Source organism: Ovis canadensis, chromosome 14, assembly GCF_042477335.2.
Source record: "Ovis canadensis isolate MfBH-ARS-UI-01 breed Bighorn chromosome 14, ARS-UI_OviCan_v2, whole genome shotgun sequence".
In the NCBI taxonomy this organism is placed as follows: domain Eukaryota; kingdom Metazoa; phylum Chordata; class Mammalia; order Artiodactyla; family Bovidae; genus Ovis; species Ovis canadensis.
This window is the reverse complement of record NC_091258.1, coordinates 73,656,425-73,728,513: the sequence shown is the minus strand read 5'-3', so window position 1 is coordinate 73,728,513 and position 72,089 is coordinate 73,656,425. Positions and strand designations below refer to the sequence as shown.

The window sequence follows — 72,089 nt, the reverse complement described above, 5'->3', positions numbered from 1 at the left end:
ACACTGACCCATGAGAGCCACAGCAGCTTGGCAGCACCAGGTCCCCGGACCTTCTCATTTATTCTTAGCCACAGCTTCCAAATCAGTGCCATTTCAAGGGACTTTGACACAGCAGCCAAGTTCCCTGGAGCTGGAGCTGCCACAGCAGGGGTGGCTGGCTCTGGGGCTGGAAGTGGGACTGTGTTTGGGAGCTTCATCACTGTTATGCCAGGAACCCTTCTGTGAAACAGTAGCTCTTCTACGCCATGGGCTTGGCCCTCTCAAAGGCCATGGGGCTTTTTTGCCTGATGGTGGTCTAGCTCACCTTCTTCATGATATGAAGGAGCTGTTTCCACCTCCCATAGTTCTTTCTCCTGTGTCTGCCTTGTATGTTCCCTTTCCTATAACTCCCCAGGCAGCCTGGCCAAAGTGGTGGGCTCAGGGTTTGACAGAAGGAAAACAAATAAATATTGTATTAATATGAAAAAAAAAAAAAGTCCAAGGTGAACAATGTGAAATGGCATGAAAGGTCATTATAGACGTGGATACAGAAACACAACTGTTAGTAATTTACTACTTAAAACACTAGGAGGATTGTTTAGAAAATTTCAAGGCCATAGATTATAATGATAACATAATTTCAACTGAAAAAAAAAGGTGATATGTAGTTTTTAAATCATGATGTCTTCTATCTAAATCACAGACTTGCACATGCATGCATACTTATCTATAAAAAATTAACTGAAATGAGAGGATTCGTCTTTTGATAGATTTTTTGGACAATTTTATATCATCCTTTTATTCACATGTATTTCAGCATCCTTCAGATGATAAAAAGGTATCCTTTGTACTCAGCTGAGGTTATCAACAGGATTCTATACTAGGCTACCAAAATAAAACCAGTAAAAACATAAAATAAAAAAGAATACTTGAACTCAATTCATAATAACATTACCATATACAAAGATACAATTTTACCCATTTAAATTTACTTAGCAAGGCATTAACAGAAACCAAAGACTTTCTTTGCTTTTTTTCCCATTAATAAAACTGATTTCAAATTAGAAGAGTCATTAGATTTTGACAAAAAAGAATTGTCACAACAGCGAAGTAAAAAAACTTCTTAGAGAATTAAAAATCATGGCAAAAAATAATATGGAAAAAATACAGTCATTAAGCAAGACTATCTGAAGAAACACCATGATAGGAAGGAAACATTCAATACATTCCCTCTGAAATTACAGCGGCACGAAAGGAGCTGTCCAGGGTGCCTGTCTTTCACCACCATACAATGCACAGGAGCAGGGGCCACTAGAAGTAACAGGAGGAAAAACCCAGGGCAAGAGACACAGAGTTTGTCAGAGAGTTGAAACAGGTAGTACTCACAAACCTAAGGACATGGAAAGGTGAAAAGTGAAAGGATGGAAAAAGACAGTCCATCCTAAAGAGAGCAGGGGAGACTGTTATATCAGACAAAGTAAACTGAAGAAAAAAAAGTGCAATGAGATAAATATTGTATAATGATAAAACGGTCAATTTACCCAAAAGCTGTAACAAGTAAAAATATATATACATCTAACATTAGATATCTCAGAAAAATGAAGCAAATACTGAACAGGCATGTACAGATCACATGGCCCAAAAAAAGCAGAAGACACATGTATCTCAAGGACACAGAAACCATTCTCTATGAGAGACCGCATGTTAGGCCAAAATTAACCATTTTAAGAGACTGATACCATAAAGGTATCTTCCCTAACAATAATGAAATAAACATAAGAAAAAAAGAAACTTCCTCACATGTGGACATTAAACAACTCACTGTTACACCACAAATGGGTCTAAGAAAAAAATCACATAGAAATTTTAAAATACATGGATCAAAATGAAAAGACAACGTTATAAAATTTATAACACACAGAGACCACTGTACTAAAAGGAAAGTCTGAAAGGTTAAATGCTTACCATAAAAAAGAGAAAAGATCTTAAATCTGAAATCTATTTTTAGACCTTTAGGAAGCAGAAAAGGGAAAACAAACTAAACTCAGGTTTAGTAGAAGGAAACATGTAAGTAAGAAAGATTAAACCAGAGATACAATAGAAAGTAGGAAATATAAAAATCAACAAACCAAGAGTTGATGTTTTGAAAAAACTGTATAGGAAAACCCCCACCTAGACTAAGGACAAGAGAAAAAAGATCCAAATGACTAAAAACAGATATGAAACAGGAGTGATTACAACGGATGTCAAAGAAAGTTTCTAAAGATAAGGAAGTACTATGACCAATAATACCTATAAGTGACAGTATATAGGAGATACTGGCAAATTCTTAGAAACATACAAACTATTTTACTTATTAAGAAATAAAAAAATTGAGAAGTGTTGAAAGTGAAAGTGTGAGCCACTGAGTCGTGTCTGACTCTTTGTGACCTCATGGACTGTAGCCCACAAGGCTCCTCTGTCCATGGAATTTCTCCAGACATGAATACTGGACTAGAGAGCCACTCCTTTCTCCAGGGAAGCTTCCAACTCAGGGATAGAACCTGGGTCTCCTGCAATGCAGGCAGATTCCTTGAGCCATCAGGGAAACCAATTATAACTAGAGAGATTTAAAAAGTAGTCAGAAACCTCTAAGAAAAATACAGGACCAAATTCTACCAAACATTTACAAAAGAATTACCACTAATCTTGCTAATTCTATGAAGCAAGCATGATTCTAATAGTTTGCTGATTTCCCAAAGACACAAGAAAGGAAAACTAGAAACCAATACCCCTGATGAATACTGATGCACAATTAAAATACTTGCAAACCCACTTCAACACATATTAAAAAGATCTGGAGAAACAGACACAGAGAACAGATGGAGGGGGAGGGGAGGAAGGAGAAGGTGAGATGTATGGAGAGAGTAACATGGAAACTTACATTACCATATATAAAGTAGAGAGCCAATGCGAATTTGCTGACTGACTCAGGGAACTCAAACTGGGGCTCTCTAACAATCTACAGGGGTGGGATAGGGAAGAAGACGGGAGGGAGGGGACATATGTATACCTATGGCTGATTCAGGTTGATATTCGGCAGAAAACAACAACTTCTGTAAAGCAATTATCCTTCAATTAAAATAATTTAAATAAATAAATAAAAAGATCTGACACCATAACCAAGTGGATTTTATTCATGTAGGGCAAGAAGTCAACATACAAAAATCAATTAATATGACACACTACATTAACAGATTAAAGGGGAAAAAAAAACAGGATCATCTTGATGCAGAAAGAAACATTCAACAGACATTTGACATTTCAAGATGGAACACTCAACAAACTACAAAAAATAAATTATACCAACATCAACATAACAAATGCCATTATGAAAAGAGCACAGCAATGGGGAAAGAATGAAAGCTTTTCCTCAAGGACGCACACTCTGCACTACACTTCAACAAAGCACTGAAACCCTTAGAGCAATTAGATGAGAAAAGGAAATCAAAGGTCCCCAAATTGAAAAAGAAGTAAATGTATCTTCTTTCCCACATGACAAAGTTTCATCAGTAAAAATCATAGAGATTACAAAAGAAACATGTAATATCATAAAAGATTCTTTAATAACCACACAAAGGGTCAATCAACCAATTAACTCATTATCAAAACTGCCATGACAATCTTAGTAGAAGCAGAATAAAACATCGTGAAAGTCACATAACTATTCAAAGAGCAAACAACAAAACTCTTGAAGAAGGAAGATGGACATCTTTCTATTTCAATACCTATTACAAGGTAATCAAGGTGACGTGGTACTGGTATAAAAACAGACAAATAAGCCAACTGAACAGAACACAGGTTGGCTTATTTGTCTGAACAGAACACAGTACTCAGAAATAATTCTTTGTGTATATATATGTAAGGTATATTCACAAGGATGTCAAGATACACAAAAGGAAAAGGACAGGCTCAATTGATCTCATTCCCAGATTTAACCAGCTATTGTGCATACTAACACCTGACTTTCACATGCAGTTTCCTTACCCTGATTGACAGAGCAGACAGCTCATCCAGATAGGCCCTAAGCAATCCCTGCTGCCAACAGCACTGAGACCCCATCTCCAACCTGTGGGTGAGAAGCCCTGCCCTGGACGGTGACCAGGGGAGCCTCCTCACAAGTGCCAAGTCACCGGGCCATGGGGAGATGGGATCTAGGTGGTGACGACAGGACCTGAGGGAAGGCCCTGGGTGAGTGTGCATGTACAGGAGTCACACCGGACACTCCAGAGTCAGACACAATTAGCGAGTCCAGAGAAGGGCATTTCAGGAAGGACAGACTAAATATGACCTTACCTGAGAAAGAGCCATGCCTCACTCCTTTTCTTTCCTCGTCCTTAACTTCAGGGCTTCCTCAGGCAACACGAGTCTTCAGAGGTCTATCATGAAAGTTGAAAACATGCTGTTTAATGCTTAGAGTCAACACATCCCCTTCTGCCTGGAGCCAGCATGGGGAATCCCGCCCATGGCAAATGTCAGGAGGAAAAGGCCTGATGTGCAAAGGCGAGATCAGGCCTCAAGGGGACCCCCTTCTAGAGCATCTATCCCAAAACCAGAATCTGTCTGTTTTACTATATCATGCCTTTCACCAACTCTTCTGACATTAACAGAGGGCTATCCCCGACCACCTTTCTCTGGAAAAATCAACTTAGGGCTCTAGCTAATATGTCTCCTGGACATGAGAGGAATATTTCAAATCAAACCCCCTCTGTTAGCATTCTAGCTTACTGGGCAGGTTTATCCAGACTCTTACAGCTACGCATATGATTGTTCACAGCCTCCCAGCTGTGAGAGGCATGGGAAGCCTAAAACATAGAGCCTTTTAAAGAGTTAAAAGTTCTTAGAGTAGTCCTGGTGTAGGATTTCGTTATTGGGCCAATGCTTGTTGCTAAATTCCCATATCTCTTATCCACTGTGCACCTGGGACTGCATTAGTTAACATAGTTGGAATGTAAGAAAAACAAGTGTAGCCTTGAAATTAACCACATCAGACTTCTGAGCTAATTGGTTCTTTCTTGTAACTCACTGCACTTTTGCTCCGTGAGAAATGTAACTCTGTTTAACATTTTTCTGAGGCTGACATAGATTAGAAATATAAAAAAAAAACATTTCAAGGGAAAATAAGTTTTCTGGTTGAACAGCCTTTATCAAAAGAGGGTCATAAAATGTTCACAGGCCTCCAAGGCCAGAAGATAACGTACACAACATCATTTGTGGGAAAGGTATAAAAGTCCCTTTTGAAAATAAAAGTAACGGGCCTTGCTAGAAAAAGCTTGGTCACCCTGTGTCTTTTTTAACTCTCACTTACTCTTTTTTCTGGCTGATCCCTTGGAGCATAGAGGCTCCCCACGTTGACTTAATGCCCGGATTTCTAAGATCTGAACAGGAAGATGTTCTGTGTCTTCACTCCCTCAGGAGACCGGGAGGGCACCTGTGGCTTCCGTGAACAGGGCAATTCCTTGTCTGGGATTTTATTGGCTTACTATGTAAACCAAGGAATATCAGCCTCTTTCTCTCCTCTATTTTCTTATCTACAACATTTTTTCCTTATCATTCTCTAAATCAATCGCCAACTCCACCCCGCTTCAAATTACCCTGGATGCACCAGGGCTGGACCCCAGCACCCTTCCTGAGACCCAACCACACACACAGGGAAGCCCTCATAAAGAGGAACAGACAGTCCCCTGTGGCCACTGTCTCAGGAGGGACTCAGGACAGTCAACTTCCGCAGACAGACCAATATGGGACTTTCCCACACTTTCCCTCAGATCACACTCCCCTCCTGGTGAGGCCTCATGTACACAGCTGCAGGAGGCACCTCCACTGACCAGGCAATTGCCTTCAGGTCACACAGCAGGCCCTGATCCATCCCGACTCAGATCAGAGCACCCCCTCCTCAGCCCAGATCTCAGCCCTCAGGACTCGGAGGACTCAAGAGTCCTGATCCTCAGTGAGGGATCCAGACTAAAATCAACTGGGCCATCTTAAACATTCTTGAGCTGTGGACCAACACAAACTACCTGAAGGGGAATCTCTGGTCAGAGGATACAAAACATGTGTGTTGGGAGCCACGTTAGGCATTACTGAGAAAATGGAGGCACGGCCGCAACCCCCTCTCCTTGTCCCGCAGGCATGGACCCGGGACGAAGGAGTTAGGTCTTGTGATTCTGACTTGTTTCTGCTTTCCTTGGTTAAGTTGACTGAAAGAATGTTAAGGTGCTTATTGTCCTTGAGAGGAGGAGGAGAAGGCACAAAGCCTTCTGCAGTTGTGCCCAGAGAATAATCCATAAAGTTAACCATTGACATTTGTTCAAGGATCTTTACAAAGAGTGTTCCAGGATGAGCATGTAGGCTGCAGCTTGAGGCCATGGGAAGGATGGTCATCTGAGACCTATTCGTGAGGGAAATGTTTATGGCAAAGGAAATTTGTGGAACTTAGGGTTTAGGAATAATTAAGAAATGGAGTGGTCATCATGGTCAACAAAAGAGTCCAAAATGCAGTACTTGGATGCAATCTCAAAAACGTTAGTATGATATCTGTTAGTTTCCAAGGCCAACCATTCCATATCACAGTAATCCAAGTCTAAGCCCCAACCAGAAATGCTGAAGAAGCTGAAGCTGAACAGTTCTATGAAGACCTACAAGACCTTTGAGAACTAACACTCAAAAAAGATGTCCTTTTCATTATAGGGGACTGGAATGCAAAAGTAGGAAGTCAGAAACACCTGGAGTAACAGGCAACTTTGGCCTTGGAATGCAGAATGAAGCAGGGCAAAGAATTGTAGAGTTTTGCAAAGACAATGCACTGGTAATAGCAAATACCCTCTTCCTACAACACAAAAGACTCTACACATGGACATCACCAGATGGTCAACACCGAAATCAGACTGATTATATTCTTTGCAGCCAAAGATGGAGAAGCTCTATACAGTCAACAAAAACAAGACCAGGAGCTGACTGTGGCTCAGATCATGAACTCCTTATTACCAAATTCAGACTCAAATTGAAGAAAGTAGGGAAAACCGCTAGACCATTCAGGTATGACCTAAATTAAATCCCTTATGCTTTTATAGTAGAAGTGAGAAATAGATTTAAGGGCCTAGATCAGATAGATAGGATGAACTATGCCTGATGACTATGGAATGAGGTTCGTGACATTGTACAGGAGATGGGGATCAAGACTATCTCCATGAAAAAGAAATGCAAAAAAGCAAAATGGTTGTCTGGGGAATCCTTACAAATATCTGTGAAAAGAAGAGCAGTGAAAAGCAAAGGAGAAAAGAAAAGATAGAAGCATCTGAATGCAGAGTTCCAAAGAATAGCAAGAACAGATAAGAAAGACTTCTTTAGCGAACAAGGCAAAGAAAAGCAAGAACAGATAAGAAAGACTTCTTTAGCGATCAAGGCAAAGAAATAGAGGAAAACAACAGAATGGGAAAGACTATGGATCTTTTAAAGAAATATAGAGATACCAAGGGAACATTTCTTGGAAAGATGGGCTTGATAAAGGACAGAAATGGTCTGGACCTAACAGAAGCAGAAGATATGAAGAAGAGGTGGTAAGAATACACAGAAGAACTGTACAAAAAAGAGCTTCACAACCCAGATAATCAAGATGCTGTGATCACTCACCAACAGCCAGACATCCTGGAATGTGAAGTCAAGTGGGCCTTAGAAAGCATCACTATGAAGAAAGCTAGTGGAGGTGATGGAATTCCAGTTGAGCTGTTTCAAATCCTGAAAGATGATGCTGTGAAAGTGCTGCACTCAATATGCCAGCAAATCTGGAAAACTCAGCAGTGGCCACAGGACTGGAAAAGGTCAGTTTTCATTCCAATCCCAAAGAAAGGCAATGCCAAAGAATGCTCAAACTACCACACAATTGCACTCATCTCACATGCTAGTAAAGTAATGCTCAAAATTCTCCAAGCCAGGCTTCAGCAATACGTGAACCGTGAACTCCCTGATGTTCAAGCTGGTTTTAGAAAAGGCAGAGGAACCAGAGATCAAAGTGCCAACATCTTCTGTATTATGGTAAAAGCAAGAGAGTTCCAGAAAAACATCTATTCTGCTTTATTTACTATGCCAAAGCCTTTGACTGTGTGGATTACAATAAACTGTAGAAAATTCTGAGAGAGATGGGAATACCAGACCACCTGACCTGCCTCTTGAGAAACCTATATGCAGGCCAGGAAGCAACAGTTAGAACTGGACATGGAACAACAGACTGGTTCCAAATAGGAAACGGAGTATGTCAAGGATGTATATTGTCACCCTGCTTATTTAACTTCTGTGCAGAGTACATCATGAGAAATGCTGGACAGGAAGAAACACAAGCTGGAATCAAGAATGCCGGGAGAAATATCAATAACCTCAGATATGCAGATGACACCTGCCCAATGGCGGAAAGTGAAGAGGAACTAAAAAGCCTCTTGATGAAAGTAAAAGAGGAGAGTGAAAAAGTTGGCTTAAAGTTCAACATTCAGAAAACGAAGATCATGGCATCCGGTCCCATCACTTCATGGTAAATAGATGGGGAAACAGTGTCAGACTTTATTTTTGGGGGGCTCCAAAATCACTGCAGATGGTGACTGCAGCCATGAAATTAAAAGACACTTACTCTTGGGAAGGACAGTTATGACCAACCTAGATAGCATATTGAAAAGCAGAGACATTACTTTGCCGACTAAGGCCCATCTAGTCTAGGCTATGGTTTTTCCAGTAGTGTTGAATGGATGTGGGAGCTGGACTGTGAAGGAAGCTGAGCACCGAAGAACTGAAGCTCTTGAACTGTGGTGTTGGAGAAGACTCTTGAGAGTCCCTTGGACTGCAAGGAGATCCAACTAGTCCATTCTGAAGGAGATCAGCCCTGGGATTTCTTTGGAAGGAATGATGCTATAGCTGAAACTCCAGTACTTTGGCCACCTCATGTGAAGAGTTGACTCAGTGGAAAAGACTCTGATGCTGCGAGGGATTGGGGGCAGGAGGAGAAGGGGACAACAGAGGATGAGATGGCTGGATGGCATCACTGACTCGATGGGTGTGAGTCTGAGTGAACTCCGGGATTTGGTGATGGACAGGGAAACCTGGTGTGCTCCGATTCGTGGGGTCGCAAAGAATTGGACACGACTGAGTGACTGAACTGAACTGAAGAATAGTTAGAAGCTAAAAATTTAAGGAATGTGGTAGTGCTAGCATGTTTTAGTATAGCTTATACAGCTTAGGAATTTCAGAGACAGTAATAGCTAGAAGCCTTTTTAGGTGATAATGAGTTTAGGATGCTAAGGGCAAACAGGATTTAGAATGATAAGAAATAAACTGAGGAATCTGGTTTGCAGCCCAGACAAAAGCACGAGTTACAATGTAATCACACGTTAAAGTAAACAGGATTCTGAGAGAATCGCTGAAGCAGAAACTCTGTTCGAAGGGCAACAGTGTTTTCTGGAGACAATAAATCTGGGTGAGGGGAAACTGAAAATGCCAAACCTCTGACCTAATGCTTTTCTCAAAGTATAAAACAGAACCTGAAGCTTGAAATAAACATGCAGTCCCATACCTTGAGTCAGAGGCTGCATCATTCTCTGCTGACACCGCTCATCTCTTCAGGCTGATTCCCTGGCTGCTGGCGCTGGACTCCAGCACATGTGTATGCAAAATGCGTCATCAATGAAACGTGAAGCCTGGACTGAGCACCATTCAGAAGAGAAAATCATCGCCCCCCAACTCTCTTTTTCTTTCCCAGCCTTACTAAGGTGTAACTAAGAAAACTGGTATAAATGTACTGTGTACAAAGTAATCATGTGATAGACTCATACACTGAATAATTATTATAGTCGAGGAAGTTACACGTCCACCTATGACTACACTGTATTATTTCTCTCTGGGCAAATTTCAAGGATATAGAAACACTACCGGCAGCATGCAGTACCTCAGATCCCCAGAACTTACTTATTTTACAACGGAAAATCTCTACTCTTTCACTACCAGTGCCCCATTTCCCCACCACCAACCTCGTGGTAAAGCCTTATTACTCGATGGCTCTATGAGTTTGACAGTTCTAGTTTCCACATAGGGTCTATCCTCATTTGTCAGGCTTATTTAACTTGGCATAATGTTCTCTAGGTTCATTCATTCTGGCATAAATGCAGGATCCTTGATTTTTATATTTATATACAGAGAAAAAATAGTTCATGAATATACAATATATAATAAATATTTCTATACCACACTTTTGTAACCTATTCTTTTGTTAAGAGACATCTGGGCTGTGTCTATACCTTGACTACTGCAAATCCAGTCACACTCATGAGACTGTGGACATATCCCTCAAACACTGATTGCTTTTCCTTTGGATATCTGTCAGAAATGGGTTTGACAGTCTGAAGGCCTGTTCTATATTTGTTAAGGAACTTCCATTTTATTTTCCAACATAGCAGTACCATTAACATTACCACCAACAGCGCAGTTGATTCCGTGTTTTCTGTACTGTGCTGTATGTGTGCTTATTTGGGGAGGGACAGGAGTGCATAGAACCCAGCCTGGCAGCAAGACAGTTGCAGCTGCATCTTCTGGAGGACAAGCTTCCAGGATAAAGATCACTGTGGCATCGCTGCGCTCCGATTTTTTGAAGCCATCCTCTCCTACATCACAGGACTTTATGACTCTTCTCAGGATGGGCCCAGAGATTCCTACCGAGCAGGACCACCTTATAACAAGAATTCTGTGATCTTAACCTTAGTACTCCTATTTTCCCAGCGGGACTCAAAAGAAACTTGCAAACTTTCATGGTGTCCAACAGAGTGTCCAGAGCCCATAATGAGCCTCTAACCCTTATACAAATACAAAGCATTCCAAGCCCTGAAGCTCATGCATGAGGCAAAATACGAAAGAGGACACCAAGGATCCACAGACACAAGACACCATATTTTCATTTACAGTGAGTGATGCAGGTCAAACATCGAAATCTCCAAAGACTATGAAAAAGAGGGATAATTCCAATGATGCATATGGACCAGTGAGACCTCAGCATCTTCCAAGGAAACACTCCAGATTCTCTTGGTATCTTCCCAAATGCACATGAACCTTTCTGCACTAGCAACCCCAAGTACACAATGATACCAAAGTTGATGCAAAAGATGACCTGAGATTTTCCCTGTTATTCTATGGTGCCTGCCTGCTAAAAGAGCCAACAAAAGCCAGGTCATGGAGTGGATGCTGGGGGCACCTACTAGAACCAGCCCCTCAAGCCCAGGGCTCCCATCCTCCTGCACCCACAGCTGCCTGCGGGCTCAGACCAGGCCACAGTTCTAACAGTGGAAAAGACTTCTCTTGGCTGAATTCCACGTCCTTCATTGCTGCTCACCTGTGGTCACGAGTTGTCAAATCAAACCTGTGCAGGCACATGTCAGCCTCAGCACTGCTATCCCAGGGAACATGAGCTCAGGCAGTACAACCTCAAACCACTCCATGTGGGCTCTCCAACAAACCCGCTTCCAGGTGCTCCAGCCTTGAACGGAGACATTCTCTTCCAACAGATCCACACACCCCTTGTCCCTGAAACTACACTTGGGATGGGCGCATGCTCCATTCACTGGGCTTACCTTGATGCCCCCACGTACTGGCACAACCCTCGTGCAGGCTCCCTCCAGGCAACCCACCAGGCTCCCTCCGCTCCCTCCGCTTTCCCCATTTGTCTACCTCTCCTCCCTGATGACCGGACTAGGCAAGACTAAAGTGCACAGGCGTTTCCTGGCAAAGGTGGTCACAAGAGGAGTGCCCACTAGCTACCACCCAAAGGACACTGCACATGCAGTATGAAAATCAAGAGGCTGGCCCTCCTGCGAAAGTCTGCCACCACCTGGGGACATTATAAGAGTCCACATACAAAGGCATTTGAGATGAGGAAGTCTCAAAGGAAGGGTCTCCAGGTCTCACTCTCTCCTGTTTTCTCCACCCACACCTACTTGGAAGATATTCGAGCTCTTGTGGGGCGCACGGGGCAGCGTCTCCTTCCTGCCCCATTAGGTTTTGGATTTCTGCTCATCCTCAGTGCACTGAAATCACAACGCTGACACTGAGCACATGAACTCCAAATGGCAAAGCTGCTGTCCACGATGGTGACTGGTCCTGGATGGACACAGCTTAGATCTGGGGGCTGCAGAGGATGAAACCCAGCAGACGAAACATGGGGACATTTTAGCTCACTGCTTGAGGACACCAGTTCTGTAGGGCTTTTCAGGACTTCCTATATTTCTTGGATCATCTTTTGAGTAATTAAGCAGTCACATGGGGTAAAGATCAATTACAGCTGAAATGTCCAGAACATGGGAAACATCTTCATCACCTGCCCTGTTCTCTTGGTCTTCCCGGAGGATTGGGAAGCCCAACCCATAGTCCTGTCATCTACAGACATTTCCAGGAACAGGTACTGCAGCCACGCTGGGAAGAAGAATACTATAAGCCCTAAAAAAGGGGAACCAGGAAGGACTCAAAATAACCCATGAAGAAGGCCATTAATTTCTGCTGATGGCAACTGATACAGAGGCAATAAACCTGGGTAACATGAGAGAGACTGTTAGGAGGGGATGGAGAGACCTCTCTGAGCCTAGACTTAAAGGGTGACAAAGGCACGGTGACCTGAAGGTGAGAAAAGGAACTACAATGTCAGACAGAAATGGTTTGGGTATTTGGAAACAGAGAAAAGGTAAATGAGACCAGGACAGGTTGAACCACGAGCAAAGGGTCAACTCCCAGGATGAGGCTGGAGACACTGACAGGGCCCTGAGCCTGACATACGGCTGTGGAGAAATAGCGAGGAGTCAAGCTTTTGACCCAAGAACAAATGAAAGCCAGTGGAGGTCTGAATGTCAGGACGTTAAAAAAAAAAAATCTCCCTTCAGATTTAGCCTTATTCATAGAAGTCATCTAATTCTGAGCCTGTGATCCTGCCTCCATCCTACAGTTTCCCTGTTCGTTTTTCATTCAGTAAGGACTGGGATCTATTTCAAATTCTCATTACTACCAGAAACTACCTTCAAACCAGAACTGCCACACACAGACACACAGTCAATTAGCTAATGATTTAAGGGGTCAGTGTTGTTCATACTCAGAGATTCTGGTCTAGTGTCTCATCTGCATGTTACAAGTGGGCTCCCTCAGGCCCGTTAATGAGAAGGTCTGAACTGAGTGAAGAGAACCGGGTATAACTGAATAATGAAATGGGAGGCTGAAGGGCAAGTGGGCCGTTTGTCCTTAATGCCCATCCCGTTTAAGACCAGGAACATCTGTCATGTATCCGAGCAAAATAAACTTTTCTTCCAAGATTGGGTCAAACTGATACCAAGCAGGTAATTCTTTATTATACGACTGCAGTAAAATATTTTTAAAATACAGAATTGCAAATATATATCCACTGGTACAACAAACACTGTAAGGGGTCAGCTTGGGAATAGGATCTGAGCAATCTTTTTCATTATGAAGAGAGAGGCTCTGTTGGAAGGTTCCAGGTCAATCCAGCCCAACCTTCCTCATTTGCACAGAAAAGTCACAAAGGGACCTGAGGGAAACATCTTCATATCATCCCACAGCTCACTTTTTTTCCACTGATCATAGAAAATGGAGAAAACAGACCATTAGACTAACCAGTTAAACTAGGTGTTTTGTTTTTTTTTTCATTTTTTGAAAGGAAAGAATGAAGCATTTTGTTGGTTTTATCATGTTAAATGTTCCTTTATTTTTCCATTTCTCAAAGAAATGCCTTTAATTTCACAAGATCTAATGTCATACCTCCGTCATTCTCTGGTAAAGAGCTGAGACCAGAAATATCCATTTGTGTGTGCACACATACACACAATTCATGTCTTTGGTAAAACCACAGTTGAAAATATGTCTATTTTACTACAAGATGTGGAGAGGGTAACAGGCAGGAAGGCCAGGGGTCTCCAAAGGGAGGAAATAGGCTGCAAGTGTCAGACATTTTTCTCTCTCTTAAGCAGAAGGAGGAAACAAACTAGCGATATTTTTTCCTTCACTATAAAATCTAAAAGGAGGTTTCTCTTAAAATACTGTGTGGTCATAATGACAACCTGGGGTCAGACTCTCAAGACAATCAGGACTGAAGGTGCCCGGGGGTCCCTACACAAGCTCCTGTCCTAATTACACCTGAGGAACCCCGGGTATTAATAACTGTGGGGGGCCAATCCGTCGATTTCCTTTTAGATACTGGGCAACTTCCTCTGTGCTTACTGAAGCCCGTGGCCCACATCCTTCCCAATCCGCTTCCATAATAGGACTGTCTGGACTAGCCAAAGGGTATTATTTCAGTTATTCTTTAGGTTGTAACTGAGATTCTGGGCTATTTTCACACAAGTTTCTGATTGTGCCAGAGTCTACCTCACTCCTTTTGCGGAGGAATATACTGAACAAGGTCCATGCCTCTGCTTTCATAAATATGGAGCCCTCCCTTTCTCTCTCTTTAGTTGAACAAAATGTAATCCTAGAGTATGGGCTGATGGAATATCCATGGGCCGAGCACAAAATGCTATTCCTGTAGTTGTCAAGCTCAAAGACCCACTTATTTCCACATAAGAAGCACTATCCACTGAAACCTGAGGTTAAAGAAGGATTAAAACACATCATTGAAAATTTTAAGGAGCAGGGACTATTAGTTCCCTATAACAGTCCATGCAACTCTATTTTGGGTATAAAGAAATCAAATGATAAATGGAGACTAGTTCAAGATTTGCAAATAATAAATGAGGCTGTAGTTCCTTTACACCTCATGGTGCCTAATCCTTATACTCTATTGTCTGAAATTGCTGAATGAGCCAAATATCTCTCAGTAATTGATTTGAAAGATGCTTTCTATTCTGTGCCTTTGGCAGAGGAAAGTCAATTTCTATTTGCCTTTGAAGACCCTATGCAGCCAGCTTCTCAGTTAACCTGGACAGTTTTGCCCCAGGGATTTTGTGACAGTCCTCACTTATTTGGACAAAATTTGTCACGGGATCTACAAAACTTTAATAGCTCCGAAGCAGTCGTGTTACCATATGGAGATGATATTTTGCTCTGTGCTGAGACAGAGGAAGCTTGTTCTGGAGCCTCAGATTTCTTAAACTTTCTGGCAGGCTGCAGTTATAAGGCATCAAGAGCAAAGGCTCAGCTTTGTCAACAATCTGTTAGATATCTGGGCCTAATCATATCAGAAGGGACTAGAGCCATAAGCCCTCAGAAAATTAAATCCATACTAAATCATCCCCTACCTATGACTTTAAGACAACTGAGACGATTTCTGGGAATCACAGACTACTGTCATATTTGGATTCCGGGTTATGGGGAACTTGCCCGGCCTTTATATAAACTTATAGCAGAAATTCAGCAGGCCCAAACAGACAAACTGCTTTGGTCTCCAGATACTCAAAAGGCTTTTAAGGTTCTTCAGACTGCCCTCCCGCAAGCTCCCGCTTTGAGCTTGCCCACAGGGTCAGGATTTAATTTGTCACTGAAAGAAAAGGTATGGCCTTGGGAATTTTGACACAAGCCTGAGGGCCTCACCAGCAACCTATTGCTTATCTAAGCAGAAAATTAGATGTAATTTCACGTGGGTGGCCCCACTGCCTAAGAGTAATTGGGGCAGCGGCTTTATTAGCACCTGAAGCTTTAAAAATAATTAATCGACAAAATTTTATTGTCCTGACTTCTCATGATGTGAGTGGAATCTTAAATTCTAAGGTTAATATTTGGATGACAGACAGTAGGCTTCTTAAGTGTCAGTCACTGTTGTTAGAAGGACCAGTAACTAAGCTTAAAGTGTGTGGACATTTAAATCCTGCCACTTTCCTTCCTGAGAAGGAAAATGAAACACCTGATCACGATTGTTCCCAATTCCTAACTTTAAACTATGCAGCTTGGGAGGATCTAATGGATACCCCATTAGACAATCCTGGCATGGAAGTATCTACAGATGGCAGTTCTTTTGTTCGGGATGGAAAGCATAAAGCAGGTTACGCCATGGTGACTGCTGAACAGGTTTCAGAAACAAAATCTCTCCCCCAGGGAACCAGTGCTCAGTTAGTGGAGCTTGTGGCTCTGACCCCGAGCTCTAGAGTTAAGCAAAGGCAGCGAGTAAATATCTACATGGATTCTAAGTATGCTTATTTGACTTTACATGCTCATGCTGCAATATGGAAAGAAAGACAGTTTAAAACAGCAACAGGAGAACGTATTAAGCATTTCAAAGAGATTGAGAGACTTTTAACTGCTAAGCTGCTGCTGCTAAGTCGCTTCAGTAGTGTCTGACTCTGTGCAACCCCATAGATGGCAGCCCACCAGGCTCCACTGTCCCTGTCTTCTCCAGGCAAGAACACTGGAGTGGGTTGCCATTTCCTTCTCCAATGCATGAAAGTGAAAAGCGAAAGTGAAGTCACTCAGTCCTGTCCAAGTCTTAAGAGACCCATGGACTGCAGCCTACCAGGCTCCTCCGATTTTCAAGGCAAAAGTACTGGAGTGGGGTGCCATTTCCTTCTCTGTTTAACTGCTATATATTGTCCTAAAGAAGTAGCTGTTTTGCATTGCAAAGGGGACAGCAGGGATGGGAGTAAAGCAGCTGAAGGTAATCAGCTGGCTGACTGTCAAGCCAGAGAAGCTGACACTTTATTAAACCCCTTCACTGTAGATGCCTTTGATCTGGACAGATCCTGTGGAACAGGAAAAACCACAATATACTGAGGAAGAATTAGAAAGATATGAGAAAAGACGAGCAAAGATTACAGATAAAGGATGGTTACAGTCTGAGGATGGGCGATTAATAATTCCTGAAAGTGCTCAAAGGAAAATTCTTAAGGGTTTACACCAGAGTTTTCATTTGGGTGCAGAGAGTATTTACCAGATGGCTTCTCGTTTGTTTGAAGGTAAAAATGTAATGAAAACTTTAAAGAACATTATCAAAAGGTGTGAGGTTCGTCAGAAACATAACCCAAAGACTGAGAAGCTAGCAATATCTGGATTACAACGAAGTGGAAAGTATCTTGGAGAGGGCTGCGTAATCGATTTTACTCATATGCCAAAAGCTAATTGATATTCTTGCTTACAAGTTTGGCTAGATACTTTTACTGGATGGATTGAGGCTCTTCCCTGTCATATTAAGCAGGCTAAGGAGGTTATAAAGATTTTAATCCATGAAACCATCCCCAGGTTTGGGCTGCCACAGAGCCTTCAGAGTGACAATGGCTCCGCATTTAAAGCTGCTGTAACTCAGGGAGTATCTAGAGCTCTAGAAATAGAGTATCACTTACACTGTTCCTGGAGACCCCAACCCTCAGGAAAGGTTGAAAAATCTAATGACATTATCAAAACACATCTGCGCAAATTAACTCAAGAGACCCAGGACAATTGGATTAAAGTCCTACCCATAGCTTTAATGAGGGCTTGAACTGCCCCCAAAAGGAGGGACTGTCCCCCTTTGAATGTAGTTATGGAAGGCCTTTCTTACGCACAGACATCGTTATAGACCCTGAAGCCTTGGAATTAACTAGTTAATTAACTAATTAACTCAGCTCTCAGCTTTTCAATAGGCAATAACAGAACTCTGGGAGACGACTCCTGACCCAGCCTCTGAGTCAAGCAAGCCTTTATTTGAGCCAGGAACCGAGGTCCTCATAAAAACACTGAGATCTGGGGGCCCATCCCTCGAGCCCCTCTGGGAAGGCCCTTACCAGGTTATTCTTTCTTCTTCCACAGCTGTCAAAGTGCCAGGAATTGATTCGTGGGTACATCACACTTGAATTAAGAGGTGGCACCCTGACCAGAACTAAGTGACTTCATTTTATGTCTTTACTTTCTATGCTCTGACTTTGTACTTTTCAGATGTGCTTGATAATCTATGTGAGCCTACTTCTGCTGACTCCAAAAATCCTGAGTGTGCCGTTTGATTCTCAAGACAATGCCTTCCTGTCCTGGGCTCACTCCTACGCTGCATTCCACAATTAGTCTAACTGCTGGATCTGCGGAGTGCTCCCCTCTTCATCATGAAAGGATTTTGCAGTGGACACCTCCACTTCAAGAAATAGACTTTCTCCAAGTCTCTGAATACCTTCGACAACAATCATATGTGATGCCTCTTCTTCATCTGATGACATCTACCAACCCTAAAATGGACTGGTGCAACTCTTTGTACTTTAACTATGGACATAAGGTGATTTTAATTTTGATTATACATTGTTTCAGTTTAATGACTATTTCACTACACACAAGGCAAATAGGTCTGGATCTAATGGTTTTTTACCTGACGTTTATCAAATATGGGATGAGGTTACATGGCTAACTCCTGAAAAAGGATGTCTAGTATCTACTGCCCCTATATGCTGGGAACAAACAGAGCCATCCCCAAAAGTTAGCCAACAACTTCATTACAATGATTGGCAACAATTGGGATTTTTGCCTCAGAAGTATGCAATGTAATCATTTCCATGTCTTCCAACCCCAATTCAAGTCCTCCCTTTGTCTGGCCAGGCACTAATTGGGACTGGATATCTCAGTCAGCTGGCTTGCTCCAAACGGGACCTATGGACATGTGGCTCTTACCTATGGGCATGGCTTCCCCTTGGTTGGATAGGGAGATGCACCCTGGGTCTAGCCTTTACTCACAGCTTTATAATTTCAGAGCTTCCAGAAAAGCCTGCTAATTTATCCCACCTTAAAACTCGGTGGGCAATGTCTGTATTTCACTGGTATGATTATTTGGCTGCAGTCTTTGTTCCCTCTTTGGGAACTACAGATGTTATGCTACGAGTGGATCTTTGACAAATTTTACTCAACAGGCATTACAGGATTCTCAAAAAGCTATTTCAGCTCTTAATGCTGAACAAGCACAAATCAGAAAGGTGGTTTTACAAAACAGATCAGGTTTAGATATTCTGACAGCTGTGCAAGCAGGAACTTGTGCCATTATTCATACCCAATGCTGGACATATAAACCTGATATGAGCACTAATGTTATTCATTTGACTAAACACATGAACAAGATGATTGAGGCTATGGATATTCCTGAAGCCTCAGTTGCCTCATTTTGGGAGATGTTAACTAGTGCCCCAAGGTGGAAAACTATCTTATTTACAGTATTCTGATTGTTTTGTTTTTGCCGCTTGCTCCCTGCATCTGTAACTGTGTAACTGGATTTGTTTCTAGTTGCATGAAAGCTTTTAAGTTACAAATGGCTGTGTTAGGGGAAGCACACTGATTGAAACCACCTACCCTGGCCAGGCACCATAGTTAACTATTTGCATGAGTTGTTTTATGACAGGAGATCCTGATAAGGAATACAGAACTAATGAGCCACCTCCAACCTGAAGAGTTTGGGAAAGGTCGAAAGGAGACACGGAGTATCTGTCCACTTCCCAGAGTCTCTCTGGCTAGCATCCATCTTGGCTGAGCCATGCGTGCGCCACCAGGAAAGACTCCGAATTAGAATGATTGGCCAAACACCACCCTGAAACTAAACTCATCACCATAAAACCTGAGACTCCGACCCACATGGCTGAGCAGTTCTCCTGGGTTCCCTTACCCTACTGCTCTCCACCCAGGTGCCCTTTCCCAGTAAAATCTCTTGCTTTGTCAGCATATGTGTCTCCTCAGACAATTCATTTCCAAGTGTTAGACAAGAGCTCAGTTTCAGAGCCTGGAAGGGGTCCCCCTTCCTGCAATAGTTGCTCTAACTCCTGCTACGGCTGCAGCTGCTTCCAACTACTATTTGGGGGCCCTGGATCAGACATCTTCAGTATGAGGGTTAGGAGAATAACCAATTTAAGGACAATGCCCCTTGTCAGCTTGGAAGTAGTTATGGAACAAGAACGATGCCCCTTTTTCCTAGGCAACATAATTCTTCTAAAAGAAAAGGGGGGACTGAGAGGGTAATAGGCAGGAAGGCCAGGGGTCTCCAAATGGAGGAAATAGGCTGTAAGTGTCAGACATTTTTCTCTCTCTTAAGCGGCAGGAGCAAACAAACTAGTGATACTTTTTTCCTTCTTTATACAAATTTAAAAGGAGGTTTCTCTTAACATACTTGTTGCCATAATGACACCTGGTTTCACCTGAAGTTAACTATTCTCAAACCTTGAGTTAACCAATCCATTTTTCTTATGGAAATGTTTGTCTTAAGCTATGTGAATGGACTATGCACCTACCCCAGACTCTGTCTTCAAGTCGGTTCCACTTAATGGCTGAGAACCTACTTCACAGACCAGTAGGTTATACTCAGATACTGTTCCCCTAATCTATGTAAACAAAACGATTTGTATGGTAATCTGCCCTTCTACAAGATTCAAGTTAATCATTGTATGGCCTGGGATGAATCATCTGGTGCCAAGATTATCCCCAAATGCATTTTATGGATGAGGGGCCTGGTGCCATTCTGAGTTTTAAAACCTTCCTTTTCTTCAATAACAGACTGCTAGTGACTATAATGGCACCCCACTCCAGTACTCTTGCCTGCAAAGAGTACTTGCCATGCAAGTACTCTCGCATGGATGGTGGAGCCTGGTAGGCTGCAGTCCATGGGGTTGCTAAGAGTCTAAGAGTCGGACACAACTGAGCCACTTCACTTTCACTTTCATGCATTGGAGAAGGAAATGGCAACCCACCCCAGCATTCTTGCCTGGAAAATCCCACGGATGGTGGAGCCTGGTAGGCTGCAGTCCATGGGGTTGCTAAGAGTCTATGAGTCGGACAGGACTGAGCAACTTCACTTTCACTTTCATGTATTGGAGAAGGAAATGGTACCCCACGCCAGTATTCTTGCCTGGAAAATCCCATGGATGGTGGAGCCTGGTAGGCTGCAGTCCATGGGGTCACTAAGAGTCTAAGAGTCAGACACGACTGAGCGACTTCACTTCACTTTTCATTTTCATGCACTGGAGAAGGAAATGGCAACCCATGCTAGTATTCTTGCCTGGAGAATCCCAGGGACAGAGGAGCCTGTTGGATTGCCGTCTATGGGGTCACACAGAGTCGGACACGACTGACACGACTTAGCAGCAGAAGCAGCCCCTCCATTCTTAACCCTCTTCCACCTCCCTCCTCACCAGATCTCTCTGGGTTGTTTCAGAGCACTGGCTTTGGGTGCCCTGCTTCATGCATTGAACTTGCACTGATCATTCTAGTTTACATATGGTAATTTACATGTTTCAGTGCTATTCTCTCAAATCATCCCACCCTCAACTTCTCCCACTGAGTCCAAAAGTCTGTTCTTTACATCTCTGTCTCCCTTTGTTGCCCTGCATGTAGGATCACCGGTACCATCTTTCTAAATTCCATATACATGCATTAATATACAGTATTTGTTTTTCTGACTTATTTCACTCTGTATAATAGACTCTAGGTTCATCTACCTCATTAGAACTGATAAGCGAGGTGACATTTTTGCTAAGTATGGCACAAAATAGTCTAAGATGATTTACTACTTACCAAAGAAAATTTCAAATGTATGAGATGAAGGGAAGAAAGCACTCAGGCAAGGAATGAATCTGAAAAAAATTTGAAAAAAAAAAAAAACTGAGAAATATTTCTAATCTAAAAATCTGGTGTCAAAGTTTAAAAATATGTGGAGAATAATCATAGTTAGAAAAGGATGATAAGAGTAGTATACTGGAAACTAGAAAAGCTTATTTCTGAACTTAAAAATGAGTACAGAAACTGAATGAATTAAGACCTATTCCAAGCTACAAAAAGCACCATACATAACGAAAACAGAAACTGTGAATCCGTTTTTAAAACAAAGTGTTTCTTTAAAAATGCTATCCAATAATGATACAGTGGATAAGAGTCTGCCTGACAATGCAGGGGACATGGGTTCTATCCCTGGTTCAGGAAGATCCCACAAGTACAAGCAACTAAGCCTATGCACAACTACTGAGCCTGTGCTTTAGAATCTGGGAGCCACAACTCTTGAGCCCATGGCACAATACAGCCCAAAAAATTGATCAAAAAAATGCGACCACAGAGTGACACTCTAGAGTCAGTCATTTCTTGCCCCAGGTCTCTTCTTCCCTGACCTCTATCTTATGATAGGACAAGGGAAGGGGGTCACTCACAACTCAGTGAATCAAGCCACTGCCCCAGGCTCAACAGGGTTTGCAAATGAAAGTCATCTTCTGTCACAAGTAATAAAAAAGGACACAAGCCTTATAGACAGGAGTTTTGAAATTCTCATCCTCCTCTGTATAACTAAAAAAATCATCTGTATCCAAATAACTGGCCACAACTGGATCGAGCTTACCCCTCTGTTCACCTATCTCCCTATTTCATCTGGGTCTGGTGTCTCTTTTTCTCCCCCTCTGCTCTCCTGCTGCTCCTGTCCTATTTCCTCCCTCACACGTGTCCTGTCCCAGGCGGCTGCAATTCGTTCCCCCTCGAAATGCTCTCTCTCCAACCTTCCTGAGTCTTTCAAAACTCCATACCTAAGTCTGCCTCTTTCCTCCCCCATTTCGGCTCCCTCTCTGCGCTCCAGATTACTCCCCTTCTCTCGCTGTGACTCTCCCTGCCTCCCCACTCTCTGGCAGGCCATGTGGCTATGCTTCCTTCCAGCCCTTTCTTCCTCTGCTCCTTACCTTTCACTGCCAGCACCATAAAACCGGCCACCTCAGATTGAGACTTGAACCCTTGTGGCGGGACTCTAACCGAGTGAAAACACAACTCGGGACTCTAACCCAAGAGGCCTGGACTCAAACCCGGCCAAAACCCTGTTATGGACTCTCCACCTCTGACGTCCTCATCGCCCTTCGCCTCCCCGCTCCCATCACTGAGACAGGGCAGTTCTCCCTATGCTGTCCAATCCCTGGAGATCTGGCTTTCTGATTTATTAATACTTCTCTATTTTACTCACTTGGCTATTTTCAAGGCTTAACCTCTTTGACTTGACTATCCCTTTGCAAGTCCCTCAGCCAGTCTCAGTTTTCCCATTGGTTCTCCCTGATGCTTTTTTCCTCAGTTTCAGTTATTTCTCTCAGTCCTTCTGACTCTGCTTCTCCTGATCCTCCTGCCTCCTGAATTTACTGAGTGGGCGACAGAACGAGACGCCCCCGGACCGGAAAAGCACCTTTTTCCCCCGAGTTGAATTGGGAATGGAACAGCACTGGCTGTCACATGGCTGGCCCAGGTCACCTACCCTATCCGGGCTGAGGGGACGGGCTGACAGGAAAGGGGGCTGCTGCGGGGCAGAAGGACTGGCCTCAGGAGACGCGAGGACAGAGGACTGGGAGGGAAGGGGCTCAGGAGCGGGGTGGCCTCTCCGGGATCCCGGGACCGGGGAGAGGGCGCGCGGCCTATCTGGGCTCTGCCTCCAGCGATCGAGAAGGCGACGCGGCGGGCGCGACTGCAACTGGCGAGAGAGGGCTTTACTTGGCGAGGCAGAGGTAAACAAGGGTTTTAAGCAGGAAAATGTCGCCAGAGGCGGTGTCTACGCGCACCGAGGGCCGAAACCGCCTCAGCAACACTTAAAACCCAAACGAAAAGACAACTGGGCCGCAACGGCAGCGGCAGCGTTTATCTGGGGCCGAGAACCGGGTGCCAGGGTGCTCAGGTCGCTGGCAATTCTCACACCATGAGGACGAGTGAGCGGGGGCGGAGGTGGGGATTGGAGGGGTGGCGAGCTCTGCAAACTTACTCTAGAAGGAAGCGTAGGCGCCGCTCGGGGACCTCGGCTCCGCGCTCTCCAACTTCCGGCGCCGTGTGAAAGGGCTTTTGGTTTTAGAGCCCAGGCTTCCGACGAGGGGCGGGGCGAGCATTCGCTGTGCGCAGAATTCGTGGGAGGGGCGGGGCGTGGAGGGGCGGGGCCTGTTACCTTGACAGCATTAAGTTACCCTCTGTAACAGTGCTCAGGTAAAAGCTTCACGTTATGTTGGAAGCCAAGATACTTCCTCTTAAAAGGGTTTATTCTCAATAAAAAGCTGTTTTTCACAGCATGTTGTGCTCAGATCCTGCTAGTGAGGCTAAAGCAATTCAGGGATCGGGGAACTTGGGCAGTTTTAAGAAACAAGAATGGGACTAGTCTCTATATTACAAATACAAAACTCTGCCTGGGTAGAAATGGGGCTCTCCCTACTCACAGGCTACAAAACAGCAAACTTAGAATAGGGCTGAGTTCACCAAACTCAGGGTCAGTACCTGGGTGTCTGAGATGGAGGACTTAAGGGATGTGATCATTTGGGTCACTAAGCACAGCCTTTTAAGAGCAAGACACTTTAAATGAGTATAAACTGCGTTATTGTTTCTTTTATCCAACGTGTTTTAATTATTTCCCCTTTCTAAACCCAACTCTTTAAACAGTGACATAAACGGGCTTGTATAAGCAACTCTTACAATGACAAATATCATTGTGTAAGTTTAAGCTACAGACAAAAAATTAACTGATACCTATACTGTGAAACGATTATCACAATAAGTTTGCCTAGCATCCATAATTTCGTATAGATAACCTAAAAATGATTCTCGACAGTGGATTCACCAATGATTTATCAGATACAACGCCAAAACCTCACGCCAACAAAATAAAAAGAGGTAAATTGCACACATCCTAATTATCAAATATTGTGCAGTAAACCATCCTCAGCAGTGAAAAAACAATGTACACTATAATACAAAAAAGTTGCCAAGCATATATTCAATAATAGTTTAACATCAAGAATACATAAAGAACTCTAAAAAGTACGCAGGGGCCGTTCGCAGGGATCACCAATTCCATCATAGGGGTAGAGGAGCTTTCTTAACCAACCATCCCACATACTGCAAATAAAATACAAAGAGTAACATAAAATAGAAACTTAATGACAAAAGTAAAAGACAATCATTTATAATGCATACAAATATAAAAAAAAGGAAAGTAGCTATGCCTTGAAAAAAAAAACAAATGATGGTTCATCACTGAAGTTATCACTCTGCTACATAAGCTCTGTCATTAAGTTGCTACAAAATCAAATGTGGAGGCAGAATGATCAATAGCACCCAGGTGACAAGCATGCAGCATCAGCAACAGTTTAGTCAACAGCCTCACAAATATGAGAGTGTGAACCTGGACAGTACGCTTGTCAGGAGAAGTTCCTACACCTCTTGGTGAGGCTCAAAGGGCATGGTGATAGTACACGTGAACAACACTATCACAGTGCCCTTCACGCAGGCTTCTCTGACATCACTCAAAGCCAGAAAAAGATGTACAGGTCAAGGTCTTCAGATACTTTCTCATATCACAGAACACGCTGACCTCTATACTAAGTAGCTTCAAGTGGTAATACTGTATGCAGGAGGAAACTATTACAACCAATAAGGGAAAGTATTCTCCTTTAAAACTTTTCTCTTACCCAGTAAACCCACACCACAGAGAGTCCAGGAGGAGCTGCCCTGTAAACACAGGCAGATTACCACAGCAAAGAAACTGGACATGACTTCAGACCCTAGAGCCACATACTTCCAAATCAAATTTAAAAGGAAAATTATACAAACTAAGGAGAAGGCAAAGTCAGGAAGAGTCTACACTCCCAGACTAGATAGAACAGTACAGTGCTCGCTTCAGCAGCACATATACTAAAATTGGAACGATACAGAGAAGATTAGCACGGCCCCTGCGCAAGGATGACACACAAATTCGTAAAGCATTCCATATTTTTGAAACGATGCTCAACATCACTCATTATCAGAGAAATGCAAATCAAGACCACTATGACGTACCATTTCACACCAGTCAGAATGGCTGTGATCCAAAAGTCTACAAGCAATAAATGCTGGAGAGGGTATGGAGAAAAGGGAACCCTCTTACACTGTTGGTGGGAATGGAAACCAGTACAGCCACTATGGAGAACAGTGAGGAGATTCCTTTAAAAACTGGAAATTGAACTGCCTTATGACCCAGCAATCCCACTGCTGGGCATACACACTGAGGAAACCAGAATTGAAAGAGACACGTGTACCCCAATGTTCAACGCAGCACTGTTTATAATAGCCAGGACATGGAAGCAACCTAGATGTCCATCAGCAGAATGGATAAGAGTGTGGTGGTACATATACACAATGGAGTATTACTCAGCCATTAAAAAGAATTCATTTGAATCAGTTCTAATGAGGTGGATGAACCTGGAGCCGATTATACAGAGTGAAGTAAGCCAGAAAGAAAAACACCAATACAGTATACTAACACATATAGATGTAATTTAGAATGATGATAATGATAACCCTGTATGCAAGACAGCAAAAGAGACACAGATGTATAGAACAGACTTTTGGACTCTGCGGGAGAGGGAGAGGGTGGGATGATTTGGGAGAATGGCATCGAAACATGTATACTATCATGTCAGAAACGAATCACCAGTCTAAGTTTGATACAGGATACTTGGGGCTGGTGCACTGGGATGACCCAGAGAGGTGATATGGGGAGGGAGGTGGGAGGGGGATCCAGGACTGAGAACTCATGTACACCCATGGCAGATTCATGTCAATGTATGGCAAAACCAACACAGTATTGTAAAGTAAAATAAAAAAAATTAATTAATTAAAAAAAAAGACCAGTACAAGAGTGGAAAACTATGAGATATGGGGGTCTTATATCCTAAGACCTTGAGATGGGACTATTTGGTCCACCCAGAGATGCCAAGCTAAGAGCCTGAAAGATTCACACGTATTCCCTTTGTTGGACTGCTGTCCTTACAGTTTTCCCAAGTAACAGGCACAGAAGATCCAATCTACCAGCTTATTCCACACACCCTGACATGTATGGCAGCAAAAGGAGAACAGCAGAAACGGCTGAGTGATCTCAAGAGGCAGACAGGGACTAAGACAGTTCATTACAGGTTCTGAGGTGCCAGATAAAATTAAAGAGCAGCCAGTACTTTCCCATTTGCCGATTCTATCTTCCAAATATAACAACTGTGATGAAAGCAGCACTGGATCAGGGGTTAGACGCTTGGGGCATCAGCTCTGATCTATATGGACTAAGAATTGAGTAGCCAATACATCCAAGCCCACAAAGAGAGAAGAGGGGGCAAGGCAGCCAACCTCATGCTCCTCACACTCAAGAACAACCAGCTCACAGCAGGGGGATGGCGAGTGTTGTGGATACAAACCTTGCCTTTGTGTCTGATGGAGCTGCAGCACCACTGGCGGGTGAAAGAACACATGATACATGTTGAAGGACAGGCTGAGAACTCGGGGAAAGGTTAAGCTTCCTCTGGGACTTTAATAAACAAACTTCTCTTTGGCCAAAGAGCTGAGAGAGTCAGTTCTGAGGTAGGTTGAGAAGTCTGGGGTACCCGAGGAGGAGAAAGGGGTCTGGGGCTCTCGAGGGGGATAGAAAGTGGTCTGGAATTATCAAGGAGGAGAAAAGGACAAACTTTTTTCTTTAAGCCCAGAGCTGATAATTACACAACAAAACAACTCCGCTTAAACTCTGTACTAAGCAGAGACATTACTTTGCCAACAAAGGTCCGTCTAGTCAAGGCTGTGGTTTTTCCAGTGGTCCATATGGATGTGAGAGTTGGACTGTGAAGAAAGCTGAGCACCAAAGAACTGATGCTTTTGAACTGTGGTGTTGGAGAAGACTCTTGAGAGTCCCTTGGACTGCAAGGAGATCCAACCAGTCCATTCTAGAGGAGATCAGTCCTGGGTGTTCTTTGGAACAGAATCTATGTCAGATTTTAAAGCTGAAACTCCAATACTTTGGCCACCTCATGTGAAGAGTTGACTCACTGGAAAACACTCTGATGCTGGGAGTGATTTAGGGCAGGAGCAGAAGGGGACGACAGAGGATGAGATGGCTGGATGGCATCACCGACTCGATGGACATGAGTTTGAGTGAATTCCGGGAGTTGGTGATGGACAGGGAGGCCTGGCATGCTGCACTTCATGGGGTCACAAAGAGTCGGACACGACTGAACGACTGAACTAAACTGAAGATAATATAACAACAATGTATCCTGCTTGAGGACAGGTTTCTCCTTCTTGAGAACCTTCTGACTAATCCTGTCATCTTGAAATGTAAATTCTGGGCATGGGTCTGGTAAGAGCTTTACAACCTTGAGACATTCTTCTGACAATGTAATAAGCAGTTGAGAAACTATATAGCTCCCTTGCTAAGAACAGCGAGGGGGGGCATTCTCCATCCCCCTTCTGATGTGTATGTCAGAAGCTTTCTCTGTCCCATTTCATAATTTAATAAAACTCTGCTACAAAAAAGCTCTTGAGTGATCAAGCCTGGTCCCTGGTTCCAAAGCTGTATCTTCTTCTTTGGAGATCATGAATCCGATGTTGTTCACCATAAGCTATCATTTCTATGTACCATTACAAGACATTTCCAACCACTATTAACGTTGTGCTTTCCTCCCTGCCCTGAGATCTCATGTCTGTTACACTTTTGATACATTCCCGTCCATTTGGGGTCTTGTTTTGTTTTCAAAACAAGTATCTCAAACTAAAATATATGATGTATGGGTTGCAGCTGGTGGAGGAAACTGTAATTCAATAGTGTAGTCACTGCTAAAGGGAACTGCAGCCAGGGGACTGCTCCTTGGAAAAAAAGTTACGATAGAACTACATGGTTTATTAAAAAGCAAACGAATCACGTTGCCAACAAAGCTCCCTATAGACAAACTATGGTTTTTCCAGTAGTCAGCTAGGGATGTGATTAAAAAAGGGATTTGAGAATTGGTCCATAAAGAAGGCTGAGCATAGAAAAACTGATGCTTTTGGATTGTGGTGCTGGAGAACAGTCTTGGGTCAATCCGAAAGGAGACCAACCGTGGATATTCATTGGAAGGACTGATGCTGAGGCTGAGGCTCCAATACTTTGGCCACATGATGCAAATATTGGACTCACTGGAAAAGACCTCGAGGCTGGGAAAGATTGAAGGCAGAAGAATGGAATGATAGAAGATGAGAGAGTTAGCTGGCATCACCAACTCAATGGACATCAGTTTGAGCAAACTCCAGGAGATGGTGAAAGACAGGGAAGCCTGGCGTGCTGCAGTCCACGAGGTTGCAATGAGTCAGTCATGACTGAGCGACTAAACAGCAACAACACACCACTGATAGAGCATAGACTGGGAATTTGTGGAGTGTATGTCTGGTTTTTTTCCAGGGAAACGGGGGGTGGGGGGGGAGTGGGGTTCCTTAATCAGTGATAATGAGGAAGGGTGGCTTTGGGCAGTAAGCCTTTTCCTGGAAGTGAAGTGGGAGAATTTTTAATCTTTGCTCTTTTCCATAATTACAGGATCCGAATTAAGCTTCAACTCTGTCATTAGAAGCTATCAGTTCAGTTCAGTCCAGTCGCTCAGTCGTGTCCAACTCTGCGACCCCATGAATCGCAGTACGCCAGGCCTCCCTGTTTATCAACATCTTCCGGGGTTCACTCAGGCTCATGTGCATCGAATCCGTAATGCCATCCAGCCATCTCATCCTCTGTCATCCCCTTCTTCTCCTGCCCCCAAGAGCTCCCAGCATCAAAGTCTTTTCCAGTGAGTCAACTCTTCGCATCAGGTGGCCAAAGTACTGGAATTTGAGCTTTAGCATCATTCCTTCCAAAGAAATCCCAGGGCTGATCTCCTTCAGAATGGACTGGTTGGATCTCCTTGCAGTCCAAGGGACTCTCAAGAGTCTTCTCCAACACCACAGTTCAAAAATATCAATTTTTCAGCGCTCAGCCTTCTTCACAGTCCAACTCTCATGTCCATACATGACCACAGGAAAAACCATAGCCTTGACTGGATGGACCTTAGTCAGCAAAGTAATGTCTCTGCTTTTGAATATGCTATCTAGGTTGGTCATAACTTTTCTTCCACGGAGTAAGCGTCTTTTAATTTCATGGCTGCAGTCATCAACAGCAGTGATTTTGGAGCCCAAAAAAATAAAGTCTGACACTGTTTCCACTGTTTCCCCATCTATTTCCCATGAAGTGATGGGACCGGATGCCATGATCTTCGTTTTCTCAATGTTGAGCTTTAAGCCAACATTTTCACTCTCCTCTTTCACTTTCATCAAGAAGCTTTTTAGCTCCTCTTCACTTTCTGCCATTTGGGTAGTGTCATCTGCATATCTGAGGTTATTGATATTTCTCCTGGCATTCTTGATTCCAGCTTGTGTTTCTTCCAGTCCAGCATTTCGCATGATGTACTCTGCACAGAAGTTAATAAGCAGGGTGACAATATACGCCTTGACATACTCCTTTTCCTCTTTGGAACCAGTCTGTTGTTCCATGTCCTGTTCTAACTGTTCCTTCCTGGCCTGCATACAGATTTCTCAAGAGGCAGGTTAGGTGGTCAGGTATTCCCATCTCTTGAAGAATTTTCCACAGTTTATTGTGATACACACAGTCAACGGCTTTGGCATAGTCAATAAAGCAGAAATAAATGTTTTTCTGGACCTCTCTTGCTTTTTCCATGATCCAGAGGATGTTGGCAATTTGATCTCTGGTTCCTCTGCCTTTTCTAAAACCAGCTTGAACATCAGGGAGTTCACAGTTCACGTATTGCTGAAGCCTGGCTTGGAGAATTTTGAGCATTACTTTAGTAGCATGTGAGATGAGTGCAACTGTGTGGTAGTTTGAGCATTCTTTGGCATTGCCTTTCTTTGGGATTGGAATGAAAACTGACCTTTTCCAGTCCTGTGGCCACTGCTGAGTTTTCCAGATTTGCTGACATATTGAGTGCAGCACTTTCACAGCATCATCTTTCACGATTTGAAACAGCTCAACTGGAATTCCATCACCTCCACTAGCTTTGTTCGTAGTGATGCTTTCTAAGGCCCACTTGACTTCACATTCCAAGATGTCTGGCTCTCGATTAGTGATCACATCATCATGATTATCTGGGTTGTGAAGATCTTTATTGTACAGTTCTTCTGTGTATTCTTACCACCTCTTCTTAATATCTTCTGCTTCTTTTAGGTCCATACCATTTCTGTCCTTTATCGAGCTCATCTTTGCATGAAATGTTCCCTTGGTATCTCTAATTTTCTTGAAGAGATCTCTAGTTTTTCCCATTGTGCTGTTTTCCTCGATTTCTTTGCATTAATCACTGAAGAAGGCTTTCTTATCTCTTCTTGCTATTCTTTAGAACTCTACATTCAGATGCTTATATCTTTCCTTTTCTCCTTTGCTTTTCACCTCTCTTCTTTTCACATGTATTTGTAAGGCCTCTCCAGACAACCATTTTGCTTTTTGCATTTCTTTTCTATGGGGATGGTCTTAATCCCTGTCTCCTGTGCAATGTCATGAACCTCATTCCATAGTTCATCAGGCACTCTATCTAGCAAATCTAGGCCCTTACATCTATTTCTCACTTCCACTATATAATCATAAGGGATTTGATTTAGGTCATACCTGAATGGTATAGCGGGTTTCCCTACTTTCTTCAATTTAAGTCTGAATTTGGTAGTAAGGAGTTCATAATCTGAGCCACAGTCAGCTCCTGGTCTTGTTTTTGTTGACTGTAGAGAGCTTCTCCATCTTTGGCTGCGTAGAATATAATCAATCTGATTTCGGTGTTGCTATAATACCAAGAAAAGTCAAAGAAGATAAATATACGTGTAATAGTTAAAAATGGAACCTTAGGAATATTAACCCAATAATAATAAAACAACAACAAAGGCCTGAGAACCTCAGTGTACGTACCTCAGAACATCAGTGAGGAACCTTGGGTGTTCCTTTGGACTGTGTTGTGTCTGGTCCTGTCACATCTTAGAGACATCAGTATGTGTTGAAAGACATTCCTCTCAATCAACAAGTCAGGGGTCTGGGTTGAACCAGAACCCAGAGGTTATATTGACGCCAAAATCTTGGCTCTCTCTGAACAAATGCCAAACTGAAATACTTGAAATACAAACACAGAGTTATGGAGGAGTAAAAGTGGCTTTCCATATGTGTGAGGATAAAAGGGAACACTTTAGGCCCCCTCCTTGGTGAGTAGGGAGAGGTTATATCGTCCGCTAGGGATATATGCTAAGGATCAAGGCAGTAATAGTCTTGTATTCTTGTTTCCTCTGCAAAGTTGTATAAGGATGGGGTTGGTGACAAGATGAAGTTTTGTGCAGGGTCTTAGGTGATCTGGTCTCCTAATCAGTGCAGTGGTAAAGAATGCACCTGCCAGTACAGGAGACTTAGGTTCGATTCCTGGGTTGGGAAGATCCCCTAGAGGAAGAAATGGCAACCCATTTTGTGTCCATTGGGTCAAAAGAGTTGGAACGATTGATCCGGTGTCAGCATCCTTCTTTGATCAGCAACTGTTCTGCCCTTTGGAACTCACAGAAGGTCATGGAGGCTGCAGTCCTGTCTATGAGAAATGGGAACCAAAAAGACCTTTGTGCCTGGGAGCCCCACAGGGCCCTGCTCTGCAGCCTCAACACTAGGAAAAATATTTTCCATTTTGCCATTTCTCTGGTGATCACAGAAAAAAAAGGTCTTTGCACAGCACCCTGGATATTATGTGTATGATTAGACAGTAATGAACTATCATACTGATGTAACTAAATTATCCCCTTATCTCCTCTTTTACCAGCTGTGCTCTGGTGAAGAAACAGCTGCTGAGAATTAGCCTTTCTTCATTAATAAAGTGAAAAAGCAGTCAGATATTTTCTGTGCCCTGAGAAAGCAAGCTGCGTGTGAATTGCCCATGTTCCAGATGCAGACAGTACACATGGATGTGGACAGATGTGGTGTTACCTTAAAACGTTTTGGCCCAGACACTTGGGGGAAAGTCATCATGAAATTTCAAGAGGAGATGTACTGAGGATTTAGCACATATGAAGTTGCAAGTACAAACTGAACTGAATTATCCAAGAAACACTCAACATTGTTGGGAAAACAAAATTAAACACCAAAGTGAATGGGCCTGGAAATGATCATACTGAGAGGGTAACATGCAAGAAGGTCAGGGGTCCCCAAATGGAGGATACAGGCTGCAAGTGTCAATGTTTTTTATTTTTCTCTACACGGCAGGAGGAGGAAACAAACTGCAAGTGTCAGGTATTTCCCCCTTTTCTATTCAAAATTTTAATTTTGTAAAGGAGGTTTCTCTTAAAATTCTGTGTTGCTATGATGACACCTGGTTCCACCTGAACTTAACTTTTCTCAAACCTTGAGCTAACCAATGCGTTTTTCTTATGGAAATGCTTTTATTAAGCTATGATAATGACCTATGTATTTACCCTAGACTCTTCAAGTTGGTTTGCTAAAGAGACTCACAACCGATAGTGGCTCAACAAATCAGTATGTTTTACTCATACAATTGTTCTCCTAATCTATGGTAATGAAACTATATTTGTTTGGAAACCTGCCTTTCTTCAAGATTCAAGTCAATCGTTTTATGGCCCAGGAAATCTCCCCTTGTGCCAATATTATCTCAAAATGCATATTGTGGGTGACGGGCCTGGTGCCAATCTCTGAGTTTTGAGACATTTCCTTTCTCCAATTAGCAGCCTGCTAGTAGCTATATAACATTCTGCTAAAGACTAGCAGGGGGGCACTCTTTCTGTCCCCTTCTGATGTCTATGTCAGAAACTTTGTCTCTTTTATACTTTAATAAAGCTGTATTACACAAAAGCTCTGAATGCTCAAGCCCCATCACTGGCCCCAGACTGAATTCCTCTCCTCCAGATGCCAAGAATCCCAGAGTCTTTCACAGCTCAGCAACAACCTTTCAATACTAAGTGAATAAGTCAGAAAAGAGGACGACAGAGGATGAGATGGCTGGATGGCATCACCGACTCGATGGACATGAGTCTGAGTAGACTTCGGATGCTGGTGATGGACAGGGAGGCCTGGCGTGCTGTGATTCATGGGGTCACAAAGAGTCAGACACAACTGAGTGACTGGACTGAACTGAAGTCAGAGAAACACAAAGATTAGACAGCACTTATATTTGGAATCTGAAAAAAGATACCAATGAACTCATTTACAAAACAGAAACATCCGACTGTATAGCATAGGGAGCTCTGCTCCATGTTATGTGGCAGCCTGGATGGGACAGGGGTTTGGGGGAGAATGGATACATGCATATGTGTGGCTGAGTCCCTCGACTGTCATTTATCCCAATCCCTTAAAAGATATGAATCCTCTTGGGACCCAGTAGTACCCTACACCCATACACACCTCACCCCCCAGTATAAATCCACGTCACTCCGTCTCATCTTTGCGCTTTTATTACAATTTGAAAGGAGTAGGTTTACAATGTTTTGTCAGTATCAGGCACAGAGCAAACTGAATCAGTTATATTTTCAAAATTATTATTATTTATTGCCACATAAATTAATGGCAATTTAAGCATGACTGTACACTAAAATGTTTGTCCCAATGGTTATATTTGTAAGGTTTCTCTCCAGTATGAATTCTCCGATGAATTCCAAGGATTGAATTTCGATGAAAGGCCTTTCCACACACATCACATTTACATGGTTTCTCTCCAGTATGAACTCACCGATGATGTTGCAGCTGTGTATGCTGTTTAAAGCAGTGGCCACATACAGCACATTTATATGGTTTTTCTCCAGTATGATTTCTCTGATGAACAATAAGGGTCGATTTATCATTAAAAGACTTACAACATATGTTACATTTATGTGCTTTTCTTCCTGTATGGATTCCTTGATGTCTAGTGAGTTCTGCTGCTGCTGCTGCTGCTGCTGCTAAGTTTCTTCAGTCGTGTCTGACTCTGCATGACCCCATAGACGGCAGCCCACCAGGCTCCACCATCCCTGGGATTCTCCAAGCAAGAACACTGGAGTGGGTTGCCATTTCCTTCTCCAATGCATGAAAGTGAAAAGTGAAAGTGAAGTCACCGAGTCACGTCAAACTCTCAGCGACTCCATGGACTGCAGCCTACCAGGCTCCTCCATCCATGGGATTTTCCAGGCAAGAGTACTGGAGTGGGGTGCCATTGCCTTCTCCGAGTGAATTCTGAGTCCTGAAGAAAAGTTATGTTACACTCATTACAACTGTACGTATTTTTCTTCTGTGCTTCCTGGTCTCGTACCAGTTCTGAGGGATATATAACAGCACTCTCTTGTTTGTGAGAATTGCCTTTACAAACACTATGAGTTCTCTGAGGTGGTAAACCTGAAGTGCTACTGTTGATATTCACCACAACCTGACTACATTCAGAAACTGTCCCTTCAGATTCAAGTATCTGCAACTGATCCTGAAAGCTTGATCCATGCCTTTCAACAGGCTTATTTCCTGCATCACTTCTACCATCATGATCTCTTCTATCAGTGAGATTTTTGTTATGGGATAGAGAGGTTTCTCTGTCATTTCTTTCATCATATGTCCACAGAGAGTCAAAATCATGCATATTTTTCTGTATCTTTCTGAGGAAATAATCTTCGATTTCATGGCTTTTGGCTCTTCCAAACACCACTCTGAAAAATTTCTTCTTTACCACTGTCTCCTTTTGCCTGTAATTTCTTGATCTTATGTATTTGAGACACATCTACAAAATATAAACACCATATGCATTATATCAATTATAATTCATAAATAAACTGTTTCATGCTGAATACATGGTATTATACCAAAAAGCATATCCATTCTGAACAGAATTAGGCATCTTTCCAATGATGATCTTAAAAATGTTTCAAACACTAAACAAATAGAACTCTTTAAAAATCAAAGAGTAATCACATGTAATCCAAATTAATTTTAGGGTACCTAGCTTCAAAGATACATTGAGAACATATTAATTTTTTCCAAACTCATGTCAGTTCTTAAAGAAAAGGGTATTTTTGCACCATGACTTCTAAACTCATTCTACTTGGTAGTAAACACACTGCTGTGTCATAAATGAGGAGACAATATGGCATACTGTACACACTTTATGGATACTTATACATAAGTAAATGGTAAAGAACAGATAGGACTACATAGGTGACTTGGTGGTAAAGAATTAGCCTGCTAGTGCAGGAGATATAGGATAGGGAGCTTCAATCCCTAGATGGGGGAGATCCCCTGGAGGAGGAAATGGCAGTCACCAAACCATTTTTGCCTGAAAACAATTCCATAGATAAGGAGCTTAGCAGGCTACTGTCCATGAGATCACAAAGAGTCAGATAGAATGATCAACTGAACAAGCATTCATTAACATGCAGTACACTGCAATGGTAAATAATCCCAAAGAAGCACTATAACAAATAATGGAAAACATAAATAGCAGGTGACAACTGTTCAGGAAATTCCCTAAAATAATGGGGAAAAAAAGAAAACTTTTCTAAATACCTCTTATAAATCTATCAGTAGATAGACATATAGGCATTTTATGACATTGACAAGTTGTTCATGTCAGTTATATTCTGTAATACATAAAGACCATCATCTTTAAATAACAAAATATTAATAAATGAAACATTCTTGACTTGAAGAACAGTCATTCAGTACAGCAATTCCCTATTTATACAGTAACTTTAACTTGCTCAGTTCATTGGTTCCAAGATACATGTCAAGGAACAAGCTTTGGGGCCTCCCTTCTGGCTCAGAGGTAAAGAATCCACCTGGTAATTAATGCACAAGAGTTCCATTCCTCATCCGGGAAGTTCCCTCATACCTTGGGATCAACTAAACCTGTAGGCCACAACTCCGTGTTCCAGAGTTTGGGAGTCACAACTACTGTGCACAGGCATAGAGCCAACACACTGTAACAAGAGAAGGCATTAGAAGGAGAAGTCTGTGCACTGCAAGTAGAGAGTAGCCCTTGCCTGCCACAAGTGGCGAAAAGCCCCTGAAGCAACAAAGATCCAGTGCAACCAAAAATAAAAACATTTAAAAAATGTAATGTATTGGTATGAAGAAAACCAATATTATTTGAAAACCTATTAACCAGAGTCAGAGACAACTCTCATAAAAATGAAAAATAAAATAAAAACATACAAGATATAAAGTAGACAAGAGATGTCACAATAAGCAAGACAGGAAGTAAATATATTCTTTAAGCAAAAGTAATCTTTGAGGCAAATTCCCTGGTGGTCCAGTTGTTAGGACTATGTACATACACTGGAGGAGGCACAGATTCCATCCAGGAACGGGGAACTAACATACAACCTGCCACATGGCACAGCGGGAAAAAACAAAACAAAAAACAGTAATTTCTGACCCCTTCTGTAAAACAGGCAACATTCTATGCCACTTAACAGCACTAATTACCTCAATTTTACAAATCAAGGTAGTGGATTCACAGGGTTCCTGTAAACAACTCCATGGAATATGAAAGTAAATGAGGAAAAGCAGGACTGAAACCAAGACATACAGATTCATACATGCTCTGAACCATCAGGGCCCACTTGGGCAGAACAGAGGACAAAAAGTTGCAATGAACTCCAGGAGTGTAAAAAGGAAACTTCAGATCAGACACAAGAACTGACCTGTGTAATTGTGTTACTCAGCCATCCCTCTTGGAAATTGTTTCCAGGCACCAACAAGATATCAGTTCAGGTCCTGTCTAAGAGAGGACCTCAATCAATATCCACTGTCCTTACAGGTTTCCTTTGGATCACAGAAGATCCAAACCACATTCCATATTTGTTGTTACAAAGTAATAACAACAAGAACAGCTGAGGGCTCTGAACAGAAAGACAGGTTGAAGGCAGCGCTGTGTAGGATCTGAGACACCAAATGCAATTGAAGAGCTGCCAGTCTTTCCCTTCTTCCAGTGAGGTCTCCCAAGTGCAGCAAATAGGAAGAGAACCAGCCTGGGTCCGAAATAATCTCTGGAGGTGTCAGTGATGTTCTACATGGACCATAAAGGAGGCATCCGATGGAATTCAGCACAGAAGGGGGACAAAGAGGAAATAGATCCTTTTGAAACACCTCATCACATGCTTCCCATAGTCAAGCAACAACAATCGCAGGAGTCAAATGACAGATTGTTACAGATCATATAAAGACTTTGCCTTTTGGGACCTCTTTTCTTGGATGTCCACTTTGCATAAAAACTTTTATTTCTAATTAAGTCATTTTCTTCATTTAGAAACAGCCACCTGTAAGTTAGACATACTTTCTTTCTCCCTAATAAAATGTAATTTTCTGGTAGGAGACTGATGGGCTCCATGGTAAATGTCTTGAATGTGTCATCTTCCCCTTTGCATTCCCTGAGATAAGAGATACATGGGCTCCAGTTGAGGAATTTATACCCAACAAAAACAGGGTAAATACACAGTCATTCTCTAATCTCAAGGAATAATTATGGCAAGGACAAAGAAAGGAAAAAACCCTGTTTGTTAAGGGAGACACTACACATGCCCAGAAAGGCTGCTTGGAGTCAAAACTCACAGGATAATTCCAGGCCATAATGAGTCTTGCTCCTCCCAGAAGCCTTCACTTTCAGATCCAACTTGGCTAAGGTGTGCATGCACACTCCAGGAAGGGTCCTGAGACAAATTAGCCAGGGCTAATAAACAAGGTGATTGGCCTGAGGGAAGATGAGGACCCGGAAAACTGCCCCTTTGTAAATAATTTACACATCCCAAAGGCGTCTCTCTCTCTCTCTCTGAGGTTGACCATGTGCCTCACCACATGTACTGTTCCTTTCAATAAACTATGTCCTTTACTGTATGTCAACTGCCTCATCATCTGAATTTGTTCTTGACAAGGCAGACTGTGTGGATCACAATAAACTGTGGAAAATCCTGAGAGAGATTTGAAGACCAGATCACCTGACCTGACTCTTGACAAATCTGTATGCAGGTCAGGAAGCAACAGTTAGAACTGGACATGGAACAACAGACTGGTTCCAAAGAGGAAAAGGAGTACGTCAAGGCTGTATATTGTCACCCTGCTTATTTAACTTATAGCAGAGTACATCATGAGAAACGCTAGACTGGAAGAAGCACAAGCTGAAATCAAGACTGCCGGGAGAAATATCAATAACCTCAGATATGCAGATGACACCATCCTTATGGCAGAAAGTGAAGAGGAACTAAAAAGACTCTTGATGAAAGTGAAAGAGAGTGAAAAAGTTGGCTTAAAGCTCAATATTCAGAAAATGAAGATCATGGCATCCGGTCCCATCACTTCATGGCAAATAGATGGGGAAACAGTGTCAGACTTTATTTTTTGGGCCTCTAAAATCACTGCAGATGGTGACTGCAGCCATGAAATTAAAAGACGCTTACTCCGTGGAAGAAAAGTTACGACCAACCTAGATCACATATTCAAAAGCAGAGACATTACTTTGCCGACTAAGGTCCCTCAGGTCAAGGCTATGGTTTTTCCTGTGGTCATATATGGATGTGAGAGTTGGACTGTGAAGAAGGTTGAGCACCGAAGAATTGATGCTTTTGAACTGTGGTGTTGGAGAAGACTCTTGAGAGTCCCTTGGACTGCAAGGAGATCCAACCAGTCCATTCTGAAGGAGATCAACCCTGGGATTTCTTTGGAAGGAATGATGCTAAAGCTGAAACTCCAGTCCTTTGGCCACCTGATGCGAAGAGTTGACTCATTGGAAAACACTCTGATGCTGGGAGGGATCGGGGGCAGAAGGAGAATGGACTACAAAGGATGAGATGGCTGGATGGCATCATTGACTCGATGGGCGTCAGTTTGAGTGAACTCCGAGAGTTGGTGATAGACAGGGAGGCCTGGCGTGCTGCAATTCACGGGGTCGCAAAGAGTTGGACATGACTGAGCAACTGAACTGAACTGAGGCAGGCCAGACTAGGGTCCTTAGCCCTTAATGTTGGCTCCTGTGGTCCAGGTGTTAGGTGTCTCGATCTGGGAAATTAAAAACTTGCTTCCCACTTCTGCTCACTGCCATTCACTGCTATGAGCATCCCAAATCAATGTTATTGCTCATACATTTTGTTACTAAAAACACAGGTCTTAATTTCCTTAAACAACCATGAACTGTCCATTATATTAGCATTTTGTAGAATGGTGACTTTAAATACCAGTGATAACTTCTAAAAACATTTGCTTTCTTATGGAGAACATCTCAGGGTAGCAGCAAACATTAATAATCCAAAAACTCTTTAGTTTCTCTATGATAAAAAATTATCAGTAATCAGTGCCTATGTGTGTGCTAAATCACTTCAGACATGCACAACTCTTTGCAAACCCATGCACTGTAGCCTGCCAGCTCCTCCATGGGATTCTCTAGGCAAGAATACTGAAGTGGGTTGCTGTTTACTTCTCCAGGGATCTTTCCAAAGCAGAGATTGAACTCTCAGTAATCAGTGTAATACAATAAAAGCATTACACAGTTTGATGACTCAACTCATGTCTTACTTAGATGAGCAAACAAACTTTTTTTTACTAGATATTTAACAGTGACTATTTCCCAGTTCATGTGCATCTGAAATTCATTTAGGTTAATTTCTCGTAACTGTTTGATTTGTAAGTGCTTAGTTTTCCTTTTTTAAAGCCAACTGAATTAGATCTCACTTACAAAGTAACCTCAGCAATATTATCCAAAAACACAGTGTGACATGCATAAATCCAGACACACAGATGGACAGACAGACACCACAGTTTTCTGCTTGAGATTGAAAATGTCTCTTTGACCTTTTTCTTTCCCTTTGGTTTGAAATTCTAATTTGCCCAAGGTTGAGGCCTTAGGCAAAGTGGGTTACGTATGTCAAGGACTTGGTAAAGGTTGCCTGCTGTGCTAAGCTGCTTCAGGCATGCCTGACTATCTGCGATCCCATGGATTGAATCCCGCCAGGCTGCTCTTTCCATGGGACTCTCCAGGCAAGAACACTCGGTGGGTTGCTATTCCCACCTCCAGGGCATCTTCCTAATCCAGGGATCAAACCCACCTTTGCCACACTTGCAGGCAGGTTCTGTACAATTAGAATCATCTGGGATGCCCTGGTAAAAGTTAACTTGAAGCTTTTTCCTAGGCTAGCTGTCTCAACGGGTTAGCTGCTTTTAACTCCATATGCAAAAAGAAGTAGTTGTGCACGTTCAAAGAGAAAAAAAAAAATCATTTTAACCAGTTTTCTCCAGAGTCTAGAGAAAAGCACAGTTATCCTATGTCAAAAACTTACCTTTCCTTTCCATAGTCATAGTTTTGTACCTAAAATACAGATCAAATAGTGCTGAAATTGACAGTGAAAATAAATAGCAGATGGGGTGATAAAAATTTTGGGTTGTCCCTCTGGGGTCTTGGATTGTTCAGAAGAAAATGAAGGGGAAAAGAAACTTCCTAGAGTGGGGAGCAGGACTGGGGTAAGCTGGCCTCATCCTCCCCTGAGAGACAGGCGAAGTTAGAAGGGGATCAGCTGATGGAGAGGGAGACAAAGGGGTTGGGAGGGGTTAAAGGCCACGAAAGGACAAATAATGGAGAGAGAAAGGGCAGTGGGGGATACTACTGGGGCTGCGGGCAGGCTCAATAGAGAGCTGACTTAAAAAGTGAGGATTTGATCAGCCAAAATATAATTTTCACACTGTAATATGGAAAAACATTATCACTAGTCACATGACTATTTTTCCAGTAACTTCTCTAAGACAGTTTTAAGTTCACTTTATGTACTTCATGGTAGGAGACAGGAAGATTCAGCCTCTCATCCGGCAGGGCAGATTCTTATCCTTCCTCAAGGGGTAAGCGTCACGAACATTCAGTAACTTATAAGGGTTCAGCCCTGTTTAATATATGGTTCCACTTCTCACACAATCCAGAGAAGATGTCCCATGTATTAGCTAATGAGTAATAAGGTGAATTTTCCCATCTGAAAATAAAAACATCATAGTCCTTAATCTCTTGCTTCTTAAAGAGTGGTGCTTTGTCTCACAAATGCTGCTCACAGTGCCAATTCATGCCTTGCCAAAAGTTTTCACTTTTGTCTCAGGTTCCAAGGACTTGTTAATAGGCCACTCATTCTATACAAATAAATATTCCAATATTTATTAGAGAATTATCTAGCTGACTTTCAATATACGAACTAATCCAACCAGTCCATCCAAAAGGAGATCAGCCATGGCTGTTCATTGGAAGGACTGCCGTAAGCCTTGTCTAATTCAATGAAACTAAGCCATGCCATGTGGGGCCACCCAGGACGGGCAGATCATGGTGGAGAGGTTTGACAGAATGTGGTCCCCTGGAGAAGGGAATGGCAAACTATTCTTGCCTTGAGAACACCATTAACAGTATGAAAAGGCAAAATGATAGGCTACTGAAAGAGGAACTCCCCAGGTCGGTAGGTGCTCAATATGCTACTGGAGATCAGTGGAGAAATAACTCCAGAAAGAATGAAGGGATGGAGCCAAAGCAAAAACATTACTCAGTTGTGGATGTGACAGGTGATAGAAGCAGTAAACATCCTGTAAAGAGCAATACTGCACAGGAACCTGGAATGTCAGATCCATGAATCAAGGCAAAGTGGAAGTGGTCAAACAGGAGATGACAAGGGTGAACGTTGACATTCTAGGAATCAGTGAACTAAAATGGACGAGAATGGGTGACTTTAACTGAGATGACCATTATATCTACTACTGTGGGCAGGAATCCCTGAGAAAAAATGGAGTAGCTATCATGGTCAACAAAAGAGTCCAAAGTATAGTCAGTCAGTTCAGTTCAGTCGCTCAGTCGTGTCCGACTCTTTGCGACCCCATGAACCTCCGTGTCCATGCCAGGCCTCCGTGTCCATCACCATCTCCTGGAGTTCACTCAGACTCAAGCCCATCAAGTCCGTGATGCCATCCAGCCATCTCATCCTTGGTCGTCCCCTTCTCCTTCTGCCCCCAATCCCTCCCAGCATCACAGTCTTACCCAATGAGTCAATTCTTCGCATGAGGTGTCCAAAGTACTGGAGCTTCAGGTTTAGCATCATTCCTTCCAAAGAAATCCCAGGGTTGATCTCCTTCAGAATGGACTGGTTGGATCTCCTTGCAGTCCAAGGGACTCTCAAGAGTCTTCTCCAACACCACAGTTAAAAAGCATCAATTCTTCAGAGCTCAGCCTTCTTCACAATCCAACTCTCACGTACATACATGACCACAGGAAAAACCATAGCCTTGACTAGACGGACCTTAGTCGGTAAAGTAATGTCTTTGTTTTTGAATATACTACCTAGGTTGGTCATAACTTTTCTTCCAAGGAGTAAGCGTCTTTTAATTTCATGGCTGCAGTCACCATCTGCAGTGATTTTGGAGCCCCCCCAAAATAGTCTGACACTGTTTCTACTGTTTCTCCATCTATTTCCCATGTAGTGATGGGACCGGATGCCATGATCTTCATTTTCTGAATGTTGAGCTTTAAGCCAACTTTCTCACTCTCCTCTTTCACATTCATCAAGAGGTTTTTAGCTCCTCTTCACTTTCTGCCATAAGGGTGGTGTCATCTGCATATCTAAGGTTATTGATATTTCTCCCGGCAATTTGGATTCTAGCTTGTGTTTCTTCCAGTCCAGCGTTTCTCATGATGTACTCTGCACAGAAGTTAAATAAGCAGGGTGACAATATACAGCCTTGACGTACTCTTTTTCCTCTTTGGAACCAGTCTGTTGTTCCATGTCCAGTTCTATCTGTTGCTTCCTGACCTGCACATAGATTCCAAAAGAGGCAGGTTAGGGGGTCTACCATTCCTATCTCTTTCAGTATTTTCCACAGTTTATTGTGATCCACACAGTCAAAGGCTTTGGCATAGTCAATAAAGCAGAAATAGATGTTTTTCTGGAACTCTCATGCTTTTTTCCATGATCCAGCAGATGTTGGCAATTTGATCTCTGGTTCCTCTGCCTTTTCCAAAACCAGCTTGAACATCAGGGAGTTCACGGTTCACGTATTGCTGAAGCCTGGCTTGGAGAATTTTGAGCATTACTTTACTAGCATGTGAGATGAGTGCAATTGTGCGGTAGTTCGAGCATTCTTTTGCATTGCTTTTCTTTGGGATTGGAATGAAAACTGACCTTTTCCAGTCTTGTGGCCACTGCTGAGTTTTCCAAACTTGCTGGCATATTGAGTGCAGCACTTTCACAGCATCATCTTTCAGGATTTGAAACAGCTCAACTGGAATGCCATCACCTCCACTAGCTTTGTTTGTAGTGATGCTTTCTAAGGCCCACTTGACTTCACATTCCAAGAAGCTGGTTCTAGATGAATGATCACATCATCATGATTATCGGGGTCATGAAGATCTTTTTTGTGCAGTTCTTCCGTGTATTCTTGCCACCTCTTCTTAATATCTTCTGCTTCTTTTAGGTCCAAACCATTTCTGTCCTTTATCGAGCCCATCTTTGCATGAAATGTTCCCTTGGTATCTCTAAGTTTCTTGAAGAGATCTCTAGTCTTTCCCATTCTGTTGTTTTCCTCGATTTCTTTGCATTGATCGCTGAAGAAGGCTTTCTTATCTCTTCTAGCTATTCTTTGGAACTCTGCATTCAGATGCTTATATCTTTCCTTTTCTACTTTGCTTTTCGCCTCTCTTCTTTTCACAGCTATTTGTAAGGCCTCCCCAGACAGCCATTTTGCTTTTTTGCATTTCTTTTCCATGGGGATGGTCTTGATCCCTGTCTCCGGTACAATGTCACGAACCTCATTCCATAGTTCATCAGGCACTCTATCTATCAGATCTAGACCCTTAAATCTATTTCTCACTTCTAATGTATAATCATAAGGGATTTGATTTAGGTTATACCTGAATGGTCTAGTGGTTTTCCCTACTTTCTCCAATTTGAGCCTGAATTTGGCAATAAGGAGTTCATGATCTGAGCCACAGTCAGCTCCTTGTCTTGTTTTTGCGGACTGTATAGAGCTTCTTCATCTTTGGCTGCAAAGAATATAATCAATCTGATTTCGGTGTTGACCATCTAGTTTTGTCCATGTGTAGAGTCTTCTCTTGTGTTGTTGGTAGAGGGTGTTTGCTATGACCATTTTCTTGGCAAAACTCGATTAGTCTTTGCTCTGCTTCATTCTGCATTCCAAGGCCAAATTTGCCTGTTACTCCAGGTGTTTCTTGACTTCCTACTTTTGCATTCCAGTCCCCTATAATGAAAAGGACATCTTTTTTGGGTGTTAGTTCTAAAAGGTCTTGTAGGTCTACATAAAACGGTTCAACTTCAGTTTCTTCAGCGTTACTGGTTGGGGCATAGACTTCGATTACTGTGATATTGAATGGTTTGCCTTGGAGATGAAGAGATCATTCTGTTGTTTTTGAGACTGCATCCAAGTACTGCATTTCGGACTCTTCTGTTGACTATGATGGCTACTCCATTTCTTCTGAGGGATTCCTGCCCACAGTAGTAGATGTAATGGTCATCTGAGTTAAATTCACCCATTCCAGTCCATTTTAGTTTGCTGATTCCTAGAATGTCGACATTCACCCTTGCCATCTCTTGTTTGACCACTGCCAATTTGCCTTGATTCATAGACCTGACATTCCAGGTTTCTACGCAATATTGCTCTTTACAGCATCGAATCTTGCTTCTATCACCAGTCACATCCACAACTGGGTATTGTTTTTGCTTTGGCTCCATCCCTTCATTCTTTCTGGAGTTATTTCTCCACTGATCTCCAGTAGCATATTGGGCACCTAATGACCTGGGGAGTTCCTCTTTTGGTATCCTATCATTTTGCCTTTTCCTGCTGTTCATGGGGTTCTGAAGGCAAGAATACTGAAGTGGCTTGCCATTCCCTTCTCCAGTGGACCACATTCTGTCAGGCCTCTCCACCATGACCCGCCTGTTTTGGGTTGCCCCGCAGGCATGGCTTGGTTTCATTGAGTTAGACAAGGCTGTGGTCCTAGTGTGATTAGATTGACTAGTTTTCTGTGAGTATGGTTTCACTGTGTCTGCCCTCTGATGCCCTCTTGTAACACTTACCATCTTATTTGGGTTTCTCTTACCTAGGAGTGGGGTATCTCTTCACGGCTGTTCCAGCAAAGCACAGCTGCTGTTCCTTACCTTGGACGAGGGTTATCTCCTTACCGCCACCGTTCCTGACCTTCAACGTGGGATAGCTCCTCTAGATTAGGTTAGTACTTCTAATTCCCAAGGAGTTATGAAATGGTCAAAGAGACTGAAAAGTTTGACCGAGAAAGGAGAGTTCGGTCCACACACTTTGCCCATTTCTGGTTGGTTCCCAAAGGAGACATTGGGTGCCTCTTAGCATTGGCAGGTCGGTATAAACCCCTGACAGGTTTCTGCCAAAAGCCCTATGAGATCACTGTGGAACCGCAGAGCAGGGCTCCTTACTTGCTTCACGCAGGGCATGTCATTCATTCACACAAGCACACCATAGAGTTAGTAAAGCACAGCAGAAAACATGTTTGCTAAGAGAACATGACTACTAGACCTCATCAATGAACAGAGTAACTTGCTGGATACAAAATATATAGAAAACTGTTGCATTTCTATACACTAATAATGATATATCAGAAAGTGAAATTTATGAAACAATCCCATTCACCATCTCATAGAAAAGAATAAAATTCTAAGGAATAAACCTATCTAAAATGTCAAAAGAACTGTACTCATAAAACTATAAGATGCTGATGACTGATACCAAAGATGACACAAACAGATGGAAACATATACCATGTTCTTGGATTGAAAGAAGTAACACGGCCAAAATGACCATACTATCCTGACGGGAGCCAGCATGAGGAATCCCACCCATGACAAGGTCATGCGGAAGGAAGCCTGACAAAACGCAAGGACATGATCAGGCTTCAGGGGTTCCCCTTGGAATTTCCTGAGCATCCACCCCCCAAGACCAGAGCCTGCCTGCTTTACTGTGTTATGCTTTCCACCTACTCTTCTGTCATTAACAGGGGGCTGTCCCCCCACTACCTTTTTCTGGAAAAAAATTAATTTAGAGCTTTTTGATAATAAATCTCCTGGGTATAATAGGAGTGTTTCAATCCAAAAACCCCTCTGATGGCTTTCTAGCCTGCCTGCAGGACTCGTACAGCTGCGCATGTGATTATTTGAGGCCTCCAGACCGCTGGAGGCACAGGAAGCTTAAAACATCCTAGGAATGTAGGGGCTTCCGAGGAGTCAAAATCATTAGAATAGGACTGATTAAAGGTTTCATTTGTTGAGCCAATAATTGCTGCCAGATTTTTATATCCTTTATTCTTAGATATAGTTGGTATATCTAAAAACAAGAAAAACAAGTAGTAGACCTGGTATGAGCAACATTAGATCTTTGAGTTAAGTACTTTCTTTGTTATAACCCATTGCACCTTTGTTCTATAGGAATGTAACTTTATTTAGTACTTTGAGGGTGATGCAGAGTAAAGAAAAAACACTTCTAGGGAAAAGGAGTTTTCCGGTTGATAGACAATTATCCAGGAAGAGAGCCATAAAAATGTTAACAAGCCTCTTGGCCAGAAGATAATGTAAACCACCCCAGACCTTTTGTATACGGGAGGGTAGGCAAAAAGAAAGCCTTGTCTCTATGAGGGTCAGGACTGCTGCCCCTGCATAACTCTGCATATTCCATTATTTCTTTATGTACAACTTGGGGTATATAAGCTGATTTTGAAAAATAGTTTTTGGAGTCTTGCACCGATGCTGGGCTTCCCCATGTTGTTCTTTTCTCCCCATTTTCAGCTGAATTCCCATCTGGGGCATGGAGGATCGCCATGTCTACTTACTTGTCCCGGATTCTAAGATCTGTAAGAGAGAGAGCCCAAGGCGGGGCACTCTCCGATATTCAAACGGACACCGGTGGCCTAACGTAGATGGTGCAAGTTCCTTGTCTGGAACTTTATAGGTTTTCCACATAAACCAAGTTCTTCAGCCTCCTTTTCTCCACCTAAATTTCCTACTATACTATTTCTTCCTAATCTAATCCTATATTAATAAATAAAAAAGTTTTTCCTTGCCAACGCCATCCACAATTTGAATTCCCTGGATCCACCAGCGCTGGACCCTGGCACTATCCAAGGCAATCTACATATTCAATGCAATCTTTATCAAATTAACAATGACATATTTCATTAAACAAAGAAAAACTTAATTTGTACCAAATACAAAAGACTCTGATATCTAAAATGATCTTGAGAAGGAAGAACAGAGCTGGAGGAATCATGTTCCCTCAGTTTAGACTATACTACAAACTTACAGTCATCAAAGTAAAAGTGAAGTCGCTCAGTCGTATCCAATTCTTTGTGACCCCATGGACTGTAGCCTACCAGGTTGCTCTGTCCATGGGATTTTCCAGGCAAGAATACTGAAGTGGGTTGCCATTTCCTTCTCCAGCAAATCTTCCTGACCCAGGGACTGAACCTGGGTCTCCTGCATTGTAGGCAGGTGCTTTACCGTTTGAGCCACCAGGGAAGTGGTATGATGATGGCACAAAACAGAGACACAGATCAGTAGAACAGGACAGAAAACCCAGAAATACAACAATTTACTCAGAGTCAATTATTCTATAACAAAGGGGGAAAGAACATAGAATGAAGAAGTCTCTTTAATAAGTGATGCTGGGATAAATGGATAGTTACATGAAAAAGAATGAAATTATAACATTCTCTAACACCACATACAAAAATAAATTCAAAATGTATTAAAAATCTCAATGGAAGACCAGATACTATGAAATTCATAGTGGAAAACAAATGCAAAACACTGACATAAATGTCAGCAAAATTTTTTTGGCTCTATCTCTTACCAGTCATGGTAATAAAAGCAAAATCAAACAAATGAGACCTAATTAAATTTAAAACCTTTTTGCAAAATAAAGGAAACCCCAAACGGACAAAAATACAACTTTTGGACTATGAGACTATATATGCAAATGATGCTACCTATAAGAGATTTATTTCCAAAATATACAAACAGCTCATACAGCTTAATATCAAAACAAACAAACAAACAACCCAATCAAAAACTGGGCAGAAGATCAAAACAGATATTTCTCCAAAGGAGACAAACAGATGACCAATAGTCACCTGAAAAGATGTTTGATGTCTCTACTTATGAGAGAAATGCAAATCAAAACCACAAAAATCTATCACCTCACACTGGTCAGAATGACCACCATCAAAAAGCCTACAAACAATAAACGCTTCAGAGGGTGTAGAGAAAAGAGAACCTTCCTACACTGTTGGAAGGAACATAAATTGGTACTGCCACTTGGGAGAATAGCATGGAGGTTCCATAAAGAACTAAAAATAGAGCTATCACATGAACCAGCAATTCCAATCCTGGGCATATATCCAGAAATTATGAAAACTAATTCAAAATGATACATGCACCCCAGAGTTTTTAGCAGCACTATTTATACCAGCCAAAACACGGCAGCAACCTAAATGTTCACTGACAGACAAAGGGATAAAGAATATGTGGTACATATATACAAGGGAATATTGTGAAGTGAAAGTAGCTCAGCCATGTCCAATTCTTTAAGACCCCATGACCTGCAGCTGCCAGACTCCCCTGTCCATGAAATTCTCCAGGCAAGAACACTGGAGTGTGTTGCCACCTCCACAGCATAAAACACAATGAAGTAATACTTTTTGCAGCAATATAGACAGACTTAGGGATTATTCTAAGTGAAATCAGAGAAAGACAGATATCAGAGGATATTATATGTTGAACTGAAATAAATGATACAAATGAACTTATTCACAAAATAAACTCACCAGCATAAAACACAAACTTATGGTTACCAAAGGGGATAGTGGAGGATGGTGGTGGGGGCTGGAAAGGGAGAGATAAATTAGGAGTCTGAATATATACAAACTAATATATATATAAAATAGATAAACACCAAAACCTACGATATAGCTCAGGGAACTATATTAAGTATCTTGTAAACTGCTGTATACCTGAAACATGACATTGTAAATTAACTATACCTAAAAAGTGGAGAAGGAAATAGCAACCCACTCCAGTATTCTTGCCTGGAGAATCCCAGCAACCGAGGAGCCTCGTGGGCTGCCGTCTGTGGGGCTGCACAGAGTTGTACATGACTGACGTGATTTAGCAGCCAGCAGCAGCAGCATACCTAAAAAGAATGTTTCATAAGGGTGTAAAAACTACTAAACAGGGGAAGCAGTCTACGAAACAAGACATGTTGACAAAACTGAATACCCACCAGCAAAAGAATTTACTTCGGACATTATCTTACACTACAGATAAAAATGAACTCAAAATGGTTCAAAGACCTACACTTAGGTCCCAAATGTATAAAACTCCTAGAAGTAAACATGCAGGAAATGTTTGTGGAAATTGGACCCACAAATGATTTACCAGATATAACACCAAAAGCACAGGCCACAAAATAAAACCAGATATTAATAAATTGAACTATATCAAAATTATAAACTACTCTGCATTAAAGTGCAGTGAGTTTGAAAAGACACTCAACAGTAAAAGAGAAAACGTGGAAATCATACATCTGATAATAAATGAGTACAAAGAATATATATAAAAATTTTATGAGAGACTGATCACCAGTTCCACCATAGGGACCATTTCCCAATCAACCATCCAATGCGTTGCAAATACAAACCAGAAACACTAAGAGTAACACAGAAATTTGAACTCAATGATAAAATTAAAAAATACCTTCAATGCACAGAACAACAGTGCAGCCAATAACCTCATAGATATGAGAATGTGAACTTGGACAAAGTTGTCCTGGGATAAATTCCCATATCATTTACAGAGGCTAAAATATATGGTCCTTGATACATATCAACAACACTGTCATGGTGCCTTTGACAGTCTCCAAAGCCAGAAAATAACCTGGAAAGATGTATCAGGCTCTCGTGATACTTTCTCTCTCATAATCCTAGAAGAAACTGACCACTCTACTGGATAGCTTCAAGTGGTGACTTTGTACAGAGCAAGAAAATAACATTAGGAATACTGTCTCCATCACAGTTTTCTGTTTCCTAGTAAATCCACTCCACAGAGACTCACCAGAGGCTGCCAATTAAACATGGGTGGATTATCAGAGCAAGGAAACCAGATAAAATTTCAGACCCTCAGGAATAGATTTCAAAGAAATCGAAGAGGTAAAATGATACAAAGTAAGGAGAATGTAACATCGGGAACAGCTGACATTCCCAGACTGGGTAGAGCAGCACAAGAGTAAAAGTAATATAACATGAAGGTCAGACACTACAGGATTTGGAGATGGGACCATGCACTCGACCTACAGATGGCAAGCTAAGAGCCCACAAGATTCACATACACTCCCCTGGGAGGATCTAGGATCAAAAAGATGATCTCTCTATCCACTCTCTTTACATTTTCCTAAGTAACAACCACAGAGGATCCAATCCACCAGCTTGTCCCACTCCTAACAGGAAAAAAAAAAAAAAACAAAAAACAGCCCTTTTGAGATACTCGTTTTTCTTTATACATTCTATTTTTAGCTATTTTTACATCACTCCCCATTGTCCGCTCCAATGTGGAGATAATATTCAGATCTGAAACAGAAATTCTGGGATGCCCTTGGGGGTACAGGTCTGATCCTTAGTCAGTGACATGAAACAGACACAGCATCTGAAGAGGGTCAGTTTAACCTTGTGAAGCTGTGTCATGCCCCAGTCACCAGAACTCTCAGAAGAAAGACATCAGGGCCTCCCAAGGGGCACACAGGGAAAATGCAGATACCCAAGGGCAGCTCTGGAAGGAAATCATCCTCACCCACAGACAGCAGGTTCCTGTAGGTCTCCAGCATCACGTCCCTGTACAAGGCCCTCTGAGCAGGGTCCAGGAATTCCCACTCCTCCTGAGTAAATTTGATGGCCACATCCTCAGAGGTCAGTCGTTCCTGAAATGAAACCACATGTCACCAAAAGGGCCATGAAAAGTTCTCATTTTCATGCAAAAGAGAAAGGGTGGTAAGGGGTACGGATTGACTTGGTTGAAGTACGTGTTCTAAGAGATCCATGCAGGGGTATCTGGAGAAATTATGCATCTCTAATTTTAATTTCTTATGGTTCTTCATAAGGCCTTATGAGATCCTCCAATTAATATGGATTTTTCATCACTGTTCAAAGTCCATGAAATATATAAAAATAAAGCTCAACACTGTTTTGGCTATACAGAAGTGTCAGATATTATGTTCTACCCAGTGAGTGCAACTCATTATCTCAATGAGGTACAGCATGAGTGGTGTCTTCAGAGATGACACACTCCACGGCACTTTTAATGGAAAGGCCAAAATTTTCAGGTATGACGTTGATAACAGCAGCAAGGACCAAAAGTGTCTGAAGGCTTCCTGTTGCTCTAAATTCCTGTTATTACTCTAAACATTAAATAAGTACTTTACAGGCAAGAACCTGTCATCAATACAATAGCTCATTAAAGAATGATCTGTTCCCACCTTACAGAAGAAAACCTGTGTCACAGACACTCTGAGAAACTCGACTTAGATCAAGAAGGTAAGAAACGTTACATGAAGCACCTGAACTCAGAAGCTTGGGCTCAGCAAATGAAGCTCAAGTATCTAACACGGAAGTAATACAGAGAACATTACAAGTCCTTTGACAGAGGGCTCCTAAGGAAAACTTGAAAGAGGTCCAAGGTGAGACTCCTCCCTGCCCCTCTGTCTTCTCTGCAGGGGGAGCAGCTCTCTGGCCTCGGGCCTTCATCCCTTGAAAATGGACACCTGCGCCAAATTCGTCTCCACCCTCTCCCTGATTGGGAGAACCTCCCTCCTGTTGAGTGATCACTGTCCACAGTGGTGGTGAAGGACTGGAGACACTGACCCATGAGAGCCACAGCAGCTTGGCAGCCCCAGGTCCCCGGACCTTCTCATTTATTCTTAGCCACAGCTTCCAAACCAGTGCCATTTCAAGGGACTTTGACACAGCAGCCAAGTTCCCTGGAGCTGGAGCTGCCACAGCAGGGGTGGCTGGCTCTGGGGCTGGAAGTGGGACTGTGTTTGGGAGCTTCATCAGTGTTATGCCAGGAACCCTTCTCTGAAACAGTAGCTCTTCTACGCCATGGGCTTGGCCCTCTCAAAGGCCATGGGGCTCTTTTGCGTGATGGTGGTCTAGCTCATCTTCACGATGTGAAGGAGCTGTTTCCACCTTCCATAGTTCTTTCTCCTGTATCTGCCCTGTATGTTTTCTGTCCTGGAACTCCTCAGGCAGCCTGGGGAAAGTGGTGGGCTCAGGGTTTGACAGAAGGAAAACAAATAAATACTGTATTAATTAAAAAAAACAAAGTCCAAAGTGAACAATGTGGAATGGCATGAAAGGTCATTATGGACGTGGATACAGAAACACGACTGTTAGTAATTTACTACTTAAAACACTAACAGGATTGTTTAGAAAATTTCAAGGCCACAGATTATACTGATAACATAATTTCAACTGAAAAAAAAGGTAATATGTAGTTTTTAAATCATGATGTCTTCTATCTAAACCACAGACTTGCACATGCATGCATGCATATCTATCAAAAATTAACTGATATGAGAGGATTCATCTCTTGACAGATCTATTGGACAATTATATATTATCCATATGTATTTTTTATTCACATGTATTTCAGCATCTTTCAGACGATAAAAATGTATTTTCTGTACTCAGCTGAGTTTGTCAACAGGATTCTACACTGGGCTACCAAAAGAAAACTGGTAAAAACATTAAAAAAAAATACCTGAACTCAATTCATAATAAAATTACCATATACAGAACTATAAATACAATTTTATTCATTTAAATTTACATAGCAAGGCATTAACAGAAACCAAAGACTTTCTTTGCTTTTTTTTTTCTTTCTTTTTTTTAATTTTTTTTTTATTTTTTAAATTTTAAAATCTTTAATTCTTACATGCATTCCCAAACATGAACCCCCCTCCCACCGCCCTCCCCATAACATCTTTCTGGGTCATCCCCATGCACCAGCCCCAAGCATGCTGCATCCTGCGTCAGACATAGACTGGCAATTCGATTCAAATGATAGTATACATGTTAGAATGTCATTCTCCCAAATCATCCCACCCTCTCCCTCTCCCTCTGAGTCCAAAAGTCCATTATACACATCTGTGTCTCTTTCCCTGTCTTGCATACAGGGTCGTCATTGCCATCTTCCTAAATTCCATATATATGTGTTAGTATACTGTATTGGTGTTTTTCTTTCTGGCTTACTTCACTCTGTATAATCGGCTCCAGTTTCATCCATCTCAACAGAACTGATTCAAATGAATTCTTTTTAACGGCTACAGTGATTTGAAATTAGAAGAGTTATTAGATTATGACAAAAAAATTATCACAATAGTAAAGTATAAAAACTTTTTGGAGAATTAAAAATCATGGCAAAAAAGAATATGGAAAAAAATATAGTTATTAAGCAAGACTATCTCAAGAAACATCATGATAGGAAAGAAACATTCAATACATTCCTTCTGAAATTACAGTGGCATGAAAGGAGCTGTCCAGGGTGCCTGTCACCACCATACGATGCACAGGAGCAGGGGCCACTAGAAGTAACAGGAGGAAAAACCCAGGGCAAGAGACACAGAGTTTGTCAGAGAGTTGAAATAGGTAGTACTCACAAAGCTAAGAACATGGAAAGGTGAAAAGTGAAAGGATGGACAAAGACAGCCCATCCTAAAGAGAGCAGCGGAGACTGTCATATCAGACAAAACAAACTGAAGAAAAACAAAAGTGCAATGAGATAAATCGTATAATGATAAAACGATCAATTTACCAAAAAGCTGTAACAAGTAAAAATATATATACATCTAACATTAGATATCTCAGAAAAATGAAGCAAACATTAAGGGAAAGGAAGACAGAAATAGTGGCACAGGAAGAGTACGAGATTTCAACACCCAAGTTGAAAAGACATGTACAGATCACACAGCCCAACAGAAGCATAAAACACGTGCATCTCAAGGACACATAAAACAACTCTATGAGAGACCACATGTTAGGCCAAAATTAACAACGTTAAGAGACTGATACCATAAAAGTATCTTCCCTAACAACAATGAAATGAACACAAGAAAAAAAGAAAATTCCCCAAATGTGGACAACAACTCACTCTTACACCACAAATGGGGGTCTAAGAAAAAAATCACGTGGAAATTTTTAAATACATGGATGAAAACAAAAAGACAACATTACAAAATTTATAACATACAGAGAAGACTGTACTAAAAGGAAAGTCTGACTGTACTAAAAGGAAAGTCTGACCTGTTAAATGCTTGCAGTAAAAAAGAGAAAAGATCTTAAATCTGAACTCTATTTTTAGACCTCTGGGAAACAGAAAATGGATAACAAACTAAAGTTTAGCAGAAGGAAACAGGTAAATAAGATTAAACCAAAGATAAAATAGAAAGCAGAAAAACATAAAAATCAACAAACCAAGAGTTGATGTCTTGAAAAAACTGTATAAGAAAACCCACACCTAGACTAAGGAAAAGAGAAAAAAAAGATTCAAATAACTAAAAACAGATATGAAACAGGAGTGATTACAACTGATGTCAAAGAAAGTTTCTAAAGATAAGAAAATACTATGACCAATAATGCCTATAAATGACAGAATATAGGAGATATGCCTATAAATGACAGAATATAGGAGATATTGGCAAATTCTCAGAAACATACAAACTATTTTACTTATTAAGAAATAAAAAAATTGAGAAGTGTTGAAAGTTAAAGTGTTAGCCACTCAGTCATGTCTGACTCTTTGTGACCTCACGGACTGTAGCCCACAAGGCTCCTCTGTCCGTGGAATTTCTCCAGACAAGAAGACTGGACTAGACAGCCATTCCCTTCTCCAGGGAATCTTCCAAACCAGGGAGAGAACCTGGGTCTCCTGCAATGCAGGCAGATTCTTTATGATTTGAGTCACCAGGGAAGCCCATTATAACTAGAGAGATTTAAAAAGTAGAAACCTCTAAGAAAAATCCAGGACCAAATTCTACCAAACATTTACAAAAGAATTACCACTAATCCTGCTAATTCTATGGAGCAAGCCTGATTCTAATAGTTTGATGATTTCCCAAAGACACAAGAAAGGAAAATTAGAAATCAATACTCCTGAGAAATACTGATGCAAAATTAAAATACTTGCAAACCAACTTCAACACATATTAAAAAGATCTGGAGAAACAGACACAGAGAACAGACGGAGGGTGGAGCGGAGGAAGGAGAGGGTGAGATGTATGGAGACAGTAACATGGAAACTTACATTACCATATGTAGCGAGCCAATGCCAATTTGCTCAATGACTCAGGGACTCAAACAGGGGCTCTCTAACAACCTACAGGGGTGGGATAGGGAGGAAGTTGGGAGGGAGGGGACATATGTATACCTATGGCTGATTCATGTTGGTATTTGGCAGAAAACAACAACTTCTATAAAGCAATTATCCTTCAATTAAAACAAATAAATAAAAAGATCTGACAACCATGACCAAGTGGATTTTATTCCTATAAGGCAAGGAGAAGTCAACATAAAAAAATCAATTAATATGACACACTACATTAACAGATTAAAGGGGAAAAAAAAACACAGGATCATCTCGACGCAGAAAAAACCATTCACAAAAATTTGACAACCTTTCAAGATGGAACACTCAACAAACTACAGACAATAAATTATACCAACATCAACATAATAAATGCCATTATGAAAAGAGCACAGCAATGGGGAAAGAATGAAAGCTTTTCCTCTGAGGTCAAGAGGAAGGCAAGGATGCACACTGCACTACAGTTCAACAAAGCACTGAAATCCTTAGAGCAATTAGATGAGAAAAGGAAATCAAAGGTCCCCAAATTGAAAAAGAAGTAAATTTATCTCCTTTCCCACATGACAAAGTTTCATAGGTAAAAATCATAAAGATTACAAAAGAAACATGCTATATCAAAAAAGATTCTTTAATAACCCCACAAAGGATCAATCAACCAATTAACTCATTATCAAAACTGCCATGACAATCTTTGTAGAAGCAGAATAAAACATGGTGAAAGTCACAGAACTATTCAAAGAGCAAACAGTGAAACTCTTGAAGAAAGAAGATGGAGGTCTTTCTATTTCAAAACGTATTACAAGGTAATCAAGGTGATGTATAAAAACAGATAAATACACCAACTGAACAGAACACAGTACTCAGAAATAATTCTTTGTGTATATGTAAGGTATATTCACAAAGATGTCAAGATACACAAAAGGGAAAGGACAGTCTCAATAACCATGATGCTGAGAAAATATATATCCACCAGCAAAAGAATGAAGGTGGAATCTTGCTTGCATTAAAGGTTAAAACATCTCTGTGTCAAAGGATTCAATCCACAGAGTGAAAGGACAACCTCTGAAGAATGGAGGTGATGAAAATTTCCACCTGCCAAACTTAGATTCATTTCGTAGTTTAAATCTGATGATAAACTAAAAAACACTGTATCACTCATGTCTATTTCTGAACTTTCCATTCTATTAGCCATAATGATTTCAAGAGTTTGACTCACATTTTAGTTTGAACTGCCTTAAAAAAGTCAGAACAAACTGCCCCTAATTGATCTGATTCCCAGATTTTACCAGCTATTGTGCATATTAATACCTGACTTCCACATGCAGTTTCCTTACCCTGGTTGACAGAGCCTCCTCACAAGGGCCAGGTCACCAGGTCATGGGGAGATGGGATCTAAGTGGAGACTACAGGGCCTGAGGGAAGGCCCCAGGTGAGTGTGAGTATACAGGAGTCAGATAGGACACTCCAGAATCAGACACGATTAGCGAGTCCAGAGAAAGGCTTCCTTAATGTCAGAGCTTCCTCAGGCAATATAAGTTTTCAGAGGTCTATCATGAAAGTTGAAATGCTACTTAACGCTTAGAGTCAGCACACCCCCTTCCTGAGCCCCAACCACACACACAGGGAAGCCCTCACCATGAGGAACACACAGTCCCCTGTGGCCACTGTCTCAGGAGGGTCTCAGGACAGTCAACTCCCACAGAGAGACCAACATGGGACTTTCCCACACTTTCCCTCGGATCACACTTCCTTTCCGGTGAGGCCTCATGTACACAGCAGCAGGGGGCATCTCAGCTGACCAGGCAATCTCCTTCAGGTCACACAGCAGGCCCTGATCCATCCCCAGTTAGAACAGAGCATGCCCTTCTCAGGCCACATCTCAGCCCTCAGGACTGGGAGGACTCAGAGTCCTGATGCTCAGTGAGGGATCCAGACTGGAATCAACTGAGGCATCTTAAACATTCTCGAGCTGTGGACCAACACAAACTACCTGAAGGGGAATCTCTAGTCAGAGGGTACAAAACATGGGTATGCAAAATGCCTCATGAATGAAACGTGAAGCCTGGACTGAGCACCGTTCAGAGGAGAAGAGCACTCCCCAACTCTCTTTTTCTTTCCCAGCCTTACTAAGGTGTAACTAACAAAAATGGTATAAACGTACTGTGTATAAAGTGATCATGTGATAGATTCATACACTGAATAATTATTATAGTCGAGAAAGTTACACTTCCACCTATGAGTACACTGTATTATTTCTCTCTGGGCGAATTCCAAGTATATAGAAACACTACTGGCAGCATGCAGTACCTCAGATCCCCAGAACTTACTTATTTTACAACTGAAAATCTCTACTCTTTGCCTACCAGTGCCCCATTTCCCCCTCCACCCACCTCCTGGTAACAGTCTTATAACTCGATGGTCTATAATTATGACAAGTCTAGTTTCCACATACAGTGTCTGTCCTCATTCGTCAGGCTTATTTAACTTGGCATAATGTTCTCTAGGTTCATTCATTTTGGCATAAATGCAGGATTCCTGATTTTTATATTTATATATAGAGAAAAATAGTTCATGAATATATAGTATATAATAAATATTTCTATACCACACTTTTGTTACCTATTCTTTTGTCAAGAGACATCTGGGCTGTGTCTATGCCTTGGGTACTGCAGATCCAGTCACACTCATGGGACTCTGGACATACCTCTGATCGCTTTTTCTTTGGATATCTGTCAGAAATGGGTTTGACAGACTGAAGAACAGTTCTATATTAATTTGCTAAGGAACTTCCATTTTATTTTCCAACATAGCAGTACCATTAACATTACCACCAACAGTGCAGTTAAGATTCCATGTTTTCTGTACTGTGCCTGTGTGTGTGCTTATTTTGGGAGGGACAGGAGTGGATAACACAGAACCCAGATTGGCAGCAAGGGAGTTGCAGCTTCATCTTCTAAAGGAGGAGCCTCCGGGCTACAGATCACTGTAGAATCGCAGCCCTCTGATTTTTCAGAGCCATCTTCCCTACATCAGACGACTTTATGACTCTTCTCAGGTTGGGCCCAGAGATACCTACCGAGCAGGACCACCTTATAACAAGCATTCCGCAGTCTTAACATTAGTACTCCTAATTTCCCAGCGGGCCTCAAACAAACTTACAAACTTTCATGGTGTCCAACAGAGTGTCCACAGAGCCTATAATGAGCCTCAAACCCTCTTATACAAACAAAAAGTGTTCCAAGCCCTGATAACTCATCCATGAGGCAAAATACGAAAGAGGACACCCAAGGATCCACAGACACAAGACACCATAGTTTCATTTACAGTGAGTGATCCAGGTCAAACATCGAAATCTCCAAAGACTATGAAAAAGAGGGATAACTCCAATGATGCACATGGACCAGTGAGACCTCAGCATCTTCCAAGGAAACACTCCAGATTCTCTTGGTATCTTCCCAAATGCACATGAATCTTTCTGCACCGGCAACCCCAAGTACACAATGATACCAAAGTTGATGCAAAAAATGACCTGAGATTTTCCCTGTTACTCTATGGTGCCTGCCTGCTAAAAGAGCCAACAAAAGCCAGGGCATGGAGTGGATGCTGGGGGCACCTGCTAGAACCAGCCCCTCAAGCCCAAGGCTCCCATCCTCCTGCACCCATAGCTGCCTGCAGGCTCAGCCCAGGCCACCGTTCTAACAGTGGAAAAGACTTCTCTTGGCTGAATTCCACGTTTTTCATTGCTGCTCACGTGTGGTCATGAGTTGTCAAATCAAACCTGTGCAGGCACATGTCAGCCTCAGCACTGCTGTCCCGGGGAACACAAGCTCAGGCAGTAGAACCTCAAACCACTCCATGCGGGCTCTCCAACAAACCTGCTTCCAGGTGCTCCAGCCTGAACAGAGACATTCTCTTCCAACAGATCCACACACCCCTTGTCCCTGCAACTACACTTGGGATGGGCGCATGCTCCATTCACTGGGCTCACCTGGATGCCCCCAAGTACTGCCACAACCATCCTGCAGACCCCACCAGGCTCCCTCTACTTACCCCATTTGTCTACCTCTCCTCCCTGCGTGACTGGACTAAGCAGGACTAAAGCGCACAGGGGTTTCTTGGCAAAGGGGATCACAAGAGGAGTGCCCAAGAGCTACCGCCCAAAGGACACTGCACATGCAGTATGAAAATCAAGAGACTAGCTCTCTGGAAAATCTGGCACCACCTGGGGACATTATGGAGTCCACGTACAAAGGCATTTGAGATGAGGAAGTCTCAAAGCAAGGGTCTCCAGGTCTCACTCTCTCCTGTTTCCTTCACCCACACCTACTTGGAAGATATTCTAGCTCTTGGGGTGGGGCGGGGGGGCAGCGTCTCCTTCTTGCCCCATTAGGTTTTGGATTTCTGTTCATCCTCAGCGCACTGAAATCACAATCACTGACACTGAGCACATGAAGTCTTAGATAGCAAAGCTGCGGTCCATGATGGCGACCAGTCCCTGGATGCGCAGAACTTAGATCTGGGGGCTGCAGCGGACTAAACACAGCAGACTAAATGCAGGGACACCTTAGCCCACTGCTTGAGGACACCAGGTCTGTAGGGCTTTTCAGGATTTCCTATATTTCTTGGCTCATCTTTTGAGTAATTAAGTAGTCACATGGGGTAAAGATCAACTATAGCTGAAATGTCCAGAACATGGGAAACATCTTCATCATCTGCCCTGTTCTCTTGGTCTTCCCTGAGGATTATTTCAGCCCAACCCATAGTCCTGTCATCTAAAGACATTTCCAGTAACAGGTACTGCAGCCACGCTGGGAAGAAGAGGAACACTATGAGCCCTAAAAAGAGGGGAACCAGGAAGGACTCATAACCCATGAAGAAGGGCATTGATTTCTGCTGATGGCAACTGATACACAGGCAATAAACCTGGGTAACATGAGAGAGACCGGGTGGGGAGACCTCTCTGAGCCTATACTTGAAGGGTGACAAAGGGCCTCAGCCAGGGTGACTTGAAGGTGAGAAAAGAAACTAAGGTATCCAACAGAAATGGTTTTGGTATTTGGAAACAGAGAAAAGGTAAATGAGACCAGGACAGGCTGAACCATGAGCAAAGGGTCAACTCCCAGGATGAGGTTGGAGACACTGACAGGGGCCTGAGCTTGACAGAGGGCTGTGGAGCCACAGCGAGGAGTCAAGTTTTTGTCCCAAGAAGTGGAAGTCTGAACGTCAGGACGTAAAAAAAATTTCCCTTCAGGTTTACTCTTATTCATAGAAGTCATCTGATTCTGAGCCTGTGATCCTGCCTCTATCCTACAGTTTTCCTTTTTGTTTTTCATTCAGGGAGGACTTAAAATTCTAATCACTGCCAGACACTCCCTCCAAACCAGAACTACCACACACAAACACACAGCTAATTTGGCTAATCATTTCAGGGGTCAGTGTTGCTCTTCCGGTCTAGTCTCTCATCTCCATGTTACAAGTGGACTCCCTCAGGCCGAGAGAGAAGCCGTTTATGAGAAGGTCTGAGCTGAGTGAAAAGAACCGGGTATAAAAGAACCGGGTATAAGTGAGAGGCTGAAGGGCAAGGGGGCCAAGTTTGTCTTTAATGCCCATCCCATTTAAGACCAGGAACATCTGTTATGTATCTGAGCAAAAGAAACCTTTCTTTCAAGACTGGGTCAAACTGATACCAAGCAGGTAATTCTTTATTATAAGATTGCAGTAAAATATTTTAAAAATACAGAATTGCAAATATATATCCACCAGTACAAAAAACATTGTAAGGGGTCAGCTTAGAAATAGGATCTGAGCAACCTTTTTTATCATAAATAGAGAGGCTCTGTTGGAAGGTTCCAGGTCAATCCAGCCCATCCTTCCTCATTTGCACAGAAAAGTCAAAAAGGGACCTGAGGGAAACATCTTCATATCACCTCACAGCTCATTTTTCACTGATCATAGAAAACGGAGAAAACAGACCATTAGACTAACCAGTTAAACTAGGTGTGTTTTTTTTCTCTTTTTTTGAAAGAATGAAGCATTTTATTTTGTTGGTTTTATTGTGTTAAATGTTCTTTTATTTTCCCACTTCTCAAAGAAATGCCTTTAATTTCACAAGATCTAATGTCATACCTCCGTTATTCTGTGGTAAAGAGCTGAGACCAGAAACATCCATTTGTGTGTGCACATATAAACACATACACACAATTCATGTCTTTGGTAAAACCACAGTTGAAAATATGTCTATGTTATTACACGATGTTACATACATAAAACCCTCCAAGATGTATGTCTCTTTGAATTCGGAGAAAGGGAGGGACATGATCTTTGCTTATTAACTTGTATTTTTTCAGTGTCCTCATTTTTAATTATTTTAATTGGAGGATAATTATTTTATATATTGTAATGGTTTTTGCCATACATCAACATGAATTGGACATGTGTCCCCCTCATCCTGAACCCCTTCCACCTCCCTCCTCACCCGATCTCTCTGGATTGTCCCAGAGCACTGGCTTTGGGTGCCCGGCTTTGTACATCAAACTTGCACTGATCATTCTATTTTACATATGGTAATATGCATGTTTCAATGCTATTCTCTCAAATCATCCCACCCTCGCCTTCTCCCACTGAGTCCAAAAGTCTGTTCTTTACATCTGTGTCTCCCTTTCTTGCCCTGCATGTAGGATCACTGGTACCATCTTTCTAAATTCCATATACATGCATTAATATACAGTATTTGTCTTTCTCTTTCTGACTTATTTCACTCTGTATAACAGGCTCTAGGTTCATCTACCTCAATAGAATTGATAAACGAGGTGACATTTTTGCTAAGTATAGCACAAAATAGTCTAAGATGATTTACTACTTACCAAAGAAAATTTCAAGTGTACGAGATGAAGGGAAAAAAGCACTCAGGCTAGGAATAAATCCGAAAAAAATTTGAAAAAAAAATTGTGAATTATTTTTAATCTAAAAATCTGGTGTCAAAGTTTAAAAAAACCCTGAGAATAATCATATTTAGAAAAGGATGATAAGAGTAGAATACTGGAAACTAAAAAAGCTTATTTCTGAACTTAAAAATGATTACAGAAACTGCATGAATTAAGACCTATTCCAAGCCACAAAAAGCACCATACATAAAGAAAGAAGAAAATGTGAATCCATTAAAAAAAAAAAAAAGGAGTTCCTTTAAAAATGGCACCCAATAGTGATACAGTGGATAAGTATCTGCCTGACAATGCAGGGGACATGGGTGCTATCCCTGGTTCAGGAAGATTCCACAAGTACAAGCAACTAAGCCTGTGCACAACTACTGAGCCTGTGCTTTAGAACCTGGGAGCCACAACTCCTGACCCCACAGCACAGAACCAAAGACAGCACAGCCAAAACATTAATTTAAAAAAAAAAAAAAAAAAAAAACTACCACAGAGTGACAGAGTCAGTCATTTCTTGCCCCAGGTCTCTTCTTCCCTGACCTCCGTCTCATGACAGGACAAGGGAAGGGGGTTACTCACAACTCAGTGAATCAAGCCACTGCCCCAGGCTCAACAGGGTTTGCAAATGAAAGTCATCTTCTGCCACAACTAATAAAAAAAGACACAAGCCTTATAGACAGGAGTTTTGAAATTCTCATCCTCCTCTGTATAACTAAAAAAAATCATCTGTATCCAAATAACTGGCCACAACTGGATCGAGCTTACCCCTCTGTTCACCTAGCTCCCTATTTCATCTGAGTCTCGGTGTCTCTTTTCCCCCCCTCTGCTCTCCTGCTGCTCCTGTCCTATTTCCTCCCTCACACGTGTCCTGTCCCAGGCTGCTGCAAGTCGTTCCCCCTCGAAACGCTCTCTCTCTCCAACCTTCCTGAGTCTTTCAAAAATCCATACCTATGTCTGCCTCTTTCTTCCCCCATTTCGGCTCCCTCTCTGCGCTCCAGATTACTCCCCTTCTCTCGCTGTGACTCTCCCTTCCTCCCCACTCTCTGGCAGGCCATGTGGCTATGCTTCCTTCCAGCCCTTTCTTCCTCTGCTCCTTACCTTTCGCTGCCAACACCATAAAACCGGCCACCTCAGATTGAGGCTTGAACCTTTGTGGCGGGACTCCAACCGGGTGAAAACGCAACTCGGGGGGTCTAACCCAAGAGGCCTGGATTCATACCCAGCCAAAACCCAGTTAGGGACTCTCCACCTCTGATGTTCCTCATCGCCCTTCGCCTTCCCGCTCCCATCACTGAGACAGGGCAGTTCTCCCTGTGCTGTTTTCCAGTCCCTGGAGATCTGGCTTTCTAATTATTAATACTTCTCTATTTTACTCAGTTGTCTATTTTCAAGCCTTAACCTCTTTGACTTGACTATCCCTTTGCAAATCCCTCAGCCAGTCTCAGTTTTCCCATTGGTTCTCCCTGATGCTTTTTTCCTCAGTTTCAGTTATTTCTCTCAGTCCATCTGACTCTGCTTCTCCTGATCCTCCTGCCTCCTGAATTTACTGAGTGGGCGACGAGTCGGCCCCGGACCGGAAGACCACCTTTCCCAACCGAGCTGAATTGGGCATGAAACAGCACTGGCTGTCACACGGCTGGCCCAGGTGGGTGAGGGGACAAGCTGACAGGAAAGGGGGTTGCCTGCGGGGCAGGACTGGCCTGAGGAGACGTGAGGACAGAGGGACTGGGAGGCAGGGGACTCAGGAGCAGGGCGGGCTCTCCGGAATCCTGGGACCGGGGAGAGGGCGCGGCCCCTCCACGGGCGGGGGCGACGGGCTCTGCCTCCAGCGGTCGAAAAGGCGACACGGTGGGCGCGACTCCAACTCGCGAGAGAGGGCTTTACTTGGCGAGGCCAGAGGTAAACAAGGGTTTTAAGCAAGAAAATGTCGCCAGAGGCGGTGTCTACGCGGACCGAGGGCCGAAACCGCCTCAGAAACACTTAAAACCCAAACGAAAAGACAACTGGGCCGCAACGGCAGCGGCAGCGGCGGCGTCTATTCGGGGCCGAGCACCGGGTGCCAGGGTGTTCAGGTCGCTGGCAATTCCCACACCATGAGGACGAGTGAGCGGGCGCGGAGGTGGGGACTGGATGGGTGGCGAGCTCTGCAAACTTACTCGAGAAGGAAGCTGAGGCGCCGCTCGGAGACCTCGGCTCCGCGCTCTCCGACTTCCCGCTCCGTGTGAAAGGGCTCTTGGTTTTAGAGCCCAGGCTTCCGACCAGGGGCGGGGCGAGCATTCGCTGTGCGCAGAATTCGTGGGAGGGGCGAGGCGCGGAGGGGGCGGGGCCTGTTACCTTGACAGCAATAAGTTACCGTCTGTAACACTGCTCAGGTAAAGCTTCAAGTTATGTCGGAAGCCAAGACACTTCCTCTTAAGACTAAAAGGGTTTATTCTCAATAAAAAGCTCTTTTTCACAGCATGGTGTGCTCAGATCCTGCTAGTGAGGCTGAAGCAATTCAGGGATCTGGGAACATGGGGAGTTTTAGGAAACAAGAATTGAACTGGTCTCTATATTACAAATACAAAACTCTGCCTGGGTAGAAATGGGCTATTCCCTACTGACACCCTACAAAACAGCAAACTCAGCATAGAGCTGAGTTCAACAAACTCAGGATCAGTACCTGGGTGTCTGAGATGGAGGACTTAACGGATGTGATCATTTGGGTCACTAAGCACAGCCTTTTAAGAGCAAGACACTTTAAATGATTATGAACTGCATTATTGTTTCTTTTATCCAACGTGTTTTAATTATTTCCCTTTCTAAATCCAACTCTTTAAATAGTGACATAAAGGGGGTTGTATAAGCAACTCTTCAGTTCAGTTCAGTCGCTCAGTCGTGTCCGACTCTTTGCAACCCCATGATTCGCAGCACTCCAGGCCTCCCTGTCCATCACCAACTCCCGGAGTTCACCCAAACTCATGTCCATCGAGTCAGTGATGCCATCAAGCCATCTCATCCTCTGTCGTCCTCTTCTCCTCCTGCCCCCAATCCCTCCCATAATCAGAGTCTTTTCCAATGAGTCAACTCTTCGCATGAGGTGGACAAAGTACTGGAGTTTCAGCTTTAGCATCAGTCCTTCCAAAGAAATCCCCGGGCTGATCTCCTTCAGAATGGACTGGTTGGATTTCCTTGCAGTCCAAGGTACTCTCAAGAGATTCTTCAGCACCACAGTTCAAAAGCATCAATTCTTCGGTGCTCAGCTTTCTTCACAGTCCAACTCTCACATCCATACATGACCACTGGAAAAACCATAGCCTTGACCTGATGGACCTTTGCTGGCAAAGTAATGTCTCTGCCTTTTAATATGCTGTCTACACATTGGTCGTAACTTTCCTTCCAAGGACTAAGTGTCTTTTAATTGCATAGCTGCAATCACTATCTGCAGTGATTTTGGAGCCCCCCAAAATAAAGTGTTTCCACTGTTCCCCCATCTATTTCCCATGAAGTGATGGGACTGGATGCCATGATCTTCGTTTTCTGAATGTTGAGCATTAAGCCAACTTTTTCACTCTCCTCTTTCATTTTCATCAAGAGGCTTTTTAGTTCCTCTTCACTTTCTGCCATAAGGGTGGTGTCTCTGCATATCTGAGGTTATTGATATTTCTCCCGGCAATCTTGATTCCAGCTCGTGCTTCTTCCAGCCTAGCATTTCTCATGATATACTCTGCATATAAGTTAAATAAGCAGGGTGACAATATACAGCCTTGACGTACTCTTTTTCCTATTTGGAACCAGTCTGTTGTTCCATGTCCATTTCTAACTGTTGCTTCCTGACCTGCATATAGGTTTCCCAAGAGGCAGGTCAGGTGTCTGGTATTCTCATCTCTTTCTGAATTTTCCACAGTTTATTGTGATCCACACAATCAAAGGCTTTGGCATAGTCAATAAGCAGAAATAGATGTTTTTCTGGAACTCTCTTGCTTTTTCCATGATCCAGCGGATATTGGCTACTTGATCTCTGGTTCCGCTGCCTTTTCTAAAATCAGCTTGAACATCTGGAGCTTCATGCTTGGAGAATTTTGAGCATTACTTTACTAGTGTGTGAGATGAGTGTAATTGTGGGGTAGTTTGAGCATTCTTTGGCATTGCGTTTCTTTGCGACTGGAATGAACACTGCCCTTTTCCAGTCCTGTGGCCACTGCTGAGTTTCCCATATTTTCTGGCATATTGAGTGCAGCACTTTCACAGCATCATCTTCCAGGATTTGAAATAGCTCTACTGGAATACCATCACCTCCACTAAATGCTTTCTCAGGCCCACTTGACTTCACATTCCATGTTGTCTGGCTCAAGATGAGTGATCCTACCATCGTGATTATCCAGGTTGTCAAGATCTCTTTTGTACAGTTCTTCTGAGTATTCTGCCACCTCTGCTTAATATCTTCTCCTTCTGTTAGGTCCATACCATTTCTGTCATTTATCAAGCCCATCTCTGCATGAAATGTTCCCTTGGTATCTCTAATTTTCTTGAAGAGATCTCTAGTCTTTCCCATTCTGTTGTTTTCCTCGATTTCTTTGCATTGATGGCTGAGGGAGGCTTTCTTATCTCTCTTTGGTATTCTTTGGAACTCTGCATTCAAATGCTTATATCTTTCCTTTTCTCCTTTGCTTTTCGCTTCTCTTCTTTTCACAGCTATTTGTAAGGCCTCCCCAGACAGCCATTTTGCTTTTCTGCATTTCTTTACCATGGGAATGGTCTTGATCCCTGTCTCCTGTACAATGTCATGAACCTCATTCCACAGTTCATCAGGCACTCTATCTATCAGATCTAGTCCCTTAAATCTATTTCTCACTTCCACTGTATAATCATAAGGGATTTGATTTAGGTCATACCTGAGTGGTCTAGTATTTTTCCCTACTTTCTTCAGTTTACGTCTGAATTTGGGAGTAGGGAGCTCGTGATCTGAGCCACAACCAGCTCCCGGTCTTGCTTTTGTAGACTGTATAGTGCTTCTCCATCTTTGGCTGCAAAGAATATAATCAATCTGATTTCAGTGTTGACCATCTGGTGATGTCCATGTGTAGAGTCTTCTCTTGTGTTGTTGGAAGAGGGTGTTTGCTATGAACAGTGCATTTTCTTGGCAAAACTCGATTAGTCTTTGCCCTGCTTCATTCCACATTGCAAGGGCAAATTTGCCTGTTACTCCAGGTGTTTCTTGACTTCCTACTTTTGCATTCCAGTCCCCTATAATGAAAAGGACATCTTTTTTGGGTGTTAGTTCTCAAAGGTCTTGTAGGTCTTCATAGAACTGTTCACCTTCAGCTTCTTCAGCATTACTGGTTGGGGCATAGACTTGGATTACTGTGATATTGAATGGTTTGCCTTGGAAACGAGCAGAGATCATTCTGTCGTTTTTTAGATTGCATCCAAGTACTGTGTTTTGGACTCTTTTGTTGACCATGATGGCTACTGCATTACTGAACCTTGAATTCAGACTGTTATCTAAAAGCCTTGACACACTCATTACATCAACATAGCTTCTATGTATTATAGTATCAATTTTCTGATGAAGCCTAAATGGAAACACCTGACAAAAACCTCACCACAATGATTACATTTGTAAGGTCTCTTGCCTATGGATCACCTGATGTCTTTTTAGGCCTGAATACTACCTGATGCATTTGCCCCACTCATTACATTTGCTTTCTCTGCATTATGAATTCCGTGATGATGTGACTAATGAGACTTGTACTGAAGCACTGGTCACATATATTACATTTACATCCTTTCTCTCATCTACAGGTTACCTTATGGTCCCTTTAAGATTTACTGCACTCTAAATGTATGGCTTCTTTCCAGTACGATTTGTTTTCACGATTTGTAAGGTTTGAATGCCTTCTAAAACACTTGTCACAATCACTACATGGGTAAGATCTCAGAATTCATTACATGACGGTTAGTTAGTTTTGAACTCAGAATCCAAAGCTTTGCCACACCCACCGTTATTTGTGCAGTTTTCCTACAGTTTGACTTTTCTGAAGGTCAAAAGGATGATATACTTTACTGCATTTATTACATCTGTAAGGTTTCACTCCAGTATGGATTCACTGATTATCTGCAAAATGATTACATTTATACAATTTCTTTTCTATATGAACTGTTTGATGCTTGGTTAGAGCTGAACGTGCATTGAAATCTTGGTCACACTCATTACATTTGTAAGTTTTCTCTCTAGTTTGAATTCTCTGAAGAATTCCAAGGCTGGCATTTTGAGTAAAGCACTGGCCACAAACATCACATTTATACGATTTCTCTCCAGCATGAATTCTCCGATGAACTAGAAGGCTTGCAATCTGACTACAGGCCTTGCCACATATGTCACATTTATATGGTTTCTCTCCAGTATGAATTCTCTGGTGAATTGCAAGCTTGGCATTTGGACTAAAGGCCTTGCAACATACATCACATTTATAGGGTTTCTTTCCAGCATGATCTCTGTGATGAATTCTAAGGTGTGAATATTGATTAAAGCATTAAAGATGGAAAGAAAAATACTTCACAAATTCATTCAGTCTCTGCCTCCTTCTGATGCATAAGGAATAGTACAATATGAAAATATCTATTACTTTTAAATAACTATTAAATCAAGACCATAGGGGTAGAAAATAGGAAATTGGATATTTCAAAAGGTTGAAATCAGCTTTGTAAATACTTAAGCTCAGGAAAAAGTCCTTGTGTATCATGTAGTGGGCAGATTACCTGAAGAAAGGACAAGTTTAAATTCCTAATGCCAATCATGAAGCTTTTCATGTCTGAGTCAACAGGGCTTTGACCTCAGTCGTGAAAAATGGACTACCAAGAGACATAGAGAGTAAATGCAGAGACACATCCCCAGGGCAGATCCCAAACTTCAGAGGCAAGTTATCCTTACCCACAGAGAGCACATTTCTGAGGGTGTCTATCATCACATCCCTGTACAAGGCCCTCTCAACAGGGTTCAGGCATTCCCTTTCCTCAGGAGTGAATTTGATGACCACATCCATGAAGGTCAACTGTCCCTGAAATGAAAATATATTTCACCAATAGGCCCTGAGCAGAATTTTTATTTTCACACAAAAGGAGAAGCAGAAAAAGAGGTAAGAATCATTTCAGTAGAAATAATATTCTGATAAATCCATGGAAAGCTATTTGGAGCAAATTCTTGGTCTCTAATTTTCTACATTAAATATTGTTTCTGAAATAAATAATGAATCAAAATTAGTAAGTTGGGACTTTCCTGGTGGTCCAGTGGTTAAGACCCTGCATTTCCACTGCAGGGGTTTTAAGTTCAGTTCTTCCTCAGGAACCAATATCCTGCTGCAAGATGCAACTTGCAACCAAGAAGAAAAGATAAAATGTATTAGTAAACTTGATTTCATGGTTTAAATAGACAATGGAAAGAATTTTAAAAAATAGAAAGAATTAAAAAAAGAAAAAAAAAGAAACTGAAAAGGAAGAAAAAAGATGCAACAGACAATGATACGAAACACCATCTAGTCCTGAGATCTCTTTCTGAACTTTCCATTCTATTCCCAAACACAAAGAAATTGAAGGAGGTCCTCATATAGTTTTAAAGGTACTATAAAAACAGAACTGATTTCCCATTCAGCTGCTTTTCCAGATTTTTCAGGTACTGGGCATGTTAATAACTGACTTCCAGATACAGTTTCTTTACCCTGGTTGACAGAGTGCAGACAGTGCATCCAGATGGGCCCTCAGCAATCCCTGCTGCCCAACAGCACTGAGACCACAGCCCCAACCTGTGGGTGTGAAGTCATGCCTAGGACGGTGCCCAGGGGAGCCTCCTCACAAGGTGCAGGTCACTGGGTCGTGGGGAGACGGGATCTAAGAGATGACAAGCACTGAGAGAAGGTCCCAGGTGAATGTCAATAGAAAGGTGTCAGGTAGGATACTTCAGCGTCAGAATGATTAGTTAGCACAGAGAAGGGCATTTCAATAAGAACAGACTGAGAATAGATTCATAATATGACTTTACCTGAGAAAAAGCCATCCCTGTCTTCTTTTCTTTCTTCTTCCTCAGCTTTTGAGCTTTTCCCTCAGGTATCATGAGTCTTTAGAGGTCTGTCATGCAAGTTGAAGAAATGTTCCTAAATGCTTGCAATTAACACATTCCCTTCCCATGCCTCAACCACACACACAGGGAAGACCTCACCATGTGGAACAGACAGTCCTCTACTGCCCGCTGTCATAGGAGGGACTCAGGACAGTAAACACCCACACTGAGAAAAAAGAGTTTTCACATACTTTCCTTAACCATACTTCCCTCCAGATGAGGTCACACACACACAGCAGCACTGGGGACCTCAGCTGACCCAATAATTCCCTTGAGTCCATAGACCAGGCCCTAGTCCATCCTCATGCAGAGTGGAGCACCTCAGCATTCAGGAGTGAAGGACTCAAAAGTCCTGATCTCAAGGCTAGATGCACTGGGGCCCCTTAAAAAAAAAAAGTCACTGGTAATCAGCCCCCACCCCCACCCCTGACTTTCTGAAAGGAAATCTCTAATCAGGGTACAAAGGTATTTGCAAAATGCCTCACTGCCATAATTTACAGCCTGGATGAGCAGCACTCAAGAAATCAAGCCCCGCATACTGCCCACTTTTCCAGTTTTCTTGAGGTTGAATTGACTAATGAAAAGGGTATGTGTACATATAACACGCACAATGTGATGATATGACATATGCACACTGTGAAATATTTATCACAATCCAGTAATCAAAATGGGCTTCTGTGGTGGCTAAGTAGCAAACAATTTGCCTGCCAGTGCAGGAGTTTTGGGTTCAATCCCCCCCTTCAAAAAGATCTCCTAGAGAAGGAAATGACAACCATACCAGTATTCTTGCCTGGGAAAACCCATGGACAGAGGAGCCTGGTGGGCCACAGTCCATTGGGTTACAAAAGAGTTGCACATGATTTAGCAACTCAAAACACACATCACCTCCCAATTCCCATGTTTGTGTGTGTGTGTGTGTGGTGAGAACACAAGAT

The 72,089-nt window shown here is 42.4% G+C and overlaps 2 protein-coding genes, 1 non-coding gene and 3 pseudogenes across 6 annotated transcripts in view; 4 read left to right on the top strand and 2 right to left on the bottom strand.

Annotated features, from left to right (window-relative positions):
• Positions 1-299, top strand: part of LOC138418525 (ATP synthase F(0) complex subunit C2, mitochondrial pseudogene) — a 399-nt pseudogene extending 100 nt beyond the window's left edge.
• The window catches only part of LOC138419217 (zinc finger protein 665-like), a 39,341-nt gene extending 15,560 nt beyond the window's left edge, over positions 1-23,781 (bottom strand). Inside the window, exons 1-4 of one of the 4 annotated variants that reach the window (XM_069551704.1) lie at positions 23,672-23,763; positions 21,475-21,533; positions 9,575-9,703; positions 4,315-4,397 (exon numbers count right to left, since the gene is read on the bottom strand). In XM_069551704.1, the coding sequence (XP_069407805.1) occupies positions 4,315-4,329 (15 nt within the window). In that variant the 5' untranslated portion in view covers positions 4,330-4,397; positions 9,575-9,703; positions 21,475-21,533; positions 23,672-23,763. Of the gene's footprint in view, positions 1-4,314; positions 4,398-9,574; positions 9,704-21,474; positions 21,534-23,671 lie in introns of all 4 variants that reach the window. The other 3 variants (XM_069551703.1, XM_069551702.1, XM_069551705.1) reach the window with 3 other exon arrangements.
• On the top strand, positions 17,881-19,795 carry LOC138419218 (endogenous retrovirus group PABLB member 1 Env polyprotein-like; annotated as a pseudogene).
• A 1,779-nt stretch (positions 23,782-25,560) lies between the features above and the next one.
• Positions 25,561-25,667, top strand: LOC138419876 (U6 spliceosomal RNA). Its single transcript, XR_011249127.1, has one exon. It is a non-coding gene; the product is annotated as a U6 spliceosomal RNA (small nuclear RNA).
• Positions 25,668-34,163: 8,496 nt separating this feature from the next.
• On the bottom strand, positions 34,164-65,760 carry LOC138419615 (zinc finger protein 320-like). Its single transcript, XM_069552463.1, has 4 exons — positions 65,722-65,760; positions 65,216-65,386; positions 51,565-51,691; positions 34,164-35,465 (listed from the first exon to the last, which is right to left on the bottom strand). The coding sequence occupies exons 1-4, from the start codon at positions 65,758-65,760 to the stop codon at positions 35,365-35,367; spliced, it is 438 nt and encodes a 145-aa protein (XP_069408564.1). The 3' UTR covers positions 34,164-35,364.
• Positions 52,524-52,922, top strand: LOC138418524 (ATP synthase F(0) complex subunit C2, mitochondrial pseudogene; annotated as a pseudogene).
• Positions 65,761-72,089: the final 6,329 nt, after the last annotated feature.

Bases quoted from the DNA above. Each gene is read 5' to 3' on its own strand.
- LOC138419615 (XM_069552463.1), bottom strand. From the start codon at position 65,760: ATGATCACATCCGTTAAGTCCTCCATCTCAGACACCCAG. The intron at 51,692-65,215 runs GTAAGTTTGCAG...GTTTCATTTCAG, and splicing joins CGCCTCAGCTTCCTTCTCGA to GAACGACTGACCTCTGAGGA. The intron at 35,466-51,564 runs GTGAGGATGATT...TATATTTTGTAG, and splicing joins CAGGAACCTGCTGTCTGTGG to ATGTGTCTCAAATACATAAG.